The 72,089-nt window shown below is 37.5% G+C and overlaps 1 protein-coding gene and 1 pseudogene across 1 annotated transcript; both read left to right on the top strand.

Annotated features, from left to right (window-relative positions):
* The first annotated feature begins 41,977 nt into the window (after window positions 1-41,977).
* On the top strand, window positions 41,978-53,218 carry LOC129883637 (homeobox-leucine zipper protein HDG11-like; annotated as a pseudogene).
* A 2,181-nt stretch (window positions 53,219-55,399) lies between these two features.
* On the top strand, window positions 55,400-57,739 carry LOC129883636 (uncharacterized). Its single transcript, XM_055958256.1, has 4 exons — window positions 55,400-56,183; window positions 56,288-56,947; window positions 57,409-57,608; window positions 57,713-57,739. The coding sequence occupies exons 1-4, from the start codon at window positions 55,400-55,402 to the stop codon at window positions 57,737-57,739; spliced, it is 1,671 nt and encodes a 556-aa protein (XP_055814231.1).
* Window positions 57,740-72,089: the final 14,350 nt, after the last annotated feature.

Below are 72,089 nucleotides of genomic sequence, written 5' to 3'. Positions count from 1 at the left end.
ATGGGATCAAGGTTGATCCTATGAAAATAGAGGCCGTCAAGAATTGGTCTAGATCGTTGTCTCCTTCAGACATTAAGAGCTTCTTGGGTCTAGCTGGGTACTATAGAAGGTTCGTCGAAGAGTTTTCTTCCATCTCATCTCCTATGACGAAATTGACCCAAAAGAAACCCAAATTCATATGGACGAATGAGTGTGAGAAGAGTTTCCAGACCTTGAAAGATCGACTTACCTCCGCTCTTATTTTAACTCTACCAGAAGGATTAAAAAGGTTTGTAGTTTATTGTGATGATTCAAAGATTGGTTTAGGTTGTGTCTTAATGAAAAATGGCATGTTCATATCCTATGCTTCTAGACAATTAAAGGTGCATGAGCGTAACTACCGTACCCGTAACCTTGAATTGGCGTCCATTGTTTTTTCTCTGAAGATATGGAGGCATTACCTCTATGGGGTGAATGTGGTTGTATATATTGATCATAAAAGTCTTCAATATGTGTTCACCCAAAAGGACCTTAACCTAAGGCAAAGGAAGTGGCTAGAACTCCTTAAGGACTATGACATGAGTGTGTACTAGCATCTGGGTAAATCCAATGTAGTTGTCGATGCACTTAGTAGAGTGTCTATGGGGAGTGTGTCCCATGTGGATGAAGGTAAGAGGGAGTTGGTGAAAGATGCTCACCGGTTGGCTAGATTAGGGGTGAAGTTGTGTGGTATTGATGATGGTGGTATAGTTGTTCAAAATAGGTCCGAATCCTCTTTGGTGGTGGATGTTAAATCAAAGCAAGATCTTGACCCAACTTTTATCAAATTAAAAAAGTTGGTGAAGAAAATGAAGATAGAGGTCTTTTCCCAAGGGGGAGATAGAGTGCTATACTACCAAAGTCGGCTATGTGTTCCGGATGTTGGTGGCCTAAGGAGTTTGATCTTGATGAATGCTCATAATTCTACATACTCTATTCATCCCAGTTCAACAAAAATGTACCAAGACTTAAAAGAGTTCTATTGGTGAGGTGGCATGAAGAAGGACATAGCAAGGTTCGTGTCTGAATGTCCGAATTACCAACAAGTGAAGGCCGAATATCAAAGGCCGGGTGGCCTAGGATATTGAAATCCCTACTTGGAAGTGGGAAAATGTGAATATGGATTTTGTAGTGGGTTTGCCACATACTTGGAAGCGCAGTGATTCGATTTGGGTAATTGTTGATAGAATGACTAAGTCGGCTCACTTCCTACCAGTTAAGACTTCCTATAGTGCCGAAGACTATGCCAAGTTGTATATTTGGGAGTTGGTGAGGTTGCATGGTGTGCCATTATCCATTATTTTTTATTGTGGTACCCAATTCACTTCTCACTTTTGGAGATTGTTTCAAAAGGGCCTCGATACTAAGGCAAAATTGAGCACCGCATTCCATCCTCAAATGAATGGGCAAGCCAAAAGGACGATTCAAACACTAGAGAATATGTTAAGGATTTTTGTGTTGGATTTTAAAGGAAATTAGGATGATCATCTACCGCTCATCGAGTTTTCCTATAATAATAGTTACCACTCAAGTATTGAGATGTAGCAGCTTGAGGCTTTGTATGGGAGATGATGTAGATCCCCGGTTGGTAGGTTCGAAGTAGGTGGGATGACCTTGTTGGGCCCCAATTTGGTACTTGATGCTTTAGAGAAGGTGAAGATCATTAGAGAAAGGTTGAAGACTACTCAAAATCATCAAAAGTCCTATTCTGCCACTAGAAGAAGGGATCTTAAGTTTAATGTGGAAGATTAGGTGTATCTAAAGGTTTCACCCATGAAGGGTGTGGTTCGGTTTGGTAAGAAAGGAAAATTGAGACCTAGGTATGTAGGTCCTTATAGAATCGTGAGACGTATTGACAAGGTTGCATATGAGCTGGAGTTGCCATTGGAAATGACCATGGTTCATCCGGTGTTCCATGTGTCTATGTTGAGAAAATATGTGGGTAATCCTAGTTCCATTGTTCCTTTGAGAGTAGTGAATGTTAAAGAAAACTTGGCCTATGAAAAAGTTTCGATTGAAATTTTGGACCGGCAAGTTAAGAGATTGAGGAATAAAGAAGTTGCATCTATGAAAGTCCTTTGGAGAAATCAACAAATCGAAAGTGCTACATGGGAAGCGGAAGCGGATATGATTAAGTGATACCCTCATCTTTTTTCCTCTACCCAAACCTAAGGTATTAAGTTGTCCTTGTTCAATTACTTGAAATCCTTGCATTTCAACTTTTCTTGTCATATGCTTGCAAAATTATGAAATATGTTTCAAACGATGTTTTAAATTTCACTATTACATTAAAGATGGGTTGTTGGTTTATATTCTACTCTACTCAAGCTAAGTCTTTCCTAATTCGAGGACGAATGTTCTCAAGGGGGAGATAATGTAACACCCCCTAAAAATTTTGTATATGATGTTTCAATTCTCGATAAAAATAATACAGCTTCTGTATTTTGGGCATAACTTTTCATAGAATGGTCCAAATTAGGTGGTTCAAATTTATAAATAACTCCAGTATCATTACCTACAACTTTTATAAAGATAATATTTTAAGTTTAGGAGGTTAAGTAGGTCAAATAAATTAATTATTGCAAGACATGGTGTTGTGATGAAATGAAGTGTTTGTAGAAGAAAAATCATATCTCACTGCAGGGTGATACAAATTGGTTCATTCTTGAACGACATGAAAGTAGAATTCTAGAAAAACAATTCATAGGGAAACCAAATACTAATGAGGAAGATATCTTGTTCAAACGCAATTCCGAAAAAGGGTATTCCGTTAAAAGAAAGTTCATCTCACCAACCATGGAAAGATCTAGATCCATTTAACATTACTCATGACATCGATAGTCCTCCATTTGACATCACCAATGACATCACAATCTTCCATTTAATTTTTAATTTTTTTTTATAATTATTTTAATTATTGTTAGGTCCCTCCTTCACACATATAAATACCACCTTATTTCATTATTTTGTTCATAAAGCTTTTTCAAGCAACTCTTCTCTCTATACACTCCTTTGCTCATTCTTAAAATATAGTTTTAGTTCTTATTAGTGTAGAAATACTATTCTGGTAATTCATATACTCCGGATAGTACACAAAATACTCCAACGAGGAGAAAAGGCTAGGATTCAAGAGTGTTCAATAAGTCCTTCTATTCTAAGTAACGCTTTGTGGGTGTTTATCCATGGGTTCTTCCACCTATGTAGTCCAAAACTCTTTCAACTAAATCTTTTAATTTCATATAATTTTTTCTTATTGGTAATTCTTATTTTTACTAAATAGCATGAATCATTGTTAAACTAATGATTATTGGTCTATTTTGATGCAAAATGATTTCATATGTATGAATTGATGATTTGCAAATAATTTTTCTATTTATCTCTTTAAAGTTTGTTGAAATTCATGGTGGATTATTTAAAGTATGATTTTTAATTAGTGGATTTCAAAGTATTTATGCATATTCATTTACATACATGTTTGCAAGTTGAAGTGATTTAAACCCACCTAGTTTTACTATATTTTCAATGAAGTTTGACTTGAAAGCTTTGACTCTAAATAAATATTTATGAAAGCAATGTCTATGATCAAAACAGGAGTCTGATGAAATAAAAGAATGATGAAATGCTATGAATGATGGATCTTTTATGCTATAAGGACAATTCTTGCATATTTGAATCACTAAAGCTTTTAATGAGCTATTCCACCGAATGTGATGTTTTGAATTCTCAAGCTATATACTATGACTATTTTGAAGTATTAAACTATTCTGTGGGATTGACTTAGCACCGAATGTGGAATTGAAGTGAGATTCGGTAAGGGAATCCTAGTAGCAACCCCTTGTCTCATTAACTATGTGCCAACATAGGAGCCCTTGTAGGTTTAGGCTAATGGATCTATGAAAGCCCTTAAAGTTACAGTTAAAGAAATGAATGAAGTTGACAGAGTTCTACCTGACAAGTAGTCTCCTCGGCCAACGTAGGGGTTATGTTGAATTTCATGTAGTAGCTCGCATGGTCTTAAATGTCGGTTATGGTCATTTTCCCACAAAATGAATGTTTTAAAGGATATCTATATGATTGATTATACATGCATTGCATTATATTTTATATTACATAAATATTTTAATGTTTCCTCAATGTTCATGCATGCTTACATACTTAATATATTCAAAGTACTAACGCATACTCTTTTGCCTACATGATATTACCATGTAGGGACCGGTGCTCCTCCTCGTTCTCCTCCATGTGGCTAGTTGAGATTCGTTTGAAAACTACTTTTTGTGAGTTCCCATGTTCCGGGAACAATACTCTTTTATCTTTCTAGCTTATGATATGTTGAGATCTTTAAACACTTACTATGGCATTTCTTTCTATTATGATTGAGGGTGATCTAGGGACTTGTCTTCTCCCCGTTAAAACTATAAGTTAGAGGTATTGTTTGACATATGTAAGTTGAAGATTTACTATTATGATTTTCTCTTGTTTATTTATTGTCATTACCTATGAAAGGCTAAAAGAATGCTAAGAGGCTTGTTTGAGGTACTTTTGGGTTCCTCATTTGCCATGTCATGTCTAGGCCCTAGGCTTGGATTTTAATACCGAGCCAATCGAAAAAGAAAGATTCACACAATCACAATCATAATGAATGCAACCACACTTGTAAGACCACAATCAATTAAGAACAGTTCACTGTATGAGATCGACAACCAACTATCATTTCACATTCATTCTCGTATTCCCTAATCACGTATGGTGGAAGCAATACTATTAAATAGTTAACCTACAGACAAATATACATAAATCTCAATGATGGACCTATTTAAGAGTAAACATTCATTTTCGAGAATTCCTTTTAATTATACCAAGATCAGAAATCACTAGAACCCAATAATGCCTTACACTTAATCCTTATCAGTGCCACAAAACCTTCTCCAATTCGATTTCCCAAAGATTAATAACGAAAAGTAAACACACAGTGCCAATCTTAGGATAAACATTACCTACTGCAGTACTTTTCCACCCTAACAACAACACCCAATATGCTTTAACCATTCAGATTTTGTGCCCAAAGCCCTAAACATGGAATATCTTGTCAATCTACAACATATTATGTATTCAATTAACATGTCGAACTGCTTAGTTGTGCATAGCCTATTTAGGCACCAAGAAGCTGCTGTAGAAGTCTAAACACAAAATTCTGACTTTGTGGAGGCGATTCCTGACGGAGCTAAGCCTGGAATCCATGTGTTTTCACCCCCTTCGCGCAGGAATCTTTCCTCTCTATTGCTCCTAAACCTGGAGCAGTCTAGGAAGGTTTTTGTATCATCCTTCGTTCTTTTTCAACTGAAGAGGAGGAGTCTCAATATAAGATCCGTGTTTTCTAGTAACTGGTTGCGTCAGCCTACTATAACGACCTGTCAGACGCTATTGCGGGATGACGCTATCCCGAGCAAAATTCAAATTCTAAAAATTGTCATCGTGCCACCCCAAATTAAATTGATAATGAATTTTAATAATTCCCGCAAGCCATAATAAGGTGCCTTTTTAATAAAGATTAGACAAGTTGTTACTCAAGAGAAGACATGATTGCACAAATATAAGTAAGAATAAACTCCTTCAAATACAACATGATTTTCATTCACATTTTAAAATTTTTTTTAGCTTCCAAAGATTTATCACAAGACACACTTTTATCACTCCTAGAACAATAGGTATAATTAAGTGTAGCCAAGTCGCCTTGCATTACACTTGAATGCTCATTGTTATAAGTAGAAAATGGCTTTTCTTCTTTAGGCATGAGATATGCTCCAATGAATTCATTTGACTTGTAGAAAAGAATTCTGACTTCAAATATATAATTGACGCCATAAGAAACATCACTTGACCCTTGTGCACAATTTAATTATTCCTCAGGCCTTCTTTCTTGATATAATTGTTTGTTGCTTATTTCTTCAAAACTTCACTCATAGTCTTCCTTTCTACTCCAAGTAGATCCTCTATTATATTCACCACAATATCTTTGTTGGAAATATGTATGAGTTCTTTCGTAATTGTTTTAAACTCTTTTCATTTTGTAACGACACCTAATTTTTTCTATATATGTTACTCATGACTCCATTCCAATATACCCCTTAACTTTGCGAAGAAGTGTCATATATACCTACATGGATTTTAGTTTTTAAAATTAAAAATGGAAAAATTAAATGAAAAAATAATTTTTTCACTTCCATTAACAAAAAGGGTATATCTAGGCCATTACTGTAATGATAAGGTTATATGTGATTCACTCTTATAACGAAGGTATATCAACTCTAAATCATAAGGTTGAGGGTTATATCCGAACCTTTTTCCTTTAATTTTTTTGTATGAAAATATGAGATAAAATAAGAACGAAGTGTGAACGAAAAAAGAAGAAAAAATTGAAGATTTTTTTTTGCAGCTACATCGTAAGTTATTTTTTGTATATTCAAAAAAGGGGCATCTATGATAAATTTTACAAGAAGATGAGTGTAAGAATAAGTTTAATCATTAAGATAATAAAACCAAATTATTCATTGAATTAAAGAAGGAAAAAAAAATTCATTTGTGAGAAGGGCCAAATATACCTCTTAACTTTGTGAAACAATCAAATATACCTCTTAACTTTGCAAAAGGATCAAATATACCTACATAGATTTTATTGTTCTAATGAAAAAGGGTCAAAAATAACTTTAAACTATGTGAAATGATCTAAAATACCCTTCATTAATATTTGATCCAAAAATGCCCTTACCGTCAATACTTTGGTCAAAAATACTCTTATTGTTATTTAATGAGTCAAAAATGCCCTTTTTCCAAATAAATATTAACATTTTTCTGAACACATTATTTTCCTAATAATTTTTTTAATTAGAAAATATTTATTATACTTGAATTTGAAAAGAATAAAAATTATATTTTTTATTTTATTATAACTTTTTTTATTGTTATCTAAAAAACGTTTAATGATGAGTTTACTATGATCTTGTCACAACTCAAAAATTGAGGTCATTATGACACACATCCCAAAATCCAACTAGATGTGTAAGCCGTATAATAAATCACATACGAGATTCCCAAAGGGGAAGTCAGGCCACAAATGAACAGAAAAGAAGTGCAACGAAGAACTTTTCAAAACCTAGTATCATAAGTATAGAGAGCATCTAATACAACTGTGAATATGAAATACATCACGAGTCTTTGAATAACAATAAAGACTGGAATGAAAGATGGAACTGATGGCGATCCGGAGCGTAGAATCTCACCACCAACTCGATATGAGTCTATCCGCTAGAGATAATCAACCGCCACGGGTGGTACCCTGACTAGAATCTACATCAAAAGTAGTACAGAAGTAAGGGTGAGTACAATCCACATGTACTCAGTAGGTTTGACCGACTGAGGATAAGAAATTAATCATACTTATGAAATAAACAAAGGAAAGCTTCCACCAGCATACACAAAATCTCATTCCGACATCCGTGCCGTCAATTTATAAGAAACAACGCGACTAAAGTAAACACATAAGATCAACAACATAATACATAATCAACAAGTCGAATAACTCAAAGATCGATGCAATACAATGAAAAAATGCAATGATGTGGTAGTACGTTGGGATCAAGGCTGTCGCACAACCTATCGTATACACCCTATTGAGCTAAGGCTTCCAAACAAGGACTTATGGGGAACTCGTAGTCCATATACCAAATCATAATCTCATCATCTTACTACCTAGCTCGTGGTCAAGGATATAAAAGGTGTCTCATTTTCTTTCTTAGAAAGAATTTCTGCATTTCTCAACTTCTAAGATTAATGATATGATGAATGAACTGAATGCATCACAACATATATAGCATGGAGGCAATATTCAACTCAATATGTAATATACAATTCAAAATTCTCAAAACTCAGCCTAAACATGATACACACCCTCAAATAGATAATAGTGGGAATGAATACATTAAAATAAGTGTTCACCCTTCTGAGGGTGTTTTCATTAATGATCAAAAGGCCCAACTCAATCCCTCACGCAGGAATTACAACTCTAATAGTGTTACAAGCCTCTCTTATATGCAAATCATGAATCACATACTCACGAACAGGTAGAATAACAAATAAGGCCCTTATATAACCTAAACTGCACAAATAAGCCCCCACACAAGCAACACAATATAATCAAGCCCCCACACGGGCATCACAATGTAACCAACAATCCCAAATCATGTTACGATCCCATCCCAAAGACTATAACATAAGAACAATCAATTACCCAATTCCAGTCTCAAAGAAGGATAGCCAAACCTACCTCAAAGGCCAAAATTTCACCCGAACACTCTAACTAGAGCTCTATTCTCAAACACTAACTCTGAAATGATCCCCAACTATCAAAATGGAAAGAGTTCATCAAAAGGAATTTAATAATGCCCATATTGCAAGGCTTAAGATTAAGGGTCAAAATTGTCCAAAAATTACCTCGATAACAAATGGGTATAAAATTTTATTTGAAATTCAGATTCTACGAATCAAGAGAATTTTGTGGTTGAAAACCCACATTAAAATTATGTAAGAAGTGGATTCGAAATCATAAAATTGCCAATTTTCCAACTTAGGGTAAAATTCCCAAAACCCACATTGAAATCATGATTTTTGAAATGTTTTGGAAGATGGAATTGATAAAAAATGATTTAGAAATGAAAGAGGGACTTACTTCCATAAATTTTCTCAAAAGCTCTCTTCAAAATCACACTTCATAATTTTCAAACAGAGTATCAATGGTGGAAATGAGAGAAATAGGAAGAATACCGAAATTGAACATTGTTCAGGTGAAAAATATACATCGCGATCACGATCCACTTACTCTCCGGATTGCAAAGTACTGGAGACTGCCTTATCGCAATCGCAGACCCCAATCGCGTTCGTGAAGCACACACACAGAAGGATCCCATCGCGATCGCGTGACCCTCCGACCATGATCATGAAACACTATGGCATAATACATCGCAATTGAGTGACCTCAGGTCGCGATCACGATTAACAAAATAAGCTACACCAGAAACCAGAAAACTGTAGAAATACCAATTCCAAAAATGCCTCCGATTGGACCCTCGAAAATTATTTGGGTTCTATTAAAAATAAACTAATATGCTACCCCACTAAATTTGATATTTCAGACTTGATGGAATTATTAGATTTCAGAAATAAAGATTGTTATGATAAAAATACCCTCTAGGACACCTTTTTTGCCTAAAACTCAACTTTTAACCTATATTTTGAAAATGCATTTTAAGGTACCAGAGCTCTAACTCAACACTCAACCAAACTAAACTCGACATTCCCAATGTAATGAAATTGACAAAATTCTCATCCAATGCTCATATCTCTATATGTTGACCAAAGTCAATAATTTCATAAAAATTCCACCCCAAGGCTAAAATTCACCAAAATCTCACCCAATCACATTGAGAACCGCACCAACCATCTGCACATCAGAAATAAAGCATTAAAACTCTAAATGGAAGGGCATAATGGTTATTTTACGAAAGAATGGAGACATTACAGTATCCACCACTAAAACACACATTTGTCCTCGAATGAAAAGCAAAGTAAAGTACTTGAAGGAGTAAAAAGCTTGGGGTATCTACATTGTATGTCAGACTCTACCTCCCATGTAGCCTTCTTAAAATGCCAATTCCTCCACTATACCTTTACTGAATCAACATGGTTTGATCTTAACTATCTAGTCTGCTTATCCAAAATAGCAACAAGCTCCTCCTCAAAGGATAAGTCCTGATCCAAAGCAACTGATTCCCATGTATCACATGTGAATCATCATGTCGATATCACTTAAGCATTGATACATGGAACAAAGGATGAACAACTGAAAGGCTTGGATGCATAGCCAATCTATAGTTCACATTTCCATACTTCTCCAAAACCTAAAAAGGGCCAATAAACCTTGGAATGAGCTTCCCTTTCTTCCCAAACTTCATCACACCCTTAGTGGGTGACACCTTGAGCAATACTCGCTCACCAATGGAAAATGACACATCACATACACGCTTATCAGCATAGCTCTTCTGCCTACTGGGCAGTCACAAGGCGCTGTTGAATCAACTTCACCCTATCCATAGAATCTCTCAAAAGATCGATACCCCAAGGTCGTGCCCCAAAAAAATCAAACTTTCCCATGGGAGATCTACACCTCCTTCCATACAAAGCTTCAAACAATACCATCTGAATACTAGAATAGTAACTGTTGTTGTAGACAAACAATGCAAGAGGAAGTGACTGACCCCAATGGACACCAAAGTAAAAGAAAAAAGCTCAGAGGATGTCCTCAAGCACCTGAATAATCTACTCTAACTGACTATAAGGTCTTAGGATGAAAATCAATGCTCAACTCAAGCTTGGTACCCATGTGTTCTTATATAGAACTCTATGTATCCAAACAATCTCATGGATATAGATCCTGTCCAATCTCTCCGCATTATAGCTAGTCTTTACCGGAATAAAATGAGTTGACTTGGTAAACTGATCCAAAATCACCTAAATTGAATCATGCTTACCCAAAGTCAAGGGTAATCCAGGAACAAAGTCCATGGTAATGCACACCTACTTCCACTTGGGAATGATCATCCTTTGCATAAAACCACCCAATTTTTTATGCTCATATTTCACTTGTTGTCAATTCAATCACTTAGCCCTAAAATCTATGATGTCTCTTTTGATGCCACACCACCAATAGTAGTGTTTCAAGTCATGAAACATCTTTACGATCCCTGGGTGAATAGAATACTTTGAATAATGAGCCTCTTCTAATATTTTACGCACCCAATCACCAACCTTTGTCACATAAATGCGACCATTAATCCTCAAAACTCCCTCGAGATTAAAGGAAGCTGACTTACCTTCACTTTTCAACACTTTTTCCCGAATCACTCTTAACTTGTCTTCATCAAACTAATGGGCATGAATTTGATCTATTAAAGTAGACCTAGCCTCAATGAAGGCCAATACGGTGTGAGTTATAGAGATATCAAGTCGAACCAACTGTCTAGCCAATGACTGAACCTCCAATGCCAATGGCCTCTCCTCTGACTTAAGGCTAATTTACCCATACTAGGAGCTCTTCGACTCAAAGCATTGATGTGTTCCATATTTACAACACTTTTAGTGCTTAAAAAGATAAATTAATGTGGGTTTCAAACATGTGTTTGTAAATATAATGTGTGTTTTGGGTATTTTGCAAAAATATTAAGTCGCACATGAGTGTTAGGCCATTTTGCTGATTTTTGATGAAAAAGCCACTAAAGTGATATTACAAAAGCCACCACGGTCCATGAAGACTTATATGGTCCACAAAAGATGGCCATTATGCTGAGGTTCTTTTCACGCCACGAGAGGATACCCTAGGCGTGGCCGGCACTTAGAAACCATCTCTGGCTTCTGAGAGAACCACTTGGTCTCATTACTCATTTGTTAATCAGCGGAAGACTTAAGAATACTAATGTGGGCTTGTCATCATCAACATAAAAAAATAGATAATTCTTAGAAGAAGTAGTTTCTAAGAAGAACTACTCCGATTACATCATCAAACTCTGTCTATGAAGCCTCTAATACTCTTAGATGGTGCCAATGACATGTTCATGGCTACTTTAAAAGAAACATAATACTCAAAAATAATAAAAGAATAGAGAGTTCCTTCGAATATAAGAAGCACTCACCAAATAGCTGAAAAATAATGATCTTCAATGATGCGCTTGTTAAGGATCTCTAACACCTGTATCTGCATCATAAAATGATACAGGTCGAATGACGTCAGTACGTGGAATGTATGAGTATGTAAAATGGCAGAAAGGTAAGGACAGATATCAAAAAACTCCTCTAAAAAAAACTCAGCTCAGAACTCAATATCATCTCAACATTAATATGTAATGCAAATTTAAAATAATAATAAGAAATGCTTACTCAGTTGAGAGTTTCTCTAACCGACAACCATCACTTATGAACTAGCGATGATACAACGAAGCGATGTCGTTTCCACACCCATCCAATACCTTGCCAGGGTAAAGGACATCACCATCTTGGATCCACTCATCAAAGTCCTCTTTTTGGGACTTAAGAGGCATAACCTTTATCCTATGCTAGCTACGTAGTTCTGGAGTTTGAGTCAATTAAACTCTTACCCAACTCGATGCTCAATACTACTCCCAAAATATGTGCTCATAGTAATCTCATCATCTAGTCTCATTAGAATTTAATTTAAATCATCAAACTCATCTCATTTCCTCTTCATTAATCATTATACTTCAAAAACATAATTTACATCTTATCAAAACATCTTGCTCAAAACATCATTTACTCAAATTCATTTAAACTCAGCTCTTTTGCTCTTTTAAAACTCAATAAAATACATATATAATATTAATTCATATCACTCTTTTTATCAATAAAAATATTAAAAAGCCAACATCTTTACTCAAAATATGTGTAAAAATATTTATGAACATCAAATCAATTAGGATTCATGGGAAAATAGCCATGAACAATAATTCCAATAATATGAGAGATAACAATAATAATAATTTTAATGCATAAATATATCTAACGCAATAGAAGAAGAATTAATTTATTTAGAATTCAAGATTTGGATAAAACTCAACTATAACTCAATTATAATGAATTTAAATATTGGAAGCATGAACGAACTCAATCCGATGCTATGAAAGCCTTACATACCTTAAATCTGAAGCTTTACTCCGAATTGGAACACTCTTGGACCCCTAGCCTTTTCTTCTTGCCGGAGCATTTTGTGTACTATCCGGAGTACAAGAATCACCGGAGTAGTTTTTTATACTACTAAAACTAAAACTATATTTGAGAATGAGTCAAGAGGTATATAGAGAGAAGAGTTGCTTAAGAAAGCTTGATGAATAAAATGAGGAAATAAGGTGGGTATTTATAGGTATGGAGGAGGGACTTAACAATAAATAAAATTAATGACAAAGGATCATCTTGAAAATTCAATGGAGGATTTTGATGTCATGGATGATGTCAAATAGTTCTAGATCTTTCTATGGTAGGTGAGATGAGATCTCTTTTAACGAAATATCCATTTTTGAAGCTGCGTTTGAATAAGATAAATTCTTTATTAGGATTTGGTGTCTTCATAAGAATTATAGATATAGAAGTCTAGTTTCAGTTAGTTCAAGAATCATCCAATTTGGAGCATGCTACATCGAGAGATGAATTTTATTCTACAAACACTCCATTCCATCACAGCACTATGTGTTGCAAAGATTAATTTATTTAATCTACTTAAACTATGAATATTAAGATATGTTCTTCATGAAAGTTGTAGGTAATGTTGTTGTGGTTACTCAAAAATTTGAATCACCTAATTTGGATTATTGTATGAAATGTTATGCCCAAAATACAGAGACATTATTATTTTTGTCGAGAATTGAAATACCGATATACAACGTTTTAGGGGTGCTACAGTTGTACAGGAAAGAAGTTGAGAAAATTGTGCTAATTGAAACTCCACAAGCCCCTTGACAGGTTGTGGAGTCCACCATGGATAGTGGTGGAGGATCATGGAAAAACTATTGCAATAATGCCTAAAGGACCAAGTAAAGGACCACGACACCCACCAAAAGGCAAGAAAGGCATTACAGAATGTGAACCTTTCTTGTAAAGGAGAAAAGGACCACTCAGTTATGGAGTCAAGTTAAAACCCCATAGAGCAAGGCCACGAGGTATGAACAGGAGTACAGTCTGTGAAAGAGTTATCGTGAACATGTGCTAACTTAAGTTTTCCTAATAGATTTAGGATTGGGTTTTGTATTTCTATATATACCAAAACTCATTTTATTTTAAGGGTTACACAATTTTATAGATTTTGAGCATTGTGAACATTGTGAGAAACATATTTTTGAGTACTATCAAGAAGCAAAATGTTAATACAAGTTTCGTTGGTTTTCTTGATTCGTTCTTCATTCTTGTGATTCAAGGTTTATCATTACATAAACGTAAATCTTGTTTTATGAATCCTACATAAATTCTTAATGCATCACTTATGAATATGAGTAGTTAAACCTCATAACTAGGGTTGTGGGAACCACGACAAATAACAAAGTAGGCAAATGTATAGGTAATTTTTGTCCATTGCTTAGAATGTAATGTAGTTTTCTTCATCTTATTTTCCTTTTAACGAGTATACATATTAAAACTCGCTTGTATTCATTACTTGATCGGGAGAGGGATGGTGATTAGGAAAAGAATACTACTATGGAGATTTGAGGTACAAAACCTTCGTCTAAGAACTTGAGCTCGGGAGGAGATAGTTTTTTGAGGTCAAAACCAAGAGTTGGTTAGCTACACATTCAGATACCAGAAGGTAAAGAATGAAATTCATCTAATAGGACCAAAAGTTACTTAGGTGTACATAACTTGCTAGATTTTGCATGCAATGCATTGAAATGATATCACTAATATGAGACGACTATTGAGTTAGATGTCATGGGGAACACAATCCTAGATATCTTCTCATATTGTTTAAAACATTAAGTTTAATTTACTCTGTTACTGTGAACATTAATAATTATTACTTACTAAACAACTAAAACCCCAATTTATGTTATGTATTTTTACTTTTGAGAAATAGTGACTACAACTGAATTTAAGTACTAGTACACTTATTTACTCTGCATTCCTTATGGGTTCGACCCCAACCTAGTTGGGTTCTATATTTGTCAGCGACCGCTTCATACTTCTTAATTGGAGTGTAAGTTTAGGTATATCAAATTTTAGCGCCGTTGCCGGAGAATACGACTTTTAAATATTGTATTAGTATTTATTTGAGTTTGAAGTCTTATTTCCTAGTTTTATTTTTGCTTCTTATTTTTGTTTGTGTAGGGTATAGGTTTGTGCATGCCCAATACCTGAAGTAAGGGTGAACTACTACTCCCTTATGATCCTGAGCTACAAAAATCTATATGGAAAGTGAATGCACAAAAACGTGAGGTGCAAAGGTTGAGAGAACTTGCGGAGGCTTAAGCTAGAGGAAATAATGGTAATAATGATAATCTAGGGGATAAAGAAGAAGATGTGTAAGATGCACCTCAGCATCCTCCACAAGTGCCAAGAGGTAGAGTGCAACAACGACCTATTGACTTTGCTCTGGAGGATGATGATCCAGATATAGATGGAGTTGGAGCCAATATGGCTATAGTTCTTCCTCCTCTACAACCAGGTATGAAGTTCGCCATTACTGGCACTATGTTGCATCTCTTGAACTTAACAAGACTATTTAAAGAATCAATTGGAGATAATGCATATCAGCACTTAATAAACTTTATTTCTACATGCAAATCATCTGACATACATGGAGTTAGACAAATAACTATTCATCTACAATGATTTCTATTATCTCTATCTGGGGAGGCAATCAAGTGGCTAAACTAGCTCTCACATGATTCTATTACCAACTGGAGAGAAATGAAGGAAGCTTTTCTCGAGCATTCTTCCCACTTTCAAAGAAAATGCAAATCATGGATGAGATCAATGCACACAAGAAGCTCCCTCATGAAGAACTTCATGAATCATGGTTGAGATGAAGTCAGAAGTTGAAACAGTGTTTGAATCATAATCTCACAGATGAGAACTTGATGAAGCTATTCTACTGATCCTGTAACTTTGTGACTAAGCCGGTGGTTGATCAAGCTTATGGTGGATTGTTCATGTCTAAAACTTTTATAGAAGCATCAACTATTTTGGATCAAGTTTCAATGACTAGAAGGGCTTTGCACACAAGAGTTTCTAAGATAGGAAGCATGGGCTATATATTCGAGATGTCGGCTGAGTAAAGAAAGAGAGAAGAAGATCAAGATCATAACTTAGCTCATATAAAAACCTAAATGGATTTGATGACTAAGCACTTACTATTCGGAGGTACTAAGAAAATAAATACAGTTGGGGGTGCAAATAGGTACGACGAGACAGAGTTAGATTTTGATAAGGAAGCTAAATATCTGAACAACCAAGAGGGTCTCCAGAATCACAACTCTGGAAATCAAGGTTGGAACTTTTAGAAGGATGGATACTATGACCGGGATGTAAAACGTGATCAAAGGAGCTGGCAAAACAAAAATAACTTCAAGAACGACTAAAGCGGTGTGTATGTGCCTCTTGGGAATAGAGATCGAGCAGGGAATGGTTTTAGAAATTCAAGAATGAAAGATATGTTGGCCAAGGTTCTACAAAAGGTAGAGTCGACTGATGCGGGCATTTAGATCTGAAAGGCAATATGTCTACCATTGGTCAGCTGGTAGATTCATACTCCACTGCTATTAAGTAGTTGGAGCATCAAATGGGATAATTATCAACGACATTGTATTGACATTGTACAAAACCCAAAGAAAGACGGTCAATGTATGGCAATGATGACTAAGAGTGGTAAGATGATTTAGGGACCAACACCTACGGGTATTGAACAGGAAAATGATGTTGCATCTGACATTGATGAGCAGACAAAGAGTGGTACAAATGATGCAGTTCTAATAGATGATGATGGTGAGGTTAAGAAGATGGTGGTAGAGCCAAAGCTGGCAGAGAAATAAAAAGGTAAACAAAAATTTAATGCAGAGGTGGTACAACCATTGCCACCAATTCATAAATCACCTCCTGCATTCCCATAGAGACTAAAGAAAAAGGCTAAGTATGTCAAATTCTTTAAATTTATCACTTTATTGAAAGAACTATCTGTGAACATTCCATTAGTAGAAGCATAGGAGAAAATTCTAGGTATGAGAAGTACATGAAGGACCTGGTACTAAGAAGAGGACAGTCACTTTTTAGCCAGCTGATGACCTACATAATTGTAGTGTTATTGCTACATGGTCTTTGGTTGAAAACAAGGACCATATGCATTTATTATTCCATGCACTATTGGTGAATTCAACTTTGCAAGGGCTTTGTGCGACTTAGGAGCTGGTACCAATCTCATGCCACTTGCGATCTACAGACAGTTGGGCTTAGGAGCCCCCAAACCGACTACAATGAGGTTGTTAATGGTTGACTGGTCGGTGAAGAAGCCCATGGGGATTCTATGTGATGTGCTAATGAGAGTTGATAGGTTCATATTCCATGCTGATTTTTTCATCTTAGACTACTCAGTGGACTTTGAAGTTTCCATAATCTTGGGAAGGCTATTTTTTACCACAGGGAGAGATTTGGTAGATATGGAAAGCAACGAGCTCACCTACAGGATAAATAATAAGAAATTCAAACTTAATATGTGCAAATCGATAAAACAGCCTAGAGACATGATAGTGATGTCTGTGATCTATATAGTTGATGAAGTAGTCATTGAGGTATCTATTGAGGAAAGGTTCACTGTCGAGACTTTATCTACTGTGATCATGAAATTTGAGGGTGATTTCTTAGAGGAGTTCAATGATACTATAAATGCTTTGCAGGGCATGGGATCACCCTTTTATGCTCTTAAAAAGCTAGATCTTGATCTAAAGAATAGAACAACTCCTCCCGCCAAATCATCTATTGAGGAACCGCATACACTTGAACTTACAGAGTTGCTGTGTTATCTGAGGTATGTATTCTTAGGTGAGAATAACACTTTGCCTGTCATTATTGCTATATATCTAAATAAAGATCAGGCTAGGAACTTATCGAGGTCCTAAAGAGGTATAAGAAGGCAATTAGTTGGACCATTGCAGTTATCATTGGCATAACCCTTGGCATTTGCACTCATAAAATTTAGTTGGAGGAGGATTGAATTCTTAGCATTGAGCACCAATGGAGACTGAATCCACATATGTAAGAGGTGGTGAAGAAAGCGATTATCAAGTGGCTTGATGCAAGCGTGATTTATCCTATCTCAGATAGTAGTTGGGTAAGTCCTGTATACTGTTTCCTCACAAAAAGAGGTATGAAGTTTGTGGTGAATAACAAAAATGAGTTAGTTCCACTTCAGCCAGTCATAGGATAGCGAGTCTGCATGGACTACAAAAAACTCAATTTTCCAATGCCTTTGATGGACCAGATGCTAGACAAACTGGTAGGTAAAGGTTGGTATTGCTTCCTATATGGGTACTCCTATAGCACCGTAGAATCAAGATAAAATCACCTTTACATGTCCATAGAGGATATTTGCATTCAAGTACAAACCTTTTAGACTATGTAATGCACTCAGCACATTCCAGAGGTGTATGATATCGATTTTATGAGATATGGTGGAGGATACTCTAGAGAGATTCATGGATGAATTTTAGTGGTAGGTAATACTTACAATGACTGTTTGTACAATCTTAGCAGGGCATTGAAGATATGTGAAGAGGCCGATCTAGTTCTTAACTAGGAAAATTGTTATTTCATGGTCAAAGAAGGTATTGTATTGGGCCATAAGATTTCTAAAAAAGGCCTGGTGGTGGATAAAGCAAATTAGAGGTTATTGAGAAGATGCCCCATCTTATCTCAATGAAGGGCATCCACATATTTTTGGGACATACATGCTTCTACAGGCTATTCATCAAGGGCTTGTCTAAAATTGCACATCCCTTGTGCAAGTTGTTGGCGAAAAAAGTGAAGTTCTATTTTGATGAGGTATGCATGAAAGCGTTTGAGTGCCTGAAAGAAAAACTACTTTTAGCTCCAGTGATTTTTGCTACAGACTGGTCTAAACCAATCGAGATCATGTGTGATGATAGTGGTGTAGCCTTGTTGTGCTAGGGAAAAAGGCAACAAGATCTTTCATCCTATATACTATGCAATCTAGGCACTAAATGCACCCTATAAGAACTACACTGTCACCGAGCAGGATTTATTAGCAGTTTTTTATGCTTTTGAAAAATTAAGAGCATACCTTTTGGGTACAAAAGTTATAGTGCACATGGACCAGGCAACTTTGAGGTACTTGATGGTAAAGAAATATGAAAAACCAAGGTTGATCAGATGGTTTCTCTTGCTATAAGAGTTTGACTTTGAATTCAAGGATAAAAGGGTTGTGAAAATCAGGTAGCATACCACTTGTCGAGGTTAGAAGATGAGAATAGAGGTGGGGACAAGCTTGAGATTGATGACTCATTCCTATATGAGCAGGTATTAGCCAGTACTCTTGACCTCATTTCTTGGTATGATGACTTTGGCAACTATTTGGTTAGTGATATGATGCCTGAAAACCTCAAATTCTAGCGGAGGGAGAAGTTCTTACATGATGTAAACATGTATTTTTGGGATGTGTCATACTTGTTTAGAATGTGTGCTGACAATCTGATCAGGTAGTGTGTGCTGGAAGATGAGATGCTGAGTATTCTTTAAATGTGTCACTCTTCTCTAGTGGGTGAACATCATAATGGAGCCCAAACAGCTCAAATGGTGCTTCAATGTGGATATCACTTGCCCACCATCTACAGAGATGCTTATGATCTAGCAAAAAGTTGCGATAAATGCCAAAGGCAAGGTGTAATGTTAAGGCACCAAAAGTTGCCTATGGTTCCAATCTTGGAGGTTGGGATTTTTTATGTTTGGGCCATCGACATTATGGGACCATTCATGAGTTCATATGGGATGAAGTATATTCTGGTTGCATTTGACTATGTCTTCAAATGAGTTGAAGTTGTTGCCTTGGCAGACAATGAGAGTAAGAGTGTAGCTGGCTTTCTGAAGAAGAACATCTTTTACAGGTTTGGCACTCCGAGAGAAATCATCGGTGATGGGGGGTCCTTATTTTGCAACAAGATATTTTGGACTTTATTGGTCGAATACATTGTGCAGCAGAACAAGGTAGCTACCCTATATCACTGTAAGTCAAGCAGGCAAGTTGAAGTGTCCAAAAGGGAAATCAAGGAGATATTAGCTAAGTCTGTGAAGGCAAATATAATTGACTGGTCGAGGAAGCTTGGTGATGCACTATGGACATATTAGATAGCATTCAAAATACCCATTTATATGTCACCATATCAATTAGTGTTTGGAAAGGCATGTCATTTTTCTGTAGATTTAGAGCACAAGGCATTGAGGGAACTAAAAGATGCTAAATCTGAGTAGGAGTAAAGTTGCCAATATGAGCTAGAGCAGATCAATGAGACAGATGAGTTCCATCTAAGGTCATATGAGAGAAAATATATGTACAAATAAAGAATGAAGGTATATCATGATCAGTGTATTGAGAAGTGAGATTTTTGCCCTGGAGACTTGATATTGTTGTTCAATTCTAGACTCAGATTGTTTTCAGGAAAGCTGAAATTCAAATGGTCTAGCCCTTTCATTATAGCAAGAGTGTTTCCACATGGTGAAATTGAGCTCAAAGAGCAATATCAACATAAGTTGAAAGTGAATAGTCAGCGTGTGAAGTTGTGCTTGGGAGCAAACCAAGAAGCAAAGATAGTTGAGGAGCTCCAACTTGATGAAGTCTGAATAATCAAGGAACCTACGTTATGCCGCGATGTTAAATCAGGAGCTTCATGGGAGGCAACCCATGGGGAAGCTTGATGAAGATTGAGTAGTCAAGTGACCCGCCTCGTGCCACGATATTAAATTAGGCACTACTTGGGAGGCAACACAAGGATCGTACTTGTAATAGATAGGCTAAATTTTGTATTTTAAATATTTTATAGTGTCATGGTGTGTTCTATGAGTGCATGGATTCAAAGATGGAGAAAACACCAAAAAATGGGCTAGGTCACCTTCCCACGGGCGCCTATACAAACCGTATAGGGCACCACGGCCTGTGGCAAGGAGGTATGATGGACATTTTTAAAATAGGGTTTAGGTTAACGGGTGTGATGGTCTTCATGGACCATTTAGCCTTCCATGAACCCGGGTATGTTTTTTGTTGCTTTTGGCTAAGATAAGGACCACGTAAGGAGTTCTACGGCCTATAATAGTATTTACGATCATTACCACAGTCCTTGGACCCTTGGTAGGCCTAAATTAAAAAACCTAACCCAGTCCAGCCCATAATACAAATCCCCAAATCGAAAATGAGGTTTCACCCAAATTTTTACATGTATTTGGGTCAATTCTCTCACATTCCTCCGAGAATTACACTTTTCCTTCAAAAATTTCAACCACCAAACCCATCATTCACTACAATCGATCCTTGCATTTCCAAAATTCTCTCAGAGTTCGTAAAACATTCCACCACACAATCACAAATCGACCTTTACCATCCTTTTTGTGCCCTACTCAGTCAATTTCACAATTCATTGAAAGCCTGTCTCCTAAAATTATTGTACTTACTGTCATGGACTTAGACTTCACGCTAAGACTTCCGTGCGGCACTTGACAACTTACTGATGAATCTTTCACGATCTTGCAAGCTCAAGTAAGCCTTTTATGACTAGATCGCTAAGGGAATGCTAGATTATAAGAAGACAAGAGAGCTTTTATGAAGAAAGCTTTTGTATTGCTTTGGAAGAATGCTTGTTTGCTTGATGGTTTTCTACAAATGAATGCCCCCTCTATTTATACTACTCCTAAGGGGCTCAAGTGTAAATAGAAATTGCTATACAAGTCCCTCCATATTTACAAAGAAGTCCCTCTCTAGAATTCTCTACACACTCTAGAGAATTCCAAGTCTTTCAAGACTTCTCTACAAGCTTCTATAAGGATCTAGAGTCTTCCACTAACCTCTTCAAGACTCTAGATTCTTCTACCTTCTTCAAGATCAAGTGGCGGGCCATAACACTCTCCCCTACCTGATGTGGTAACGACCGCGGTGCACTGCTGCTGCAAGAACTCCCAGATTTTGTCTTTGAACTGCCACAGGTCTTCATATCTCTCCCAGGTGGCCTCCTCCAGAGATTGTCCCTTCCAATGGACTAGGAACATAGCAGTGGCCTGTTGTCCCTGTTTTCGCTTGGCTTGGTAGTCCACAATGGCCTCGATGTCTCGATCATGGGAGGCGGTGATTGTGAGTGGCGCCTGACTTGATTCTCCTAGACTAGGATCATCCTTTTCCTTATGGTACGGCTTGAGAACACTGGCATGGAAGACAGGATGAACCTTAAGATGTGGTGGTAGCTCCAACCTGTAAGAGATTTTGCCAACCTTGGAAATGATCCTGAATAGGCCCTCGTACTTTCGCACCAAGTTTTGATGCATGCCTCGCAATGTCTTGAATTGCCTGGGGTTGAACTTTACCAAGACCATGTCTCCAACTTGGTAATCCGTGGGACGACGTTTGCGGTCGGCAAACTTTTTCATCTTCTTCGTTGTCTTGTCCAAATAAGACTTGGCAGTGTCGAACTGCTCCTCAAAGCCCTTGGCCATATGATAGGCCCCCAAACTCTTGCCCTCGAATGTGGCCGGTAGTGAATGTAGAGTTTGTGGTTGTTGTCCTGTGGCTAGCTCGAATGGTGTCCGCTCTGTGGCCTCACTCCGCTGTAGGTTGTATGAGAATTGGGCTACGTCTAGTAGCCTCGCCTAATCCTTCTGATGGGAGCTCACAAAATGCCTCAAGTAGCACTCCAACAATGCATTGACTCGCTCCGTCTGGCCGTCTATCTGCGGGTGGAAACTAGGGGAGAAATGTAATTTCATGCCAAGAATTTCGAACAATTCTCTCCAAAAGTTCCCGGTGAAGCGTGGGTCTCTGTCGCTAATGATGTGTCTTGGCAATCCCCAATACTTCACCACATTCTTGAAAAATAGTCTGGCAGCCTCCTTAGCAGTATAACCTGCCATGGCGGGCATGAAGTTGGCATACTTGGAGAACCTATCCACCACGACCATAATCGTCCTATACCCGTCGGACTTTGGTAAGCATGTGATAAAGTCCATGGTCACGCTCTCCCATGAATGCTCCGCTATGGGCAGGGGCTCCAAGATTCCTCCTAGTAGGCGCTGCTCTACTTTGTCTTGCTGGCACACAAGACAAGTCTACACATAGCATTCAATATCGTCCCGCATGCGTGGCCAGTAGTAAATCGCCTCAATCAATACCCTCGTGCGATGCTGCCCTGGATGTCTAGCCCATAATATGTCGTGACTTTCCTTCATGATTCGTCGCCAGATAGCTCCAAATTTCGGCACATAGATCTTTCGCCCGGCGGTGAGCAGGAGTCCATCTTCAACCCAGAAGCGCCTTGTCTTGCCTTGAGCGGCTAACTCCATATGCCTCTTTGCCTCTGGATCATGCTGCAGACCATCCTTGATTGCATCCTGGATGTCACAATGTGCTGTGGTGATGGCCGCCAGTTCGAACTTCCTGCTAAGGGCATCAGCCACAACATTGCCTTTGCCCGGCTTGTACTCCAGCTCGTAGTCAAATTCGGCCAAGAAGTCTTGCCACCTAGCTTGCTTCAGGGTGAGTTTCTTTTGTGACTGGAAGTAGCTAGTGGCCACGTTGTCGGTCTTGACTAAGAACTTAGAGCCAAGTAAGTAGTGTCTCCACGTGCGTAGGCAATGGACGATGGCTGTCATCTCCTTCTCTTGCATGGTATACCGCCGTTCTGTCTCGTTCAGCTTGCGGCTTTCGAAGGCGATAGGGTGTCTCTCTTGCATCAATACTCCCCCAATGGCATAGTCGTAGGCATCTGTATGCACTTTGAATGTCTTGGAGAAGTCAGGCAACGCTAGGACCGGCTCCTCTGTTATGACAGCCTTGAGGTCTTCAAAGGCCTCCTTGCACTCCTTGCTCCAAACCTATGACTTATTCTTCTTCAATAGCTCAGTAAGTAGGGCGGCTCTGGCGGAGTAAGCGCTTATGAACCTGCGGTAATAGTTAGCAAGTCCAAGAAAAGATCTAAGTTTGGTTACCTTTGTGGGTGCCTCTCACTCTTTAATGGCCCGAACTTTTGCCTCGTCCATTCGTAGCTCTCTCTGGATGATAACATGTCCCAAGAAGTGCACTTCATGTTGGGCGAACTCGCACTTCACCTGCTTGATGAAAAGCTCATTCTCGCACAAGACTTGGAACACTTTTTTTAGATGTTCCACGTGCTCCTCCAAGGTGTCGCTATAGATGACTATGGCATCCAAGTAGACTACCACGAACTGATCTAGGTAGGGGTGGAAGATCTTGTTCATTAGTGTGCAAAAGGTGGTGGGTGCGTTGGTTAAGCCGAAGGGAATTACCAACCACTCGTAAGCTCCGTACCTCGTCACACATGTTGTCTTTGGTTCATCTCCCTCCTCTATGCGTACTTGGTAGTAGCCCTTCCTTAGATCCACCTTGGTGAAGTACTTAGCTTATCCAAGTCTATCAAACAAGTCGGTAATGAGCAGGATGGTGTACTTGTTCTTCACGGTCACCTTATTGAGTGCTCGATAGTCTATGCATAGGCGCAACGAGCCATCCTTCTTCTTTTGAAATAACACCGGCGCACCATAAGGTGCCTTGGATGGATGGATATGTCCGGCCTTGAGGAGCTCCTTCAACTGCTTCCTCAGCTCCTCTAACTCGGGTAGAGCCATACGGTATGGGGGGTATGTGGGCGGCCTCGCTCCTGGCTCCAGCTCGATCTTGTGATCTACCTCGCGCCTCAGAGGTAGGTGTCTTGGCAACTCTTCGGGCATCACGTCTCTGTTTTCTTCAAGCACCTTCTCTATGCAAGGTGGCAATGTCTCCTTAGCACCATTGCCTTCATCCAAGCTCGCAATAGTGTCTACAAACGTCGGATCCCCCTTTTTTAGGCCCTTCACAAGCTGCATGGCCGACAGGTGGGCTTATCCTTCCTTTTTTGGCATCTTGACTAGAGGTACCATGCAGGGTCCTTCTCGCTCTATCACCAAAAGTTGTTGGAGGTAGGGGTCGATCATTGTGTGGTACCATTGGAAGAATTCCTGCCCAAGTATAATATCAAAGATATCTAAGGAGGCGACAGTAAAGCTTGTCTTACCTTGCCACTTGCCCAACGTGATGTCTACTCTATGAGCGACTCCGCACACGGGAGTCAATGGGGCATTGACCGTCTTCAGGCGGGTGTTGCTTGGCCCATAACTTAGCCCCAACCTTGTTGTCGCTGTCTTGGTCATGATGTTGGCTTCTGCTCTAGAATCTACCATAGCACGAGCTGGTCGTCCGTTGATGGATATGTCAACATACTGGGCAGAGTAATCCCCCGCCTTCTTAGCTTGCTTCGCGATGGCTCCCCATAGCCCGATCATGCCTAGCTGAGTCGTGTCCGAACCCTGCCCTTAGTCCACTTCCTTGTCCTTTCGCTACCGCAGTATGGCACTAAGATTCTTCATCTCCGGACACCTAGCATAGCCATGAGGACCTCTATATATGTAGCAGCCACTGCCCTTCGTGGTCTGCTCCTTTCTCTCGGCATAGCCCTGTCGCCCGAACCTTCTACCATTGGACTTGTTGGGATCATGGCTCCTGGGTGGAGGATGTTGCTCTTTGCCTTTGCCATGATCTCCCCCACCTTTGGCATGACTACTCCTTGTTTCTTTTCCCTTGCCCCTATCATTCCTATCATGCTTAAAGTCCATCAGGGCTTCGGCGTGGGTAATGGCCTCATCGATGGTGCTGACTTGGCGGCGCTCCAACTCCGTCTTGGCCCAACTCTGTAGCCCATCCATGAAGTGGAAGAGCATATCTTCATCTGTAAGGTTGGGGATTTGAAGCGTTAGGGTAGTGAACTCTTTCACATAGGCCCGTATGCTACCTGTATGCTTTAGCTCCCGGAACTTGCATTTGGCCTCATAGATGACATTATTGGGGAAAAAGGCCTTCTTGAACTCGTCCCGGAATTGCTCCTAGGTGTTGATGGTGCATAGACCCTTCCCGATCTCGGACTCCTTGCGCTTCCACCATAATATGGCCATATACGAGAGGTATAGCACGGCCGTGTTGATCCTCGTCTCATCGGTCTTCACTTTGTTACACTTGAAGTAATTCTCCAAGTGCCAAAGGAAGTTCTCCACCTCCTGTGCATCACAGGCACCTTTGAACATAGGTGGCTTGGTAGCCTCAATCTTGGCCTCCCAGTCCGCACTGGACGTCATGCATCTCCCGGCATCTATGTCTCCTTTGAGTGCTGCTATCTCGGCCTTCATGGTCTCCATCGTACTTAGCGCGTCCATGAGCCGACACTCTAGGGAAGTGATCACCTCCTTTACCTCATACTCGACAGCCTTGCACACCTCTAACTCCTTCCGAATATTGTCGTTCTCCTCAAGGGTGAACTCCTCTAGAGACTTGAACTTGCCATCGACCTTGTTCAAGCGCTTGCCTAATATCTCCATAGCTTGTCGGGCAGCATCCACCCTTGCAATCCACTCCATGCCAGGCGTGACGTCCACAGGCTCCTCGCCTCGCTCATCGTCACTCACCTCAGTGGCCGAGGGTGAGTAGGATATTAGGGCCTCACTTGGTGTAGGCTCAAGCGGCACCTCCTCATTTCTCTCAGAGGTTTTCTTTCCCTTGCGGTGCTTCCTTCCAACATCTTGCTTGACGTTGGTGGCGGTAGTGGCGTTGATGTCTCCCTCACTTGCCATATCCCTTAGTAGAACCTTTCTCTGATACCACATTGTTACGGACTTAGACTTCACGCTAAGACTTCCGTTCGGCACTTGACAACTTACTCACGAATCTTTCACGATCTTGCAAGCTCAAGAAAGCCTTTATGACTAGATCGCTAAGGGAATGCTAGATTATAAGAAGACAAGAGAGCTTTTATGAAGAAGGCTTTTGTATTGCTTTGGAAGAATGCTTGTTTGCTTGATGGTTTTCTACAAATGAATGCCCCCTCTATTTATACTACTCCTAAAGGGCTCAAGTGTAAATAGAAATTGCTATACAAGTCCCTCCATATTTACAAAGAAGTCCCTCTCTAGAATTCTCTACATACTCTAGAGAATTCCAAGTCTTTCAAGACTTCTCTACAAGCTTCTATAAGGATCTAGAGTCTTCCACTAACCTCTCCAAGACTCTAGATTCTTCTACCTTCTTCAAGATCAAGTGACGGGCCATAACATTAGGGTTGATTTGTATACTAGGATTGAATGTATGATGCTATTTTAATTTAAAAAAGCATGGTGTGATGTCTATGGGAAGATTGGAATTGTTTTTATGGTGTTTGAGGTGTAATAGTTTTGAGAGTGATCATTAAAATATTTTCATTAGGGGTGGTTTGGATTGAGTTTGTTGTTATTGCGCCTAAATTGAGTGCATTGTGTTCATGATTGAACTAGGGAGACCATATGACTATTAGAATGCCTGCGTTGGGGACGAAAGTATTTACCACGGCCCGTATGGCACTTCACACACCGTGGTGGATTCTCATTGTCTCCACAGTTGAAATTTCTCTAAATATAAGATCACAGAAGGCATCGCGGACCGTGGAGTTCTTCGCGAGCAATGAAGTCGTCCGTGGTCCAAACACATAGAAAATTTTCTAGCTATTTCCCTGAACCCCATCACTGGAACTCTTCATGGGACCCTTTATAGACTGTGTAACCCTTATGGCCCGTGAAGATCTACCGTATAGAAATACTTTAAAAAAAACTAGATATTTGAAAAAATATAAAAAAACAAGTTTTAATTATAAATTAGCATGCGATCACCCTATGATGGATTGAGCGACGTCATTTCTTAAGGGACATCGCCATGCTTGTATAATTGCGAGGAAGTGTGAGTAACCATTTAATTCATTGCATATTCTTTTGTAAATTCTAAATCTTTAGTGTCTTTACATGTAATATGGGCCCCAAATGCAAGACTCAATAGTCCCAACTCCATGACTCATAATTCGAGGAATCAACTAACAATTTGGATCTAGAGCGGGGAATCGAAGCATCTAGTAGTTCCGAGGTACGGGTCACAACAAATATCTCCCACCACGCACCTCATACCACTAGATCCATGACAGTTGTTGAGGCTAAGGACACTCCCTTCTAGTCTGAAGAAGAAGTAGCAGGCTCAGAAAATGAGAAAATAAGAGATGAAGAACAGTCCGGAGAAGAGGCAAGTGACTTTGATAGCGGAGAAGGCGAAGCACGCTAGGACATCATAGAGGGCTAGGACCTGAGAAAAAGAGTGACCCCACAACTCACCGGAACCTTAGTCAATTCCTGAGAAATAGGTGGTCAATTTCATAGCAGTATAAGATATTTACAAATGGCCTAACAAAAGGTTCTATAGGTCTATACAAATGGGCAATTGTACAAGAGGTAAGGGTCATCATCGATAAACTCTCTGAGCTACCTGAGCTTAAAGACTTGTTTGAAAAGCACCACTTTGGGTGGATGACTAAGAAGCAAGTGTGCTATGCCCAATCCCTTACTCAGGAATTTTACTCTCCTTATGCCGCCACGATACTAAATATGGTCCCTAGACTTCTACGAAGAAGAAAAGGGTCGCAATATTGGGATCATCGCTACTATAGTAGGAACAGGTATGAGGGGTGCAAGTCAACATTTATGAGACCACTATCAATAGGTTTCTATATGGTCTAGATTTCCATACACAAGTCCAAATCAGTCTTTATCAGCAACGTCATCATTTGGTCACAAGCAGAAGCGTATGAGTGACCTGGAGTAGCGGACTCAGATTTTGCGGTGGATTGCACAAGTGATTGCTATTGAGGGTGTGAATTCACCATGGGTGACCAACCTAAGTAAACTCATTACAAAAGCTTTCCTCACATTCTAAGCTAAGTTCTGGTGGTCTGTTATCCGTGCTCACCTCAAATCGACCCAAAATTATAAGACTATCTACCCATTACAGGCGTCACTAGTGGTCTGCAATATGGATGATTTAGATTACATAGGGTCATTTGATTATAGATGAGATTTGGGATAGAGCCTTCAATGAGCAGGCTGGACTTCCATTCTCATGCCAAATATGGGAGATGTGTGAGTTTGTGGGTGTCCCACCGAGCCGTTACTATGATCGTCATAACATAGTCACAAAGTCTATGAACATGATATTTATTAAAGATTTGGATAACTTGCTCTATAAGACCAAATTGTCCCGGACAATTATGCTTATACCTATTACTACGGGCCCACCTCCTACTAAACTTTCCTTGGAGAGAGTTCCTACAGCTCCTCCAACTGATGAGGCCACAGAGCAGTCCGTGGCGCAAAAGTAGGCTGACTCATTCCACACCCACTGCCACAGGTATTATGGTCACTATACCATATGCATTTCTTGAGAAATTGGTGCATGATTAGCGCCAAATGCAAGCCCTTATGGATCACATCATTGAGCGGCTAACAAGAGTACTCTATTCTCAGGCATAGCAAGAAACGACCCTACTTCGCTCTGAATTCAAGCAGAAGATCTCTATCATCCAAGGTCGCATCAATAGACTTGAGGCCTACATCATAAAGTAGGGTAGCATCTTAGGTCCTTTAAAGATCAAGTCCATCTGGGCATAGTTGGTTGCCCTACGATAGGACTTAGATAAAATTCAAGAGAAGTCGGCCTATGTTACTCCTACTTTGCCACTAACACCTTATTGTAGATACTCTACACCCTCAAACCCACTCGATTGATGATATTTGCGACTCCTTTTCAACATCTGAGCATGATAAAAAGGGGAAGGGTAAGAAACACCGAGATAGGGACAACTCTCCTGATGAAGCAGAAAATAATAGGATGGTTGAGGACAAGCGCCTTTGAAAAGTAATATGAGCTTCAAAAAGAGAAGCCAGAGAATTAGCAGAGCAAGAGCGGTAGTAAGTTAAGGCCATGAGGGTCGTAGCATCGTCTAGTAGAGTTGCTCCATCATAGATTGTTGAGACCACAGTTCTTGAGACTTCTACTAGTGAGGTGCCTTCTAATATATTTACTCCTACTTCTGGTGATGAACCCTACGGCTGAGCCCACATCATTGAGTACACCAGACACCGCTAGTGCCACGACAGAGCCATAAACTTATGCTTAGGGCATCACAGGTATAATCGTCTTTCTTGTATTTATTTTTTGAAGTTTGAAGTGGATTGACGACAATGCACATCGTTTTGATGGGGGATAGGGCATCCTGTTCACTTGAGAATTTTTGTTTCCATATTTCTTTTCTCTCAAGTGTAATATCTAGTAGAACTGGCATGTTTAGGTTATTTTTTATTGTAAATACAAGAGTCTATCGAAGTATGTAGTAGCCAATGAAGTTTGAATGCTTTGAACGGAATAAAAATGACCCTAGTTGAAAATTTTAAAATTCTATGTGATTGAATCTGAACCATGAAAACTAACTTGTTAGGATCTTTATAGGACATTGTATGTATTGATTTATCGGTCAACTGCTAGATAGAACATAATTGTGTTGTTTGGTGCTGAATAGTGTAAGATATATGCCATGTGTGTGTGAGCGGAATTCCTTAGTTCTAACAATGCGTATGTAAGCCAAAACTTGCCTAGTTAGTCTCACTGAAACAATAGAATATCTTGATTAGGTCAGGATAATAGATCATTGTTTAAAGTAATTCACTTAGCCTAAAAATGACTAAACAAATGAAATTGTACCCTTTGAACCAAAAGTTGTACTTAAAAAAGGACATTTTCTTTGAAATAACAGAATTCACCTTTCCTGTCTGACTGTAGACCTGTATCTTGTCCCTAGTCCCTTATTGTGACTATAATTGCACACGCAAATGTACGTAGTCTCTCAAGTAGTAAAGCGACTCTTTTAAGCCAGATATCGAACCCATAGGAACCTTAATGAGGCGAATAATTTTTTTCTAATGAACTACACTAATTGCGATTATATGATGGATTTGAGATAACTCGTTAATGGTTTTGGATGTAAGAAAATTTTCTACTAATAAAAACAATGTAGTATTCATTTATATTAATCAGATTACGAGAAATTCCAGGGCTATAGCATAGCGTGAAGTCAAGCTTACTATTCTTCGATCTCAGTCTCCGATTGGTTATTTAATTACTAATAAAAAAGGGTTATTAATCCAACCATGGTCTCTCGACCTATAATTGCCTATCTTTTATCGTCAACCTAACTGCATCATTGAGTGGTGATAGGCATGAAATGATAAAGACATAATTAAACTATCATCCTTTATCTTAATCGAACGTGGTATATAGGTATGTGTCACGAGCATCCTATATACGAATCATCCTAGATTATTCTAGTATGAATACATTCCTTCCATTATTTTATCTATCTACTTGTCCTCTTTCGAATCTAAGATAGACAATACATATATTCTAATATTGGCCAAACATTAAAATCATAACCACAAGAATGCAAGAGTAATTAAAATCAATAACCCATCATCAACCAAGCTCAAATAATATTAAACCATGACTATAGCCCCAGATTTTGGGTGCTTAGCTACTTAGTTTCAAATGATAAAAACAAGTGCTTAACTTCATAAAAATTAATGAGAACAAGAAAAGAGAAAGAAATGAAACCTAAAAATGCTTGTGAACTTCTTTCTCTTACATTTCTTTCATATCCAAAACGCGATTGCTGGCTCTCACCAACCCCAAAAAAATCTATTTAAATGCCCTACTTCAATTATTGTTGGAACCAGAATAATAAAAAAAACAAAAGCTCTAGGAGATGTAGTAGCACGGTGCTCCACTATGGCACCTGGAACATGTCTCTAAAGTTTGCATGCTGGTGCGACGCGCCCTTATAGTGCCTGCAGAGAATTTGTTGTTTTCCTCCTGGCGCAACGCGCCACTGCAGCACCTAAAACATGTCTCTGAAGTTTGCATGCTGGAGCGGCCCGCCCTTATAGCGCCTGCAGAGAAAATTTCTCCCTTCTTTCTTGTGCTTCTCCAAACTTCCTCCATTTACTTAAACACATACTATAGTTCACACTTGATTGGTATTTCATTCAAAACACACCTTTTAGCTTCAATATCTTCTGAAAAGGCCTATAAATATGGTGGCACATAGTCTCATAAATGCGCCCAAGATCATACCTCCTACGAAAATATGTACCTCAACTTAGGCTAAAATCCTAAGTTGAGGGTGGCTACTATAGAGAAAAGCAGGAAAAGTTGGGGTATGAAAAGAACTATGTGATAAGAGAAAAAAGAAAAGAATTGGTTTGTGGCTGCTAGGAAAATAAAAGTTTAAGTGTAAAGTAATAAAAAATTATAAGCGCAATGATAAAAATACTTAGAAAAAGAAAGCACAAAAGCAGAAACCACACCCCGGCGTAAATGAAGAAAGAAAAAAGGGATAACATAAGTTTGAGGTTTAAAGAGGTGTAGCTAAGTTAAAGTAGAATAGTGGAGGGGCAAAATAGTGACTTTAATCCTAAATGTATCCTACCCGAGTCCGAGCCTACATTATAAGCAAAATAATTCCTAATGTGATCCTAATAGAGCTATTCAAAACTAAAAGTAGAGAAATAATGGAAAGCCTATGGTCTCTACATGTGCATAGATTGAACTTTATTTGAGAGTGTGACTGATATCATTTCAGTCTCTGTTTTCTTATATATATCATGTGAGAGACTTCTTTCTGGTGAGGGCACTTTGATTGTGTTGTTTAGTTGCTAATTTGACTGGTACATTGTTATTTGCATTGGTTTACTTGACTGTGAGTAGTATAATGTCGTGAATAGATCCTTGTGAGTTAGTTGGAAGGTTTTATGCATTGTATAGTTGAGTTGCTAAATAAAGAGGGTCATGCATTGTGTGTTTGGGATGCTAATACTTTCAAATAAGCATTTGTGTTTGCACGTCATTTTATTTTGGTTTGTTTCATTGCTTGAGGACAAACAATGGTTTTAAGTTAAGGGTGTTGATGTATCGCATATTTACGACACTTTTGATGCTCAAAATGGTGAATTAGTGTGGGTTTCAAGCATGTGTTTGTAAATATGATGTGCGTTTTGGGTATTTTGTAGGAAAATTAAGTCATGCATAAGTTTTGGGCCATTTTGCTGAGTTTTGCTAAAAAGCCACTAAAGTGATGCTCATGAAAGACACTATGAGCTATGGAGCCTTATACGGCCCGTGGAAGCTGGTCGTTGTGGAGATGTGCTGCAGGAAAGAAGTTGAGGAAATTGTGCTAAGTGAAACTCCAGGAACCCTTGACGGTCCATGGAGTCCACTACGGATCGTGGAGAACTGCTGCAACAATGCTTAAAGGACCAAGTAAAGGACCACACCACCCACAACGGACCGTGTAAGGCAGTACAAAGCGTGAACCTTGCCCGTGAAGGAGTAGAGGAATACTCAGTTGTGGAGCCTAGTTAAAACACCACGGAGCAAGACCACGAGGCGTGAACAGTAGTACAGATTGTGAAGAGCCATCATGAACATATGCCGACTTAAGTTTTCATAGTTGGTTTAGGATTGGATTTTGTATTTCTATAAATACCCAAACTTGTTTTATTTTAAGGATTACGTAATTTTATAAATTTTTGAGCATTGTGAACATTGTGAGAAGCATATTTTTGAGTATTATCAAAAAGCAAAATGTTAATACAAGTGTCATTGGGTTTTTTGATTCGTTGTTTGTTCTCATGATTAAAGGTCTATCATTACTTATGAATATGAGTAGCTAAACCCCATAACAAGGGTTGTGGAAACCATGACGGAATAAGGAATTGTGCAAACGTGTAGGTGATTTTTGTACATTGTTTAGCATGAATTGTAGTTTTGTTTATCTTGTTTTTCTTTCAACGAGTACGCGCATTAAAATCACCAGTATTCATTACTTGCTTGGGAGAGGGGTGATGATTAGGAAAAGAAAACTACAAAGGAGATTTGAGGTTCCAAACCTTCGTCTAAGAACTTGACCCCAGTAGGGGATAGTTTTTATAGGTCAAAATCAAGGGTTAGTTACATACACATTCAGAGACCGGTTACTCCAATGATAAAGAATTATGATGTAATAATATTTTAGCAGTTCAACCACCTACACTGCCTCATGTTCAAGTTCAAATGAGAAAAAATTTACTCGAGGCCGCGATGTTCGGTAAAGACCTCACAATGCACATCATAAAGATAGTTCCTCCACAATTTCAAAACAAACACCACAACCACTAACCCTAAATCATGAGTAGGGTAATTTTTCTCATGTACCTTCAGTTGTCAAAAAGAATAAGCTATAAATCTCCCCTTCTTCATCAATACACCACCCAAACTAACACCGGAAGCATTTTAGAATACAATAAATGCCACACCCTCCTGGGGTAATGCTAGAATAAGTGCTGAGGTAAATAACTCCTTGAGCCTTTGAAACCTAGCCTCACACTCATCAGTCTACTGAAATACCATTGTCTTCTGAATCAACCTAGTAAGTAGAATTGCGAAAAAAGAGAAACTTTGAACCAACTGATGATAATAACCCACTAACTTTATGAAACTCTGAATCTCTATAACTGAAGTAGGTCTAACCCAATAACGGACTACCGCAACCTTGGCTAGATCGACCATAATCCCATCCTTGGTCACCACATGACCAAAGATTGCCATGGACTCAAGCCAAAACTCATATTTGGAGAATTTTGCATATAACCTTTCCTCTCTCAATCTTTGAAGTATGACCCTCAAGTAACGAACATGGTCAGCCTCATTCTTTGAGTAAACCAAGATGTCATTGATGAATAGAATCACAAAGGAGTCCAAATAAGGTCAAAATATCCAGTTCAAAAAGTCCATAAAGGCAGTCGGGGCATTGGTAAGTGCAAAGGACATGAGCACAAACTCATAATGCCCATAACGAGTTCTAAAATCGGTCTTCGGGATATCAAAATCCTGAACTCTCAACTGATGGCAACCTGATCTCAAATCAATCTTAGAAAATATTGATGCACCTTGAAGCTGATTAAATAAATCATAGATGCGAGGAAGAGGATATTTGTTTTTTATGGTAACCTTGATCAATTATTGATAGACAATACACATCCTCATAGTACCATCCTTCTTCTTCACAAATAAGACTGGTGTGTCCTACGGTGAAATAGTAGGCCGAATAAACCTTTTCTTCAATAAATCCTCCAGTTATTCCTTCAATTCAGCTGGAGCTATCTGATAATGATAAATAGAAATAGGCTTGGTGCTCGGCTCAAAATAATTTACAAAATTGATATCACGGTCCAGAGGAACAACCGACAAGTCTATAGAAAACACATCTATAACTCTTTCACCACCCTCGTGGTCTCTATAGGAAATGAATCCTTAGTGAGATCACACACAAGAGCTAAATAAGATAGGTAACCTTTCTCCATCATACGGCAAATATGAATATAAGATATCACCCCCTTTAGTTATGAACTCGGATCACCCTTCCACACTAACCAAGGCAAGCCGGGATAAGCTAAGGTCACGATCTTGGCATAACAATTTAGAATCGCATTATAGGGAGATAGTCATTCCATACCTAATATCATATCAAAATCAAGTCTTCCCCAGTCTCTCTACCTAAAAATATCACGACACATCCCAGTATACCTGATCCACCATTAAAGACTCGCCTACCAGTATAGAAATACTAATAGGCACAGCAAAGGGCTCACACACATAATCAATGCCCATGATAAAATAAGTCGACACATAAGAGTAGGTAGACCCAGGGTCAAATAATACTAAAGCAAAACAATGGAAAACTGGAACGATACCTATAATCACTACATCAAAGTCCTTTGCCTCGGATCTACCTATCTCTGGCGCCACCTCTAGCACTCTATGAAGCACCTCAAGAAGTTGGGACCGACATAACACGAACAATATGTGTCCCGAGCTGAATAATAGAAGAAGCACGTCTGGCAATCCTTTACCTTATGCCCAAAATCATCATAAACAAAGCAGCCTCAAGGACCCTAACCTCATGGAGGATAACTAAAAGTGTCAACACGCCCTGCTAAACCTGAAGAACCACCATAACTAGTCTGGCTCAGCCTAGATCCACCTGTACCATCTGTACCTTGAATCGCCATATGCACAGGCCTGCCCTGATAACCCTGGGTGCCTAGACCCAAATACTCCCCACCTCGGGATGAATAGACACTAAACTATTTCTTCCATAGAGAGAGGGAACTTATCCTTAGACTTTTGAAGCTTTAGCGTTTCTCTTTAAGAGGTGAAAAAGTAGTTGAGACGGACATTTAGATATGAAAGCGTCGAAGTTAAGCCTGCCCTGATAACCTTGGGTGCCTGGACCTAAATACTCCCTACCTCCGGATGAATGGACACTAAACTAACTCTGTTGATGGAACCTCTTAGCGCTGCATATCTAGCATGTCAGATACTCTAAATCATCTCAACTTGATCAATAATACTATGAAATAAGCCACTCAATAACACAAGAGAGATTGTATCCTCCCAAAGATGAATAACGAATATCTTCACCAACTTACGGATCCTCTTAAACTATGTAGGGATACTTAACATAGCATAATGAGACAACTCATGAAAACAAGCCTTGTACTCAGACATTGATAGGCAGACCTCCTCCAATCTTTCAAACTCATGTCTACACTAATCACGAAGAATCTAAGGCACAAACCTTTTGATGAACACCTTAACAAACTGCTCCCAACTCATCATAGGAGAACTGACAGGTCTGTGAGCAAGAACTGATCACCACCACTCCTTGGCCACTCCAATAAACTTGTATAAAGTGTAAGACATTCCATGTGCCTCTAAAATACCTAGGTTGAACAACTTGTTGTGGCACTCAGTCAAGAAGACATAAGCCTTCAACCCTAAGAGGTTCTAATAGAAAAAACCTCTCAAAATCTTCTACTCAGACACTTATATTGATGTACTAGCAGAAACTGGTAAGCTATAAATCTCAGAGATAAAATAGAGGGCACCGAAAAACAAACAAGGAGTTTGAAATCCCACACTAGGCTCATGAACTGATGGTGTAGAACCAACTATAATAGGAGAGGTTAAAGTACCCGAAAGAACACCAAGAGTAGGGGCGCCATCTAATCTAACCAATAAACGGACAAGTAATTCCTAAAGCATCAGAGTGCTTTTATTTTCTATTTTAGCCTACCTCATTGATTAAGAATTAAGAGACTTAGTGAATTTAATTAGCTTAGGGATAGAAGAAGGCTAGGCTGGCCTTTGCTCCTCAGTCTTCTACTCAAAATCATCCTCATGCTCATATATAGGCTTAAGTGATGCCTCCCAAGCTCATCTTCAGAAAGATGTTGCTCTTCTATTCGGCCTCGACCTATGACTCTACTGCGTCCCCTGCCTTATCTACGAACTGGGTTTGGGTAGTAGGTATAGACTCACCCTTATTGACTTTGGCTCTAGTCCTCACCATCTGCATAGAAGGAATAGATTAGAGGTATATAACACTTGATATGAATAAATCAGATGAAAGGAATCAAAGGAAATAACTTCTCCTATTAAGTATCTTCTAGCCTCTCAAAGATAAATATGGGCGTCTAGTACCAATTTGCAAGACTCTACTAGACACACTATTTTTTAACTTATGAGAATGATAATCTAGAGCTTTGATATTAATTTGTCACGGCCCAAAAATTAAGGTCATGATGGTAGAGATCCCAAAACTCAACCCTATGTATAAGCCGAACAATAAATAACAAACGAGGCTCCTAAAGGGGAATTCAGACCACAAATGAACAGAAAAGATGTAAATGAAGAATTTTCCAAAACTTGATGTCATAAATATAAAGAACATCTAATACAACTGTGAATTTGAAATACAACATAAGTCTTTGAAAAATAATAAAGACTGGAATGAGAGATGGAACTAATGCAGATATGAAGCAAAGGATCTCACCACCAATCCAATATAAGTTTATCTGCTAGAGGTAATCAACTGCCACAAGTGGTACCCTAATTAAAATCTGCATCAAAAGTGACTAGAAGTAGGGGTGAGTATAATCCACATGTACTCAATAGGTTTGACCGACTAAGTATAAGGAATCAATCATACTTATAAAATAAACTAAGTAACGTTTCCACCTGCATATAGAAAATCTCATTCTGGTATCGGTGCCGCCAATTTATAAGAAATGACTCAAGTAAAGTAAACACATAAGGTAAACAGTATCATATATCATTAACAAATCAAATAACTTAAATATAGATGCAATGCAATAAAATAATGCAATAATGTGGTAGTACGTGGGATCAAGACTATCAAACAACCTATCATATACACTCTGTCAAGCTAAGACTTTCATAAAAGGACCTTATGGGGACTCGCAGTCCATATATCAAATCACAATTTCAATATCTCATCATCTTGCCACCTATCACTTGGTCAAGAATATAAAAGGGTGTCTCATTTTCTTTCTCAAAATTTTTTTACACATTTCTCAACTTCCCAAGATCAATGATATGATGAATGAAGATGAATGCATCACAACACATGTAACATGGAGGCAATATTAAACTCATCATGCAATATATGGTTCAAAGTCCTCAAAACTCAACCTAAACATGATACACATCCTCAAATAGATAGTACTGGGAAGGAATACATTAAAATAAGTGTTTACCCTTCTTGAAAACATTTTCATTGCTCAAGTGTGATCAAAAACCCCCAACTCAACCTCTCATGCAGGAATTAAGAGTCTAATAGTGTTACAAGCCTCTCTCACAACCAAACCATGAATCACATGCTCACGAACAAGTGGAATCTTTGTTGGGGCCTGCTACCAACATGTCATCAACATATAATAGCAAAATAACAAAATCGTCATCACCAAATCTCTTGTAATAAACACAAGGATCTGAACTATGTCTGTTGTATCCAAGGCCTATAATGAAGGAATCAAATCTCTTATACCAACCTCGGCGCCTATTTGAGACCATATAGAGATTTTTTCAACCTGTAAACCAAGTTCTCTTTTCTCTGTTCTTCAAAACCTTCTGGTTGGAGCATGTAAATTTCTTCTTCAAGTTCTCCATGAAGAAATGCAGTTTTGATATCTAACTACTCTAAGTACAAGTCAAATGTAGCACACATCACCAAGACTACTCGAATTATTGTGAGTCGAACCACCGAAGAAAATATCTCATTGAAGTCTATACCTTCTTTCTGAGCGAATCCTTTCACCACCAATCTTGCACGATACTTCTCCACTTGATCATTACCATTACGTTTGATCTTATAGACCCATTTATTTCTAATGGCCTTCCTTCTTTGTGGTAATTGAATAAGATCTCATGTTTTATTTTTATGAAGAGATTTAATTTTTTCTTGTATTGCTGCCACCCACAGAGATGATTCTTGGCCTTTTATAGCTTCGTGAAAAGTTGAAGGCTCTCCACCTTCTGTTAGTAGACAGTATGCAATATTACTCTCTATAGAATAATCTAAGTGCTAAGATGGTTCTCTTCTCTTCCTAGTTGACCGTTGAACTTCTGGAGTTTCAATCTCAGTTTGCTCTTGTTCTTCGTGCTCTGGTGCTGCTTCAGAAGAAATTGGAACTTTTTCGATTTCTTCAACTTCAACTGTAGTAGTCTCTGATTTTTATTTTGAAGTGCCACCTTCTTTTGCTTGTATCTTGTTTTCAACAAATACAACATCCCTGCTGATTACCACCTATGGGCTGTGGGATCCCACAAGCGATACCCCTTGACTCCATCAGCATACCCTAAGAAAATGCATTCTCTGGATTTTGGATCCAACTTCGATTTTTCTTGTGTGTTGTACATAACATAAGCAGAACTTCTGAATATATATAAGCGAGAATAATCAGCTGGTTTTCCTGTCCACATCTCTATTGGCGTTTTTAGATCAATTGCAATTGATGGTGATCGATTAATCATATAACAGGCGGTTTTGACAACTTCTGCCCAAAATGGTTTTTCCAACCCTGTAGTTGCCAACATAGCTCTTGTCTGTTCTAACAAGGTTCTGTTCATCTGCTCTGCTACTCCATTTTGTTGTGGAGTATATGCCACCATGAACTGCCGTTTAATACCTTTTTGTTTACTGAAGTTATTAAATTCATCACTAGTGTATTCTCTTCCATTATCTATCCTCAAACACTTGATATTTTTCTCAGATTCAAGTTCCACCAGCGCTTTAAATTGTTTGAAAACTGAAAAAACATCTGCCTTTCTCTTGATTGGATACACCCAACTTTTCCTGGAGTACTTATCGATAAATAACACAAAATATTTTGCTTCTCCTGGGGACTCTATCGGTGCTTGCCAGACATTAGAGTGGACCACATCTAGTATTTCCTTTCTTTTAGCAGAGGAACTACTAAACTTTAGTCTATTTTGCTTACTGGTAACACAATGCTCACAAAAGGATAGTGAAACCTTTTTGAGTCCTGGAAGAAGCTTTTGCTCAGCAAGAATCTTCAAACCTCATTCCGACATATGGCCAAGTTTATGATGTCACATCATCATTGATTCTTCAAATGAACTTGCTGACGCGAATGATGTTTCTTCTTCTTGGTGTGTTTCACCTTTAAGCATATATAGATTTGCAACAAGTTTTTCCTCTTTTATCACTACAAGCGTTGCTTTGGATATTTTCATAACTCCACCAGGAGTCTTATATGAATATCTATTATCATCTAATTGTCCCAAAGACAATAGATTTTTCCTCAAGTCTTTTACATGTCATACCTCCTGGATGGTGCGTATCGTGCCATTATACATTTTTATTTTGATGGACCCAATACCAATAACATCCAAAGCATGATCGTCTCCCATGAACACAGACCCTCTTGAGATAGGATTATATTGATGGAACCATTCTCTCCGGGAAGTCATGTGCCATGTTGATCCTGTGTCCATGATCCAGACATCAGTGAAATGTTTTCTGCCTTCATTATTTGATATTGCTTCACTACATAAAATATCGCCATCATCCGAGGTACATGCAATATTCCCTTGAGCATTTGATGGCTCAGGGTGTTCACTCTTCGTTTTGAACCGACAATCTTTCTTGAAATGCCCTTTCTTGACATAGTTGTAGCACTTGATATTTTTCTTACTTCTTGATTGAGATCTACCATGATTGTGACTCACACTGGGGCCACGTTACATTGGTCTTCCTCTCACCATCATCAAGGCTTCAGCTTGCTGCGAACTTGCTTGTCTGTCTTCCTTATTTTTGCACCGATTTTCTTTTACTAAGATAGCGGTTGTAATTTCATTAAAAACTAGACTGTCTGTATTGTTCGTCAGGTTGATGATGAGTTGATCATACAAGTCAGGCAGACTTTGAAGTAGAAGCTCCGCACGTTCAGTCCCCTCTATTTTGTAACTCATTGTTGTAAGTTGCAAAAACAGAGTATTCAAAGTATTGATGTGTTCAGTAACCGACATGAACTCTGTCATTCAAAGAGTATACAATCTTCTTTTTAAGAAGATTTTATTATGCAAAGACTTGACCTCGTATAATCTTGTAAGAGTATCCCATATTTCCTTCTCTATGTCATTCCACTTGCTGTCATCAGTAAAATCTGTGGGTCTGCCTTCAATTGTAGCTAAGCAATTGTCCTTTCTCAATATTACTTTTATTTTTATTTTTCACAATGAGAAATTAGTCCCATTAAATTTTTCAACGTCAAACTTTATTATACTCGACATTATTATTTGCTTCACACCCTTCTAGATCATTTCTGAATATTTTACAAACAATCGTGACAAACTGTACCATCATCAAAATTTACTATTCATGTGAATAGTACTATTAACTAATTTTTACTATTCACGAAAATTTACTATTCACAAATAGTACCTTCGTATAAAACAGACAAAATAACCGAGGGCTTTGATACCACTGTTGGGGGGAAGAAGCACCACAACTAAAGTTTGATATGACAATTAATAAGAAAATAAATTGGGCACGAGAATTTTACGTTAAAACCCCTCTAACTGATAGAGGGAAAAAACCACGGGTAGAAGAATCTCACTATTAAAATATAGAGTACACTGCTCTCAAATACAAGAAAAAAACAACAATTAACACTTCTCTCTTGTAAAAGAAACAACTACTAAAGAGGACACTCAAGACTACAATATTTATCTTGGTGTATAACTCTCTTTGTATTCTTACTCTCGCTTTCTAGGATGATTTAAATGAGGGCATTAGGCCTTCTATTTATAAGAGGAACAAAATGCGTAAAAGAAATTTACGCATTTTTTATTTCAACAAAGCGTATAAACTCCTGTCAAAAAGTTGGTAGCCACTTTCATTTTTGCCAACTAAAAGTTGTCAATTTTTTCTTTTTGTCAAAAGTTGCCAACTTTTGACTTTTCTTGCATCCTCTACCTTTAATCAAGGGTCTTAGATTGTTGCTTTTGTACGGATATTTTTTTTGATAGAAAGTGCTTCTCTTTTTAATGGAATTTACATGATGCTAATCCTAATTTGTGGAGGCCTTAATGTGGGTACTGAAAACTAGGTGAAAACCCCCCAAAAGTGTTAAATACCTAAAAAGGCCTAATCCATCAAGTTTGAACCTTGGATTTATTTCTACCCCGTGCTTATGAGTTGCACTTGCCCTTGACAAGAGAGATCATCTTGATCTCACAGTCAATTAATTCAATGAAAAGAATCTACTTTAATAGCAAATTATATACTTTTATCTTTTTAGGTTCTCAAATCATGTTTATTACAAATTATTACCGATTATTGTAAGTAAATTAATTTACCAATTTTGTTTTTTGCAGTATGGAAGAATATCAAATCTCATGTCAAATGTTCTTGGAAGGCCTTTTGTGATGGGTCCAAATTTGGCACCACCAAAATCAACTCTTAGATTTTCACCAAATTCATCTGAGGAAAGTTTGTTGAGCCAAAACATATGTGGCTCTCCCATTGGATATCCTCCTCCTTTTCGTCAAGAAAACAATCATAATAATAACAATAATAATAATAATAATAATAATAATAACAACATCAACAAGAATAATAATAACAACAACAACAATAACAATAATAAGAAGAATAAGAATATCAATAATAATAATAAGAAGAAGAAGAATAAAAATAATAATAATAATAATAACAATAACAAGAATAATAATAATAACAACAACAACGATAATAATAATAATAATAATAATAATAATAATAATAATAATAATAATAATAATAATAATAATAATAATTATAAGAATAACAATAACAATAACAATAACAATAGAATTAACAATAATAATAATAACAATAACAATAACAATAACAATAACAATAACAATAACAATAACAATAACAATAACAATAACAATAACAATAATAATAATGATAACAATAACAATAACAATAATAATAACAACAACAACAATAATAATAATAATAATAATAATGATGATGATGATGATGATGATGATGATGATGATGATGATGATGATGATGATGATGATGATGTTGATGATGATGTTGATGATGATGATGATGTTGTTCTAGCACATTCAATAGGTATTAATAATATTCCAATAATGTCTGCAACAACACAAGAACATTATGAATTTCATTATGATAATAGGCAAAAAAACAGTTATTTTTGAGATTGTTGTTGCTTCTATGAATGAAATGGATGAACTTTTAAAAAAGAATGATACAATTTGGGTCAATTCAACAAGTGATGGGAGCTGTTTTATTCATCGCGAGAGCTATGAAATAATATTTCCAAATTCAATTCAACCTTACAAATCATCAACTGCTCGAATTGAATCATCAAAGTATTGTAGAGTTGTGCCAATGACTGCAAATGAGTTCATCCATAATTTTCTTGATCTAGTAAGTTTCTTGAACGCTTTCATGTTATAACTACTCAGTTCACAAGTAATATTATCTGCTTTGTACCTAGGTTGATGTATGGCTTTAGAACATGTCAGTTCTAGGATATAAGGCTTGCTTTGCTTCGTTATATATATGCTTATCTCTCATGTGCTTAGTAGAGTAAAGATTGTGCCTGTCAGCCACTTTTTGGATTGATTTTTGAAAAGTAGCCAGTCTTTAAGAATTCGTTGAAAAGTTATCGCTTTTGATGTGGAAATGTACCATGCCAATATCATGGATTTGAACTTGAGCAAGTGAGAGATCAAAGATACTATCATGGTTTGTTGAAATCTAACACATTGTCATGTATTCCAAAAATTGGCTATTTTCAATAGGATGATATGATTTTATTTTTTAGTTTTCTCCTATACAATATTGATTAAGATGAGTTTAAATGGAGCAATGGACATGGACAATGAGTATTTATGTTGAGACGTAGTTATTATTGTTATTGTTTAATCATTTATCATATACTTAAAAATGATTGATTTGTATATGCAGGTCAAATGGATGAACTTGTTTCCTACTATTGTCACAAATTCTAGGATCATTGAAGTTCTTGATTCTGGGACTTTGGGAGGCTCTATACAATTGGTAAAATATTAATCGATCTTTCATATTTATTTCCCTAGGAATTAAATAAATTTTAAAATTGCTTCATAAAAATGATCTAATTTTTTCTTGGTTCTTGAAAATAGATGTATGAACAGTTGTGGAAGCTAGAGATTTTTTCTTCATACGTCATTGTAGACAACTTAATCCAACATGGATTATGGTGGGTGTTTCATATGACGTATTCAATGAGATTCAACTAGGTGTACCTTCTTATTCTTGGAAGTTTCCTTTTGGTTGTGCAATTCAAGATATGGGCAATGGCCAAAGTAAGGTAAGAATCATTTCCTCTCTCTATATTACTATTTATTAAAAGGATAACTATGTGCACTAAGCTCCCTTCATACATGAGATTCATATTAAAAGGGTCTATTATATGTAGTCTTATTTAACATTTGTGCTTGTTTCCACAACTCGAATGTATAACATATATATCACAATTTATATGTAGTTTATTTTTCAAAGAGTATGTTACATAGGTAAAACTTTACTCGTGCTGATGCCCATTTCATGATGTCTATTGTTCTTAATATGATATAAGAACCATACCTATCTTTATTATTGATTTATTTAATTTTGGATCCTCATTTATGTTGTTAATTCATGCTTCAAATGTTCAACTTTGGGACGTGCATCGGGAGCTATTTAAGTGTCCCCGTATTGACTTAGAAAATGATCTTTTTGTTTGTGTAAATATAGCCTTGGAATATCCCCAACAGCCTTATAAGTTATATTTTAGGATCGAGCTGGATTCAACAACCACCTCTTTAATATTCTATCAGAGTCATCAGGCCTATCACTATTCTTCATTTAACAATGTTGGAACTCCGGCCCATACTATGTTGTTCATGTCCCAGATGTTCGAATCTGGCAAAACGAGCTCGAATGAATAGTTGTCTCCTCATATGGTCTTAATCAATCCTTGCCTCATAACATCCGATTTTAATAAAACACAAATTTCCAACATACGTTCCTAATTATTTTCCAACGAGCTAATTATTTTCATTTTGCATTCTTGATTATTTTTTCTCTTGCAGGTTACTTGGGTGGAACATGTTTAAGTATATGAAAAAAATAAGGTTAATCGTATCTTTAGAGACTTGTTGTTATTGGGGGAGGAAACACCACAACTAAAGTTTGATATGATAATAAATATGAAAATAAATTGGACACGAGAATTTTATGTGAAAACCCCTCTAATAGATAGAGGGGAAAAACCACGGGGTAGAAGGATCTCACTATTAAAATATGAAGTACACTGCTCTCAAATACAAGGAGAAAACAACTATTAACACTTCTCTCTTGTAAAAGGAACAACTACTAAAGAGGATAGTCAAGACTACAATATTTATCTTGGTGTATAACTCTCTTTGTATTCTTACTCTCTCTTTCTGGGATGATCTAAATGAGGGCAAAATACTCTCTATTTATAGGAGAATGAAAACGCGCAAAAATGAGGCTGCTTGGCAAAAATTTTCAACAAATTGTTGCGCCAGCCTTTTACTGTTCTTTTCCTCCCTTTTTACTTTTTCCTTTTCAACAATTGCTGCGCCAGCCTTTTCCTTTTCTTTTTGACTTTTCTTACAGTTGTGTGGTTGTCAAACATACGGAGATAAAAGATGGATTGTTACTCTTCAAAGAATTTCTGAGAGATATAATTTTGCAATGGACGCAACATCCCCAACTAGGCATTTCAAAAGAGGTTCAATTTTATATCCCCTTTTTATATATTTACGACTTTTTTGGATTTTAATATAAGTTAAGATAAGGATCTATGTCAAATTTTTCATCACTTCAAGGCGATTTTAATTAAAAATAGAGAATCTTAAAGTGGTCCAAATCATCCATTTTTTTTGTTTATATGTTTGAAACACGACCTCTTTAAAGTTTTCTTCTTCTTTAAAGGTAAGAAGTATATCTTTTTTTTTAAAAAAAAAGTTATTTTTCATGTTCGACTAGAGAAAATGTTTTTGTCTAAAAGGGACCAGAAAATGATCACTTCTTTTATTTCTAGGCGAAAGTCATTTTTCTTTACCATTCTTAAATTAAAACATGTCCTTCTTTTCAAAGTTTTCTTTTTTCCTTCAGGGGTGTGTTTGGTATAATTAACTTTTTTCAAAAAATTAATCATCTTTGATGTTTGTTGATTGGCCAGAAAATAATTTTTAGAGAAAATATTTTCCAACAAACGGAGTAGGAAAAATAACCACTTCTCTCATTTTTCGGGGGAAGCCGTTTTTGAAAAGAAAAGTCAAAAAGGTTGGTAGGCACAGCCACTTTTGTTGAAAAAGAAAAGTAACGCGTAGAAGAAATTGGCAACGTGTAGAAAGGCTGTCAACTTCTTTGACACAAATTTACACGCTTTGTTGAAATACAAAACGTGTAAATTTCTTTTACGCGTTTTTTTCCTCTTATAAATAGAGGGCCTAATGCCCTCGTTTAAATCATTCAGAAAGTGAGAGTAAAAATACAAAGAGAGTTATACACCAAGATAAATATTGTAGTCTTGAGATTCTTCTTTAGTAGTTATTCCTTTTATAAGAGAGAAGTGTTAATTGTTGTTTTCTCCTTGTATTTGAGAGCTGTGTACTCCATATTAAAATAATGAAATCCTTCTACCCCGTGGTTTTTCCCTTCTATTAGTTAGAGGAGTTTCCACATAAAATTCTCGTGTCCAATTTATTTTCATATTATTTGTCATATCAAACTTTAGTTGTGGTACTTCCTCCCCCCAACAGTAGTATCAGAGCCCTCGGTTATTCTGTCTGTTTTATGCGAAGGTACTATTCATGAATAGTAAATTTTTCATAAATTCGGTGAATAGTACTATTCATGTGAATAGTAAATTTTGGTGACGGTACAGTTTGTCACGATTGTTCGCAAAAATATTCAGAAATGATCTAGAAAAGTGTGAAGCAAATAACAATGTCGAGTACAACAAAGTTTGACATTGAAAAATTTAATGGGACTAATTTCTCATTGTGGAAAATGAAAATAAAAGCGATATTAAGAAAGGACAATTGCTTAGCAGCAATTGAAGGCAAGCCCACAGATTTTACTGATGACAACAAGTGGAATGACATACACAGCAACGCAGTTGCTGATCTATACTTGGCAATAGCTGATCAAGTGTTGTCTAGTATGGCTGAAAAGCGGACGGCGAAGGAAATATGGGATACTCTTACAGGGTTGTATGAGGCCAAGTCTTTGCATAATAAAATCTTCTTAAAAATAAGATTGTATACTCTTCGAATGGCAGAGTCCATGTCGGTTACTGAACACAACAATACTTTGAATACTCTGTTTTCGCAACTTACAACAATGGGTTGCAAAATAGAGGGGACTGAATGTGCAGAGCTTCTACTTCAAAGTCTGCCTGACTCATATGATCAACTCATCATCAACCTGAAAAACAATACAGATAGTCTAGTTTTCGATGAAATTGCAGCCGCTGTCTTGGAAGAAGAAAATCAGCACAAAAATAAAGAAGATAGACAAGCAAGTTCGCAGCAAGCTGAAGCTTTGATGATGGTGAGATGAAGACCAATGGAACATGGCCCCAGTGGGAGTCACAATCATGGCAGATCTCAATCAAGAAGTAAGAAGAATATCAAGTGCTACAACTGTGGCAAAAAAGGACACTTCAAGAAAGATTGTCGATTCAAAAAGAAGAGTGAACACCCTGAGCCATCAAATGCTCAAGGGAATATTGCATGTACCTCGGATGATGGCGATATTTTATGTAGTGAGGCAATATCAAATAATAAAGGCAGAAAATGTTTCGCTGATGTCTGGATCATGGACACAGGAGCAACATGGCACATGACTTCCAGGAGAGAATGGTTCCATCAATATAATCCTATCTCAGGAGGGTCTGTGTTCATGGGAAACGATCATGCTTTGAATGTTATTGGTATTGGTTCCATCAAAATAAGGATGTATGATGGCACGGTATGCACCATCCAGGTGGTACGACATGTAAAAGACTTGAAGAAGAATCTATTGTCTTTAGGACAACTAAATGATAATGGATGTTCATATAAGACTCATGGTGGAGTCATGAGAATATCCAAAGGAGCACTTGTAGTGATGAAAGTGAAAAAACTTGTTGCAAACCTATATGTGCTTAAAGGTGAAACACACCAAGAAGGAGAAGCATCAACCGCGTCAGCAAGTTCATTTGAAGAATCAACGATGATATGGCATCGTAAACTTGGCCATATGTCGGAACTAGGTTTGAAGATTCTTGCTGAGCAAAAACTTCTTCCAGGGCTCAAAAAGGTTTTACTACCCTTTTGTGAGCATTGTATTACCAGTAAGTAGAATAGACTGAAGTTTAGCAGTTCCTCTGCTAAAAGCAAGGAAATATTAGATCTGTTCTACTCTGATGTTTGGAAAGCACCGGTGGAGTCCCTAGGAGGGGAAAAATATTTCATGTCATTCATCGATAATTACTCCATAAAAAGTTGGGTGTATCCAATCAAGAGAAAGGCAGATGTTTTTCTAGTTTTCAAAGAATTCAAAGTGTGGGTGAAACTTGAATCTGAGAAAAATATCAAGTGTTTGAGGACAGATAATGGAGGAGAATACACTGGTGATGAATTTAATAACTTCTATAAATAAGAAGGTATTAAATGGCAGTTCACGGTGGCATATACTCCACAACAAAATAGAGTATCAGAGCGGATGAACAGAACCTTGTTGGAACGGACAAGAGCTATGTTGGCAACTGCAGGGTTCGAAAAACCATTCTGGGCAGAAGCAGTCAAAACTGCCTGTTATGTGATCAATCGGTCACCATCAACCGCAATTGATCTGAAAACGAGATGTGGACAGGAAAACCAGCTGATTATTCTCGCTTACATATATTCGAAAGTCCTGCTTATGTTATGTACAACACCCAAGAAAAATCAAAGTTGGATCCAAAGTCCAGGGAATGCATTTTCTTAGGGTATGCTGATGGAATCAAGGGGTATCGCTTGTGGGATACCACAGCCCGCAAAGTGGTAATCAGCAGGGATGTTGTATTTGTTGAAAATAAGATACAAGCAAAAGAAGGTAGCACTTCAAAAGAAAAATCAGAGACTACTACAGTTGAAGTTGAAGAAATAGAAGAAGTTCTAGTTTCTTCTGAAGCAGCACCAGAGCACGAAGAACAAGAGCAAGCTGAGATCGAAACTCCACAAGTTCGACGGTCAACTAGGGAGAGAAGAGAACTAGGTTGGCACTCAGATTATTCTATGGAGAGCAATATTGCATACTGTCTATTAACAGAAGATGGAGAGCCTTCAACTTTTTACGAGGCTATGAAAGGCCAAGAATCATCTCTGTGGGTGGCAGCAATGCAAGAAGAAATTGAAGCTCTTCATAAAAATAAAATATGGGATCTTGTTTAATTACCACAAGGAAGGAAGTCCATTGGAAACAAATGGGTCTACAAGATCAAATGCAATGGTAATGATCAAGTGGAGAAGTATCATGCAAGATTAGTGGTGAAAGGATTCGCTCAGAAAGAAGGTATAGACTTCAATGAGATATTTTCTCCGGTAGTTCGACTCACAACAATTCGAGTGGTCTTAGCAATGTTTGCTACATTTGACTTGTACTTAGAGCAGTTAGATGTCAAAACTGCATTTCTTCATGGAGAGCTTGAAGAAGAAATTTACATGCTCCAACCAGAAGGTTTTGAAGAACAGGGAAAAAAAACTTGGTTTGCAGGTTGAACAAATCTCTATATGGTCTCAAACAGATGCCGAGATGTTGGTATAAGAGATTTGATTCCTTTATTATAAGCATTGGATACAACAGACATAGTTCAGATCCTTGTGTTTATTACAAGAGATTTGGTGATGAAGATTTTGGTATTTTGCTGTTGTATGTTGATGACATGTTGGTAGCAGACCCCAACAAAGATCGTCTTATAAATTTAAAGGCACAGTTGGCTAGGGAGTTTGAAATAAAGGACTTGGGACCAACAAACAAGATTCTAGGGATGCAAATTCACCGAGACAGAAATAATAGGAAGATTTGGCTTTCTCAAAAGAACTACTTGAAGAAAATCTTGAGACGCTTCAAGATGCAAAATTATAAGTCAATACCCCACTTCCTATTAATTTCAAGTTATCCTCAAGTATGAGTCCTAGCAATGAAGCAGAGAGGATGGAGATGTCTCGAGTACCGTATGCATCAGCAATGGAAAGTTTAATGTTCACCATGGTATGTACAAGACCTGACATTGCACAAGCAGTGGAAGTGGTTAGTCGATACATGACTAATCTTGGTAGAGAGCATTGGAATACTGTTAAGAGGATCCTGAGATACATCAAGGGTACCTCAGATGTTGTAATGTGTTATGGAGGATCAGACTTTAATGTTAAAGGTTATGTTGATTCAGATTATGCAGGTGGTCTTGATAAGAGCAAGTCCACCACAGGTTATGTGTTTATTCTTGTTGGAGGAGATCTAAGCTAGGTTTCAAAACTGCAATTTATCGTGGCTACATCTACGACGGAAGCAGAATATGTAGCAGCTACACAAGCTAGCAAAGAGGCAATATGGATGCAGATGTTATTGGTGGAGCTCGGACACAAACAAGAGAAGATTGCTTTCTTTTGTGACAGTCAGAGTGCTTTGCATCTTGCAAAGAATTCGGCATTTCTTTCAAGAACAAAGCACATACGAGTTCAGTATCACTTTGTTCGTGAGAAGGTGGAAGAAGACAGTGTGGATATTCAAAAAATTCACACTAATGACAACCTAGCAGATATGTTTACGAAGCCGATCAATAGTAACAAGTTCATATGGTGTCGATCTTCTATTGGCCTAGCAGAAACGTAACATTGCAGTAATTAGGTAGAAAAGATGGTGTGAAGACTTAATTAATTCTCAATTAAATCTTCAAGTGGGAGAATGAAAAGAAAAGTCAAAAAGGTTGGTAGGCACAACCACTTTTGTTGGAAAAAAAAAGTAACGCGTAGAAGAAATTGGCAACGCGTATAAATAGAGGGCCTAATGCCCTCGTTTAAATAATCCAGAAAGTGAGAGTAAAAATACAAAGAGAGTTATACACCAAGATAAATATTGTAGTCTTGAGTGTCCTCTTTAGTAGTTGTTCCTTTTACAAGAGAGAAGTGTTAATTGTTGTTTTCTCCTTGTATTTGAGAGCTATGTACTCTATATTAAAATAGTGAGATTCTTCTACCCCATGGTTTTTCCCTTCTATCAGTTAGAGGGGTTTCCACGTAAAATTCTCGTGTCCAATTTATTTTCATATTATTTGTCATATCAAACTTTAGTTGTGGTGCTTTCTCCCCAAAACAGTTTTCCTTCACAATCGTCTCAACTTTGAGAGAAGTTGATATGTTATTATAGTATATTATCAGGACCTCTGGGCAGCAGTGGATTATAATATGCTTTTTTAGTATATTATAGGTGAAATGTTGTTATAGGAAACAATTATCATAGAAAGGTATGACAGTATATATCTTTACACTGAATATTCAATTTTTAATACAATGAGCCAAACATTTGATAATTTCTACATTTTCAATCCCTGTATAACTTGTTAAACAAACGACCCCTAAAAGTACCCATATAGAAATTGACTTTTTTCAGTTCTGTATAGATTTTCATGTGAAACTCTCAAAAATAGACTTTTTTCAATCCCTGTATAGATTTCATGTAAAACTCTCAAAAATTTCAACAAATATGAGAATCTGAACTCATAATTTTAAAATTAAAGCAGAATGAGTTTAGTGTGAAGAATTTTTTAAGCCATTAAGTTAAAGTCCTGAATTCGATTGATTTGCTAATATTGTATTTTCATGTTATATTATCTACAAGTTTTGCTAATCTTGGCATTAATTGTACATATATTTTTTTAATATATGATCTTAAACAATACTAATCTCACAAATTATTTTTTGACGATTAAATTATGATATTGTTTATCGTTTGATTTTCTTTCCAGTGGGCTATTTTGACTGGTGGGAATAATGTGATTGAGTTAGCTCGAGTACTAACGGAAACTTTTCCAGGAAACAATATTAAAATCATTCAGGTATTTTTCATATTTATTTATTTATTTATTTATATTTTGCTATTTTCTGCTTAAATTATCGAGTAATAATGACATTTTCAAGAATCAAATAATATTATTTAGGATTACGTTCATATTTTTTTTTCATGTAGAAATAACCAAAATTTCTAACTGTATCTTTTTTTCCTTTAGGCTTTGTAATCTTTGATTTGCATTTTCTATGGTCCAATTTCACTTTTGAGTTGCAGTCAATTTACAATAAAAACACACAAAAAAAAATTAAAAAAATCATAGACTAGCTTTTGTTACGTTTAATTTGTATACACTGATAATTTAAAACTTTCTTCACATTAACATAACTTAGCCTACCATAGCAAGTTGCTAATCTTTTGTTAAATAGCTAACAAGATTGTTTAACAATCCTTCACTAATTCATTATTAAATAAGATTAGTGGTGGATTTTTTTTATTGTTTAGCAACATAAATTGTTCGTCACTCATTCTTATTCTTTTTTAGTATTTACACTAATATTTCTTAATTGTTGTAATGTATATGCAGCCTTATATACAAAAGGAAATGTTAGTGCTTCAAGAGACAAACATTGACGGAATGGGAGCATTTTTAATCTATGCAACCATAGAGTTACCAACAAATTGTCAATGGAGGTGATGCAACTAAAGTTCCCATTTTGCCCTCAGGTATCATCACAAGTCCTGATGGTCGCCCCTCCTCGGATAGGGACGATACTGCAAATGCACAAAATGGTTCAATTTTGACAGTAGCTTTTCAAATATTGATTTGTGGTAATAATGATTCAATCTCCCAGCTGCAACATATGGAGGTTGTGGTTTCTGTTCATAGCCTTCTGAGCACCACAGTTTGAGACTTCTCATTTGTTTGGTTTTTTTAATTTTAGCCTGTTTAGTTTTCTCTGATTGTTATTTTTGTTCTCTGTCATGTTACAATATCATGCCTTCCTGATTTTGCAAGGTAAATCTAGTGGAGTAGTATATATATGGAATCCATGCGTGGATAGAGTTATATGTTGTGAACACGGATAGCCCAAATGCTAGCCAAGTTATTGGGCCTAGTGTTACGACCTGCCATTTGATCATGAAGAAGGAAAAAGAACCTAGAGTCTTCGAGAGGTTAGTGGAAGACTCGAGATTCTTGTAGAAACTTATAGAGAAGTCTTGAAAGACTTGAAATTCTCTAGAAGGTGTAGAGAATTCTAGAATAGGGACTTCTTTATAAATATGGAAGGACTTGTATAATAATTTTTATTTACACTTGAGCCCCTTAGGAATAGTATAAATAGAGGGGGCATTCATTTGTAGAAAGCCATTCAGAAATCAAGCATTCTTCCAAATAATACAAAGCCTTCTTCATAAAATCTCTCTTGTCTTTCTTACAATCTAGTGTTCCCTTAGCGATCTAGTCTTAAAGGCTTACTTGAGCTTGTAAGACCGTGAAAGATTCGTGAGTAAGTTGTCAAGTGCCTCACAGAGGTCTTAGTTGAAATCTAAGTCTGTGATACTAGGGCTAAACCATGAACAGGCTCCAGAATTAGATAGTCCAACAATAGATTTACTAATTGGGATCTGTTGAGCACCCACTCTAGTCTTGAGTACACACTCCTTGTTTGCTTGCTTACTTTGTTTCTTGGCTACAACTTAAATGACCACCTCTATTTATAAGTGGTGATGAAAGAATCTAGTGTATGGTATATACTACTCTACTATAGAATGTTCCTCCTATTGCATAATTCTAGAACTATTCTTTCTAAAATATTTCTAGACTTTTCTCTCAAGAACAGATCTTCCTTCATTTCTTTATAACTCTTGAATGTTCTAGATACTTCTCTTGCATGTCATAGACATTAATTAAGTTGGTGACGAATTCTTAACACTTTCTAGAGTCTAAGCTTCTCATCCTCCATTGTTATCTCTATTGTTAGTTACTTGTTATTTTAGTAGTTTCCATTGTAATTCAATAGTTTAAGCGTTGCCATTATAATTTGGTTATGAGCGATTATATACTACTTGAGTATTTGTGTTGAGAACTCTAGTTTGTTACATTATACCAGTGTTGTGAAAAAGTGCCGAAGCGCTCGCTTTAAGCGTGAAGCGAAGCGAGGCGAGGCACTAGCGCTTCAACATCGTGAAGCGAAGCGATTTCAGAAAAGCATGCGCTTCATGGGAGAAGCGAGAAGAACGCTTCATCTAGAAGCGAGAAAAAAGCTCGCTTTTTTGGAAAAAGCGGCGCTAGGTTTTTTAAAAAAAAAATTATAAAACTTACCATTAATTGTTCCAAGCTGCTGTGACAGTGTGACTTCTTCTTCAACTTCGACAGTCCGACTTCGACAGTTCAACATCAACCAGGTTAGTTTTTCTTCTTCTCTTCTTCTTTTCTTCTCTTCTTCTCTTCTTCTGTTCTTCTCTTCTTCTCTTCTTCTCTTTTTCTCTTTCTATTTCTATTTCTATTTTTATTTCTATTCAGCAGTGCTGCCATCTGCTCTCAACTGTTGCGATGTTCTTCTCTTCTTCTCTTCTTCTCTTCTTCTTTTTCTATTTCTACGCAACTGTTGTTTGCAAAGAATTATTTTTTTCAAGTTTTATTCAGCAGTTTGGCCATTTTTTTTGAAGATAAAGCATATGCTCTGGGTTTTTTTCACAGTCTGGCTGCTTTATTATTATTTTTTAATTTTGCTGCAGCTGCTCTTTTAATTTTGTTGCAGCTGCTCTGTTATTGTTTTGATAATTTGACTTGTGTGACTGAATTATTATTCTATTTTTTCTTTGTAGTAAGTTGTATTTTTTTAATGATACAAAAAAGGGACCCAGCTTGGGCATATGGAATTGCAATGGGAAGTAACACAAAAATCAAATGTGTTTTTTTATGATATGACATATAATGGCGGAATATTTCGTCACAAGAAGCATCTTATTGGTGGTTATAAAGATGTTAAAGTGTGTCCAAAGGTCCCAAATAGTGTGAAGGAAGAAATAAAAGAGTATTTACGGAAAAAAATAAATTTTAAACTCAAATGAATCCTAAAGTATCCATGGTTAATCTTGTTGATGATGATGAAATGGATGATGAAGTTGAAGTGAATATGCCAATGGGGCCTCCCTCAAAAACAAAAAAGAAACCTTCAACTAGTGAAAGTGGGTCATCCACCGCTAGCAATGTCAAAGGTCCTTTTAATCTCTATTTCTCGCAAAAATCAAATGAAAAGAGAAAAGGTGGACCTATTGATCTAGATGCTTCTAGCAAGATTTTACGGGATCGTGTTGTATCTTCTTTTGCTAGGTGGATATATGATGCAGGATTGCCTTTCAATTGTATTAACTACACCGAAAGTTTTGGTGAATTCATTGAGGTAGTAAGCCAATATGACCCTGGAATGAAGGCCCCCACCTATCATGAGGTAAGAGTTCCTTGTTTAAAAAAAGAGGTGGAAAAGACAAACAAAACTGTGGAAGATCATAAGGTTCAATGGAAAACGTATGGTTGTTCCATTATGATGGATAAATGGACAGCAAGGAATGGGAAAATGATCATCAATGTTTTGGTGAATTCTCCAAAAGGGAGTGTGTTCCTTGAATCTCATGATGCTAGTGACTCTTCTACTGACTCTAATACGATGTTTAACTTATTTGAGAAGACTATCTTGAAAATAGGCAAGGAAAATGTGGTACAAGTTGTGACTGATAATGCAAGTGAGAACAAAAAAGCGAGTGACATGTTGAAGGGAGTGCTCCCACATATTTTCTGGACTCCTTGTGCTGCTCACTGTATCAACTTGATGTTTGGTGACATTTTCAAAGAGGCCTCGTATTCTACAGGTGAACTTGAGTCTTGATATTTAATATTCTTTTTTAATCTTACTTAGTTTTCTTACTTATTAACTATTAAATTTTTTTGAATAGTTTTTGGTAAGGCTGTTAAGATACATTCTTATATCAGTCAAAGGGCACTATTGTTGAATATGATGAGGAGATACACAATAAGACAAGATTCGCAACAGCTTTTTTGACATTGCATAGTTTTTATATGCAAAAGAAAAATCTGAGAACCTTGTTTATGTCCACTGAATGGAATGAAAGTGTTTATGCAAAGGAAACTCTTGGGAAAGAAGTTGTGAGACACGTCATTAGTCCATATTTTTGGAATGACACTGTTCAAGCACTTAAAGTTGGTGGTCCTTTAGTTAATGTACTTCGTATGGTGGATGGGGAGAAAAAACCACCAATGAGCTACATTTATGAAGCCATGGATAGGGCAAAAGAAAGTATTGAAAAGGCATTCAATTATGATGAAAGTAAATATATGAATGTTTTCAAAATCATTGATGCAAGGTGGACGGATCAACTTCATCAACCTTTACATACAGCAGGACATATTTTGAACCCGGGGCTCTATTATAAAAATAATGAGATGAAGACTTTAACTGAAGAAGTGTGGTTGGGATATCATGCATATGTTGAGAGGATGATCCTAGATAAAACTTTGCAAGATAAAATAGGGGATGAGCTTGGTGTGTATATGAAAGCTGATGGGCTACTTGGAATTGAGTCCGCCATTAGAGCTAGAACCTTAAGGTCACCATGTGAGCATTTCAACATTTAACTGTTAGAGCTTTAACTTTTAAGTTATTACATATTAATTTTTAAAATAATTCTTCTACAGTTGAATAGTGGATGCAATATGGTCATAATGTCCCAAACTTGCAACAATTTGCTATTAGAGTGCAAAGTTTAACTTGTAGCTCATCCGGTTGTGAGAAAAAATGTTCATACATTTGAGAACCTATATTACGTTATTACTAAATTAAATGGTATCTTAATTATCCAAAGTCCTCCCATTAATTACTTTCTACGAATTCTATGCAGATTCATACTAAAAAGAAAAATAGGCTTGAGTTAAAACGCTTGAATGATCTAGTGTTCATCAAATATAATAGAACATTGGTGCGTCGCTACAATGCTCGCAATACCATTGATCCAATTTTGTTGGATAATATTGATGATGCAAATGAATGATTAACTGGAGCACCCCAAAATCATGAAGATGAAGAAGTATATGAAGGAGAAGGTCTCACTTATGGTGATGTTGCTACGGCTAGTGGTGTGGAGGAGAATATTTATGGTTTTACGGGGAGTACTTTAAGGGGCAAGGAAAAAAGAGTAGCTACAGGTTCAAGTTCATGTTCAAATAGAAGTAGAACTCTTGTTGATGAGTCCTCCGATGAGGAAGAAGATGAGGACCAAGTAGAAGTAGAACCCTTGTTGATGGTGATTAGTTTAGTTATGTCCTGCATTAGTTACCAAACTGGTTTTTCATTCATGAAGTAAAATTTTGGCGTGTTTTTCAGGCCTGTGCATCTGCTGAGGAGTTATGAGGCAGTTACCACAGTTAACTAAACTTGAATGTCACTGATACTTACTATAGTGATAGCCATCTTATCCGGAAAAACCTACTCTCGTATACTATGCACCAAAATTAGCAAGGAAGTCAGCTGTACAATTAGCTTTTCTATAACAATGTCTGATTTGGAAACTATCACTGTCCACGTGACTTTAGCCTTGCCAGTTATCATGTTAGCGATAATCAAGAAGCTTGTTTCAATGTCCACATTGTCAATCTGGTTCTGGACACACTATTGCATCCCCTTCAAACGAGCTAGACTTTCTGTCATATTATTTGCGCAGATGCCAAAGTCAGAATGGAAGACCATATTCATATTATGTAATATCCCATTTTATGAGAAATTACTTTTGTGTGACATGACCATTTTCACTTCCCCTTTGTGTTTTCATGCTTATTGTGTGATGTGGTAATGATTAATGTGGTTTCGGATGCGATCGGGTGAGATTTAGGTGATTTTGAGCCTTTTGAATTGAGTTATTTTAAGATAGTTGACTTGGGTCAATATTTCTAGATCCGAGTGTTGGATGATGATTTTGTTAGTTCCTTTGCGTCCGAAACATCGGGTTTGGTCTAGTACGGTGGTTGGTTAGAACCCCAAGACCTAAGGTTTTATTTTGAGTGTTTAGGTGAGAAGTTGGAAATTTATGCGTAAGAGAGGTTTGTGATGGTATTTTGGTTATAACACTATTTTTTCAAAATCCAATGATTCCATTGAGTCTAGAATGTCGATTTTAGTGGGGTAGTATATCTGATTTATTTTTATCGGACCCCAAAAGAATTCCAAGGGTCCGATCAAAGACTTTGTGAGCCTTGCATTTCTTATATTTGATATCTGGTGCCAGGGACCGCAATCACGGGTCCCGTAGCGCATTCGCGGTGAGTAGCTAGGCAAGGGCTTAGGGTTCGCGGGTATGTGGGGCACAATGCGGAGGGTTATATGATTGCGATCACGACTTTTTGGAGAGCGTTTGCAGAGAGCGTCTTGGGAAGGGTCCGCGTTCACAAGAGGGTCGGTGAATTCATGGGAGACTAGGTCATGCGGGTGGGCGCATTCGTGGGACCCTCTTTTTCCAAAATTATACGGTTGGGTTCTTCCTTTTTTTTCTCATTTCCTCCATTTTCAAATGCTTGGGAGCTTAGGATAAGTGATTTTCGTGGGATTTCTTGAGGAAATTCGCTAGAGTAAGTTTCTTTACCACTTCTAAATCATTTCATTCAAATTTCATCTTTCAAAACTCTTTAAAAATCAAGAATTCAACCTGGGTTTTGAGGGTTTTTCTCCCAAATTGGAGAATTTATGATTCTTCGATTTTAGACTCGATTCTTACTCAATTTTAATGGATTTTTCAACCACGAACTTCTTTTTCACTTGTAGAAAATGATTTTCAAAAAACAAATCCGGTTTTAGCCTTTTCGTTTTTGCGGTGATTTGCAAAAAAAATTGACCCCAATTCCTAACCTTATTAATATGGGAATCATTAGACCCCTTTTGGTGAACATTTTCCATTCTTGATAGTTGGGGATCATTACGGAGTCGGTGTACGAGGATAAAGCTTCGATAAAGTTGTTTGGGTGAAGTTTTTGACCTTGAGATACGTTTGGCTTATCCTTCTTCGAGACTGGGCTGGGTAATTAATCAGTCTTACGAACTAGACTATGGGATAGGATCGTAGCATGAGTTTGAGTTGTGGCAAATTGTGAATTATATTGCTTCTCCCATGTGGGGGCTTACTTGTGTTATTTCTCCCATGTGGGGGCTTATTTGTGTTGATTAGCCCATGTTGGGGCCTTATGTGTTATTATTATTTGCTTTAAGGGCATATGATTCATGAGATTACCCGTGAGAGATATTTTGAACTGATTATTTTATGTGGTAAAGTGAATTGCCCGAGAGAGGGGCTTGAATGAGTTTTATCACTTCTTAGCATGAAATGAACATTTTTCAAAAGGTAAATGCATGCTTCAAATAATTTCTATCACTGCTTTTACCATCAGAGGGCATAATTCATGATTTATTGAGATTTGAGGATTTGAACTCTTGTTATGAATCCATTATGTTGATTATGCCTCTATGTTGTATGTGTTGTGATGCATTCATCCTCATTCATTATATCATTGTTCATGGAAAATTGAGAACTATGGAAGTACTATTTTTGAGAAATGAAAATGAGGCACCTTATATATCTTTGACTACGAGCAAAGATGCAAGTTGATGAGATTTTGAGATTTGGTAAATAGACTGTGAGTCCCCCATGAGTCCTTGTTTGGGAGCTAGAGGCTCGGTAGGGTATATACGACAGGTTGTACGACAAGCTTGATTCCACTACATCATTATTTCGTCATTGCATTGGCCATCTCTGTTATTATGAATTTGTTATTATGAGTATTTGTGTGTAGTTTTACCTATTTACTTTATTTGTGTTGTTCTTATATAAATTGATGGGACCGATATCGGAATGAGACTTTTCTATATGTAGGTGGAAGCATTTCCTAGTTTATTTCATAAGTTTTTATTATCTATCTTATACTCAATTGGTCAAACCTTCTGAGTATATGTAGATTGTACTCACCCCTACTTTTGTGTCTCTTTTGATGCAGATTCTAGTCAGGGTATTCCTTGTGGCAGCTGGTCAGATCTAATAGACTATATACATTTAGAGACATAGTGAGATCCTACCTTTTGGATCATCATTGGACTCTATCTCTCTATTTCAGTCTTTATATTCTAAGTTGTAGTAGATGTTCTTTATGCTTATGATATCAGATTTTGAGAACTTCTTTGTTATACCTGATTTTTCTTTTGCTTATGGTCTACGTCTACTCTAAGAGTCTCGCATGTGATTATTATTCTTTTTCTGTAATATCTGAGGTATTTCTTGAGTTAAAAAGTTCACAAAGTAGGGTTTGGGGATGTCATCAAGACCTCAGCTTTTGGATTGTGAAAAATTGGTATCAGAGTGTTAGGTTCACCGGTTTCATGGCCTAAAGAGCAGGTTGTTTAGTAGAGTCTTGCGGATTGGTACGTAGATGTATGCTTCTATCTTCGAGGGGCTAAAGGATACTTAAGAGGAAAATTCCTTCAATTTGATTCCTTCTATGTGAGTTATTTATGTTAAGTGTTGCAAACCCATAATCTATTCTTACTACGCAGATGGTGAGGACTAGAGCCAGAGTTACAGTGGGTGAAGTCGTTCTTGCCTTTCAAGCCCTAATCTATGGGTGAGGCAGAGGATATAGTGGAGTTAAAGGTCGCAGTCAAGTGAGATAGGAATCACCTACTCGAGGACGAGCTAAGGTGGCATCGCCTAAGCCTATATATGAGCATGATGATGATATCGAGCTGCAAACTAAGGAGAGGGGACCAACCCAGCCTCTCTCGGTCCCAGACAATATTGTGATGCTTCATGAGTTAATTACCATGATTGGATAGTGCACTTCCTTCTGGTATTCTTTTGGGTATATCAGGTTCTCCTATTATAGTTAGTGTTATACCACCACTTTAGTGCCTTCTATTGCACCTCTGATATTGGCACATCCTAGTTTCAATGGAATGACTAGGAGAAGAACTATGACTTCTTGAGTGAGTGCCACGACAGGTTGTTCAACCTGGGTATTTTGGAGGCATAAAAAGTGTCCTACATCTCTAATCAGTTTGTAGGAGTGGCCAAGGAGTGGTGAATCTCGGTTCTTGCCCGTAGGCCTGTTGGTTCTCCTGTGATGAGTTGAGAGCAGTTTACTAAGGTGTTCTTGGGGAGGTTCATTCCATATAGTCTCAGTGATTAGCTTAAGTATGAGTTTGATAGATTGGAGTAGGGTTCCTTATCGTTTTCATGAGTTGTCTCATTATGCTATGTCGAGTATTCCCGAGTTTAAGTAGATTCATAAGTTGGTTAAGGGATTCTCTGATTTTCTTCAAGAGGCCACAACTTCTCTTGTATAATCAAGTGGCACATTCTAGAGCATTATCGACCATGCTAGGATGATCGAGAGTAATCGACATGCTAGATAGAGTGTCGCCAAGAGGTTTCATAGCCAGGGTCAGTTCAGTGGTCATTCATCCAGAGTTAGAGATTATTCAGGTTAGGGCACCCAAAGTTATCAGGGTAGGCCAGTACATGCAATGTTTTAGGGTATAGGTGGTGCTGGTAAACCCAGGTCTAGTTAGACTAGTCATGGTAGTTCTTCGGGTCAAGGAGGACATGTTGACTATTATATTTATCCTCCGCGAGGTTCAGGTCCTCGAGGTTGTTTTGTTTATAACGAGTTTAGGCATAAGGAAAAGGATTGCTCTAGATGTGCTTCTTCTACTATTTAGCTTGGGTCATAAGCTATTCATGCAACTCAAGTTCCAGTTGTTAGAGATGATTTACAGACTACTAGGGTTGGTACTAAGGGTACCAAGGATGGAGCTTAGGGAGCTTATGGCGGTTCCCAGGCTAATGGTGATCGTAGACTATGCTATGCTATACTTGGTAGATCTGAGGCAGAGGTCTCAGATGTAGCGCTCACAAGTATCGTCTCAGTTTGTCATCGCTCTTCTACAAGGTTATTTGATCCTGAACCTTATTCATATATGTCTACTTATTTTTCCACAGGCATTGATTATGTGTGTGAGCCTTTTGCAGTACCTATTAGTGTCTCTACCCTAATAGGCGATTTTCTAGTGGTGGATCGAGTGTATCGGGGAAATGTAGTAACATTTTCAAGTAGTGAGACTCGGGCATACTTGATTTTAGTAGATATTATTGATTTTGATATGATATTAGGTATGGATTGGTTACCACCCTATCATGCTATTGTAGATTGTTATGTTAGGATTGTGACCTTAGCTTATCCCAGTTTACCTTGATTACGTAGAAGGGTGAGTTCGTATCCAAAGGGAGTGATATTTTTTAATAGTGTCCGCCATTTGATGAAGAAAGGTTTTCTTGTCTTATTTGTCCCACATCCATGATCTTACTAAGGATTCATCTTTTTCAGAGACCATGAGGGTGGTAAGAGAGTTCATGAATGTGTTTTCTATGGACTTACCTAGTGTTCTTTCGGACCGTGATATTGACTTTGTGATTAATTTAAAGTCGGGCACCAAGACCATTTCTATCTTTCCTTATTGGATGGCTCTAGCTGAGTTGAAGGAACAATTAGAAGATTTGTTGAAAAATTGGTTTATTCAGTCTAGTGTTTCATCATGGGGTGCACCGGTCTTATTTGTGAAGAAGAAACATGGTGTTATGAGGATGTGTATCGATTATCGATAGTTGAACAAGGTTTACAATTAAGAATAAATATCTTCTTCCCCGTATCGATAATTTATTTGACCAGATTTAGGGTGCATCGATATTTTTTAAGACTAATTTGAGGTCAAATTACCATCAGTTGAGAGTTTGGGATGTTGTATTTTTGAGGATTTCTTTTAAGACTCGTTATGGGCATTATAAGTTTGTGGTCATGTCCTTTGGATTGAGTAATGCCCCGACCACTTTAATAGCATTGATGAACTGGGTGTTTTGGTTTGGATTCTTTTGTGATTATATTCATTGATTATATCTTGGTTTACTCCACGAATGAGGCTCACCAAGTCTGTTACTTGAGGGTCGTGCTTTATATATTGAAAGAGAAAAAGTTATATGCAAAGTTCTCCAAGTGGTGACCAAAGGTAGACTGCAAATTTCTCCAAGGGTCGTGCTTAAGTTTGTGCTTTGTTGGGTCATGTGGTGACCAAAGGTAGAATTATGGTTGATCCGACCAAGGTTGCGGCGGTTCATGATTAGGTAAGGCCTACTTTTTCTACCAAGATTTGGAGTTTTATTATTTATCGGGCTATTATCGCCGGTTTGTTTAGTGTCTCTCTTCCATCACAAGTCCATTAACTAAGTTGACTCAGAAGACTATGTTGTTTCAGTGAATAGATAAGTGGGAGACGAGCTTTCAAAAGATCGATTTATTGAGCTCGGTAACTATTTTGGCACTACTCGAGGAGGGAGTCGCATTTGTTGTATTTTATGATGCTTCCGATATTGGCTTGGGTGGGGTATTGATGCAAAAGAAAAGAGTTATAGCATATGCTTCTTGACAGTTGAAGGTGCATGAGAAGAACTACCCTACTCATAATTTGGAGTTAGCAGCGGTGGTCTTTGTTTTGAAGTTGTGGGGACATTATCTCTATGTTGTGCATTCTGAAGTTTCTTTATCGATCATTACAGCCTTAAGTATCTTTTTTCTCAGCAAATTTGAACATAAGGTAACATAGATGGTTGAAGTTGTTGAAGGATTATGATATCACCAACCTTTATCATCGGGGAAAGGCAAATATAGTGGCGGATGCATTGAGTCGAAAAGCACCTAGCATAGGTAGCTTAGCCTTTCTTAAGGAGGAGGAGAGACCTTTGACATTGGAGGTTCAATCGTTGGCTAGACAGTTAGTTTGACTTGATATTTCATCACCTCATTGAATTTTGGCCTTCGTAGAGGCTAGGTCTACATTGATGGATCAGATTCGTGCCCATCAGTTTGATGATGACAAGTTGAGAGTGATTTGGGACAAAGTCTTGAAAGGTGAAGGTAATTTGGTTTCTCTTGATCCTGGGGAGTTTTGAGGATTTGTGGTCGTATTTGTGTACCTAGAGTTGGTAGTTGGGTGCGTATGATATTGGAGGAGGTTCATTGTTTGAAGTATTCTATTCACGTGGGGGTGTCAAAGATATTTCAAGACTTGTAACAACACTATTGATGCATATGGTATTGGAGGAGGTTCATTGTTTGAAGTATTATATTCACCCGAGGGTGTCAAAGGTGTTTCAAGACTTGTGACAACACTATTAGTGATGTGGTATGAAGAGAGATATCATGGACTTCGTATACAAATGTCTGAATTACCAGCAAGTGAAGTGTGAGCACCAAAGTCTGGGTGGTACGATGCAAAGGATGCCCATTCCTTAGTGGAATTAAGAGCACATCACCATGGAATTCGTGGCTAGATTACCCTTGACTTTGGGTAAGTATGATTCTACTTGGGTGATTAGGGATCTGTTGACCAAATTGACTCATTTCATTCCGGTGAAGAGTAGCTACAATGTAGAGCTATTAGCTAGGATCTACATCTGTGAAATTGTTTGGTTACATGGTGTACCTATCTCTATTGTGTCGGATAGAGGTACTCAGTTTACCTCACATTTTTTGAGCTTTATACAGGATCATATAGGTACCAATCTTGAGTTGAGCACTATTTTTCATCCTTAGACCGACAGTCAATCCGTGTGTTCTGTGCTTTGTTTTTGTGTTATGGACTTTGGTGGTCATTGGGACCAATTCTTACCCCTTATGGAGTTTGCCTATAACAATGGTTACCATTTTAGTATTCAGATGACACCATTTGAGGTATTGTATGGAAGGAGGTGTAGATCTCCCTTTGGATGGTTTGACTCATTTGAGGTACAAACTTAGTGTATAGATTTGTTGAGGGATTCCATGGATAGAGTGAGGTTGATTCATCAGTGACTTGTGACAGCCCAGAGTAGGCAAAAGAGTTATGTTGATAAGTGTGTTTGTAATATGTCCTTTGTTATTGGTGAGCGGGTTTTGATTTATGTGTTACTCAGTAAAGGTGTGATGAGGTTTGGGAAGAAAGGAAAGCTTACTCTGAGGTTTATTGGCCTTTTTGAGATTTTGAAGAAGTATGGAGAGGAGTCTCTTGCTCTTGGATAGGCAGACTAGACAATTAAGATCCAATCATATTGATTCAGCGGAAGTGTAGTGGAGGATCAACCAGTTAAGGAGTCTATGTGTTAGTTTGAGTCTAATATGCATAGTAGATATCCCCGGCTTTTCACCTTATCGGGTACTTTACTTAGATTTTCATTTGAGGACAAACGCATGTTTTAGTAATGTATAGTGTAAATCCCATTTCATGAGAAATTACTTTTGTGTATGAAATGACCATTTTTACCTTTCCCTTAGTGTTTTCATGATTATTTTATGATGTGGGAATTGTTAGTTTGGTCCCCGATACTTTCGGATGAGATTTAGGTGATTTTGAGCCTTTTGAGTTGAGTTATTTTAAGATAGTTGACTTGGTCCAATATTTCAAGATTCGAGCATCGGATGGTGATTCTTTCAATTTTGTAGCATCCAAAACTTCCAGTTTGGTCTAGTAGGGTAGTTGGTTAGAGCCCCGAGACCTTAGGTTGCATTTTGGATGTTTAGGCAAAAAATTAAAATTTTACGCCTAAGAGAGGTTCGTGAGGGCATTTTGTTAATAACAATAATTTTTCAGAAATTCAATGATTCCATTGATTCCTAAATGTCAATTTTAGTAGACATCATATCTAGTTTATTTTTATCTGACCCCGAACGAATTCCAAGAGTCCAATTGGAAACTTTATAAGATTTGCATTTATCTGGTGCCAAGGACCATGATCATGGGTCCCTTAGTGCATTTGCAGTGAGTGGCTAGGCAAGGGCTCCACATTCGCAGGCATATAGGGCGTGATAGCGAAGGGTTATGTGATCGTGATCGCGACTTTTTGGAGCGCATTTGCGGAGAACATCTTAGGAAGGGTACGCATTTGCAAGAGTGTCGGCGCGTTCGCGGAAGCCCAGACCACGTGGGTGGGTCGCGTACGCGGCACTAGGCCCACATTCACAGACCCCCTATTTCCATAATAGTAAGGTCGGGTTCTTCCCTTCTTTTTCTTATTTTCTGTATTTTCAAACACTTGGGAGGTTAGGAGAAGAGATATTTGTGGGATTTATTGAGGAAATTTGTTGGAGTAAGTGTCTTTATCACTTCTAAATCATTTTTCGTCAAATTTCATCTTTCAAAACTCTTTAAAAAACAATATTCCAATACATGTTTTGGTTTTTTCTCCTAAATTGGAAAATTTATGATTATTTGATTTTAAATTTTAATTGGTTTTTCAATCAAGAAATCATTTATACTTGTAGAACATTATTTTTAAATAAAATTTTGATTTTAGCCTTTTTATTTTTGAGATGATTTTCGAATGATTTTAACTCTAGTTCCGAACCTAAGAAAAATGGGTATCGTTGGACCCCCTTTGATGAATACTTTCCATTCTTGATAGTTGAGGATCGTTTTGGAGTTGGTTTTTGAGGACAAAGCTCTCCTAGAGTTGTTTGGGTGAAGTTTCGACCTTCGAGGTAGGATTTGACTTATCCTTCTTCTATACTGGGGTGGGTAGTTAATCTTTCTTATGAATTAGACTATAGGATGTGATTGTAGCATGAGTTTGAGTTGTGGTAAGTTATGAATTATATTGCTTCACCTGTGTGGGGCCTTATTTGTGTTGCTTTACCCTGTGTGGTAGCTTATTTGTGTTGATGAGCCTATGTAGGGGCCTTATGTGATATTATTATTTGTTTTGAGAGGATGTGACTCATGAGATTACCTATGAGAAGGACTTTGAACTGATTATTCATATGTGTTGATGTGAAATGCCCGAGAGAGGGGCTTGAGATGAGTCTTATCAAATCTTAGCATGAAATGAACGTTTTTTAAAAGATAAATGCATGTTTCAAATGATTTATATCACTACTTTTACCATGAGAGGGCGCATTTCATGATTTATTTGAGATTTGAGAATTTGAACTCTTATTATACATCCATTAAGTTGCATATGTGTTGTATATGTTATTATGCATTCATCCTCATTCATCAAATCATTGCTCATGGAAAATTGAGAACTATGGAAGTACTATTTTTGAGAAAGAAAATAAGACACCTTATATATCCTTGACCACAAGCTAGGTGGCAAGTTGATGAGCTATTGAGATCATGAGATTTGGTATATGGAATGTGAGTCCCCATGGGTCCTTGCCTTCGGAGCTAGAGGCTTGTCAAGGTGTATACGATCGGTTGTGCGACAGCCTTGATTCCAACACATTATCATTTCATCATTGCATTGGTCTTCTCTGTTATTTTGAATTTGCCTTCTATTATGGGTATTTATATGTAGTTTTACTTGTTTATTTTATTCGCATCATTCTTATATAAATTGGTGGCATCATTGCTATAATGAGAATTTTCTATATGCAGGTGGAAGCATTTCATAGTTTATTTCGAAAGTTCTGATTATCTATCTTATACTAAGTTGGTCAAACCTACTAAGGACATGTTGATTGTACACACCCCTACTTTTATGTCTTTTTTGATACAGATCCTAGTAAAGGTGTTCCTCGTGGCAACTGATCATATCTAGCGGATCGTGTGTAATGACCTTAAAGGTTGTTTTTGGAATTTTTTGCAAAATGATCATTTTACCTCTCCCAATAGTTTCTCTGAGTCATATTCGATTGATATTCGATGTCGATTTTATGGTTTTTCTTGAAAAGTTGAGATTTTTGGTAAACTTTGATATTTTCGAGGTTTGAATGGCTCAAAAATGGTATTTGAGGTTATTCAGAGTTTCAGGTCTCAAACAAAATTTTGTTAATTTCATTAGTTCTAGAATGTTGAAATTGTTCTAGGAGAGTTGAAAAAATCAGATTCGGGGTTATATCATAAATTTGAGGTGTTTGTTGAAAATCTTTGAGTTTTTGTCCATAGAGTCGACTTTGGTCAACATTCAGGGATCGAATGCTAAAAATTAAATTCCTACAACTCTGTTGGAATCGGAGGGTGATTTTAGGCTTGAAAAGAGTTTCTGTGTATTTTTCAAAAGCTCTGAGGGCGTTTTCATCTTTTTTAGGCTTAGAGTTGATTTGGTTGTAACTTATCGAGCTTCAGATCAAGGAGACCTCAAAATTAAATTATGATAGTTCTGTTGATTTCAGAATGACAAATTTAGTTGGGTTGCATATATGGTTTGTGTGTACGAGGTTCTGAACGAATCTCGAGGATCATTTCAGAGGCTTTTGGGACGATGAAATTTAGACGTTGCTGTGTTCTGGTGTCCCCACTTTAGCAAGGGGTGCCTCTTTAGCGACGCTCGCATAAATGAGGTGCCATTGCTTTAGTGACATCCGTTTAAGCAATGCACCCGTTGCTTTAGCGAGCTACTTCAATTAAGTGGGGTTCGCTTCTGTTCATGAAAGAGAACCTCGGCGAAAGCGAAACCCAAGTCGCTTAAGAGACATTTGAGAGGATTTAGATGGAGGTTAAACTTTTTATTCCATTTTTGGAGTTCTTGAGCTCGAGATAGGTGATTTGAAAGAGGATTTTTGCGTGGAAACTATTGGGTAAGCTCTTTTGACTTCAAACCTTCATTACCTATTGATTAATTTCGGATTTAAATATGGAAATTGATGATTTTAATTGGTGAAATTGGGTTTTTCAAAAACTTTGGAAATATGCTTTAAATAAGGATTGTGATTTGATTTGAACTTATTTTTCAAAACGGATTTCACCAATGAGTTCCTAATACTTAGAAGAACGTTTCCATGTAAAATTTCACTAATTTAGACCCCATTTTTAAAATCGGAATTTGATCATTTTTATCTTTTTCCCCAAATTTTGCATTTTTGGTATTGTTGGACTTGGTTTTTTTATTATGAGACACTATTTGATTAGATTATGGCAATTCAGAGTATATTCAAAAGGGGAAGGCTCACGTTGATTGATTGATCACGATTTGGCTAAGATAAGTGGACTCTTAAAACTTTGTAAATCTTATAAAATCCCAAATTTTCTTTTGTTGTGTGTATTGGATAGTAACGGAGATGAGATTATAGATTCAAATATGATATGAACTAATCTAAATTGATCGACAGAATTAATAAAAGATAATATGGCTATTGTATTGATTCAAGAATGACATGTCTTGATCTTGATGTATGTGTATTTGATGAAAGACTTTGATAGTCTGTTTATGATTATGAATTGTTTGACTTGATATATTCCTTATTACTTGTGTGAGCATGCTGATTGCATTAGTTGTAGAACACCGTGATGAGATGGACATAATTATAATGCCTAGGTCATTTTTGGTGAGATGTTGTGATATCGAGGTCATTTTTGGCAAGATGTTGTGATGTCGAGGTTATTTTCAGTAAGATGTTGTGATGTCAAGGTCATTATTAGTGAGATATTATGATGCTGAGGTCATATTCCATGAGATGTGATGTTGAGGTCATTTTCGATGAGATGTTGTGATACCGAGGTTATTTCTAGCAAGATATTGTAATGCTGAGGTCATTTTTGGTGAGATATTATGATGTCGAGGTCATTTCCAGTGAGATATTACGATGCTGAGGTCATTTCCAATGGGGTATTATGAAGACGATATCATTTTCAGGGAGATTATGATGCTGAAGTCTCTTCTAGCGAGGAATTGTGGTGTCGAGGTCATTTCTGGCAAAAGATTATGATGTCGAGGTCTTTGCCATCAATTGCACACATGCATGATCATTGAGTGTGCATATTCATTCCAGCATATTTGTGTGACAGACATGATACCTGTATTTGATTATGATTATTTGTAAGTTATGACTTGTGATACTAAGCTTTGATTTGAGCGTTATTTGAACTGTTTAGTTTAAACTGCTAGTTGGGTTGATTTTCTATGCAGGTTGTAGTTATGGATGTTCGGTTGGGTTGGAAAGGAGTTCGTGAATCCTAATAAATTTACTTAGTTTTGTCAGTTGGCTTTTCTAGGTACCCTGTTGTTTGGTACTCACCCCTTGTTTCTACACTAGTGTAGGATCTGAGCCTAGACTTTGATCACCTGAGGCTTCCAAGAGTTTGAGAGAGGTAGCTATTGTCATTTAGTGGACTTTCTAATTTTCTGTACTTTTATGTTTTACTTTGTTTAAGAGTTGAAGAGACTCTCTGCCTTGGTTGATGATGAATTACCTTACTCCATTTCTGTACCGGATCTAGGGGTATAGTCTATTCTATAACATACTCTTCTTCTATGACGGAAGCCTTTTATTTTGGCTCTATAGGGCTACCCTATGGTATGGGCTATTATCTTAAAGGCATGTTGAGACTTGTTTCTTTTATTTTAGTCCTATTTAGTGGCTTGTACATGTGACAACAAATCTTTGGGAGTTGTTTAAGTTGAAAGACTTCCTCTTTTGTTTATTACTTACCTATTTAAATTATGTTTTGCTTTATCTTCCATAATTGTTGAGTTTTAGGCTGACTTGTCTGATGGAAAAGGATAGGTGCCATCACACCCAAATTCAGGTTATGACAAAATGGTATCAAAGGCCCAAGTTCATAGGTCTCACGTGTACAAGTCAAGTCTAAGTGGAGTCTCAAGGATCTGTATAGAGACGTCTGTACTAATCTTTGAGAGGCTATAAAGGTTGTTAGAAAACTTTCTTTATTCATTTTTTCTTATCATGTTGGGTTTTTATCGCTAGTGTTGAGTGTCGCTTGTTTTTTTGCAGATGTTGAGGACCAGATCTACGTCTACTGGTAGAAGGGAAGTAGTCCCCGAAATAGTTGTTGAGACCCTAGCTAGGCATAGAGGTAGGGACTGATCTAGAGGTCGAGGCCATAGAGCAGTTCTGGGTAGAGATCGTGCTCGAGGAGAGGCACATGCCCGAGGTCGTGCTAGAGAGGCCTCCCTAGAGCCACCTATTAAGATTACTGAAGACCAGGTTCCTCCAGAGTCCGCACCACCGTTGCTTCAAGAGACTTTATTGAAGATGCTGGGTATGTTGGAGAGTTTTTCACAGGGTACTGCAGGCAGAAGCACTCTATAGGGTTCACAGACTAGGATTGGTGCATAGACCCCAGAGCAGCATCAGGTCCAGTAGTTCAGGATCAGGTAGGCCAGCCACCATTGGGTCCCATACCAACTGTTGGTGCGCATCTTGCACCAGACATGGTTATGACTATAGTAGATCAGCAGTCTATGAGAGGTTTGAGAAGATAAAATCACCCCAGTTCTAGAGTGGTAGGAGCGAGGATGCTTACGAGTTCTTGATATTTTGTCGTGAGATGTTAAAGGTGGTGAGTATGACTGATGTATGGGGTATTCGATTTGTTGCACTCTATCTCCATGGGTTGTCCTAAGAGTAGTGGAAGAAATTCATGAGGTCCAGACCAGTTGGATTCCTCCAGTTTATTGGGGAGTTTTTGCTAGTGCTTTTGAGGATGGCTTCATTCCATGAAGCATATGTAAGGAGAAAAAATTGAGCTTCGAGAATTTAACTCGGGGTGGTATGTTCGTTGCCTAGTATGAGGCATCTTTCTGTCAGTTGTCGAAGCATACTACAACATTGATCCCAGATGAGGCAGATAGAGTCCGTAGATTTGTGAGGGGTTTGACCTGCTATATTCGGTCTTATGTATTCAGATCAGCCTGTGAATGGATTCCTTCCAGTCCAATGTGACCACCACCAAGAAGGCGGAA

Source organism: Solanum dulcamara, chromosome 3, assembly GCF_947179165.1.
Source record: "Solanum dulcamara chromosome 3, daSolDulc1.2, whole genome shotgun sequence".
NCBI classification, from domain to species: Eukaryota; Viridiplantae; Streptophyta; class Magnoliopsida; order Solanales; family Solanaceae; genus Solanum; species Solanum dulcamara.
This window is presented reverse-complemented; position numbering and strand designations above follow the sequence as displayed.

Bases quoted from the DNA above. Each gene is read 5' to 3' on its own strand.
- LOC129883636 (XM_055958256.1), top strand. From the start codon at position 55,400: ATGGTTAATCTTGTTGATGATGATGAAATGGATGATGAAGTTGAAGTG. The intron at 56,948-57,408 runs GTGAGCATTTCA...AAAATCATGAAG, and splicing joins TAGAACCTTAAGGTCACCAT to ATGAAGAAGTATATGAAGGA. The intron at 57,609-57,712 runs GTAGAAGTAGAA...CGTGTTTTTCAG, and splicing joins AGGAAGAAGATGAGGACCAA to GCCTGTGCATCTGCTGAGGA.